Source organism: Saccopteryx leptura, chromosome 3 (genome assembly GCF_036850995.1).
Source record: "Saccopteryx leptura isolate mSacLep1 chromosome 3, mSacLep1_pri_phased_curated, whole genome shotgun sequence".
Classification (NCBI taxonomy): Eukaryota; Metazoa; Chordata; class Mammalia; order Chiroptera; family Emballonuridae; genus Saccopteryx; species Saccopteryx leptura.
The window spans coordinates 53,550,111-53,622,199 of NC_089505.1; the positions used below are offsets into that span (position 1 = coordinate 53,550,111).

Here is a 72,089-nt window from a genome sequence, read left to right on the forward strand (position 1 = left end):
TCACCAGCCCCAAATTTTAATAGTGCCAAGATTGAGAAATTCTGGGATACTGTATTCTGTCATCCTAACCCCTCCATTCTAACCCATGCTCTCTTTGGGGAAGATGACTTCTTTAACATATTAATATATCCAAGTTATATTTTGAGCAGTGATCCACATCAGCAAAACAAAGGTGATTTTCCCTCCTTGGAGTCATCGTTGTCTTCCTTAGGGTGGGTGGGGCCAGGATCAGAAATCTCCAAGGATAGAGCTAGGACCATCAGGAGAAGGGCAGAGTAGGAGGGAAGGGCAGACGAGGGAGACAGAAGTTTCTTCACAGCACACATCAAAGGCTGCCTCCGTGAGGGGGAAAAGATTCCTTTCCCTGATTGGGTAGTTTTATAATCTGTTCTCCAGGTAAGAGCATTTTCCTTCTGCCAATGGGCTGACCTTGTAGGGCATACAACATAAGTTTCACTGGTTCGTGTCAACTTCTGTTACTGACCAACAAAAGAACCTGGCTAAGGTGTTGCCATACATGTTAGATTCATACACTGTTGTTAGAATTTCGAGGAAACAGTGCTCAAAAAACTTGACTGACTTCCTCCTGGTCCCAGGGAAAGTGAGAGAAGGGGCCTGGACTTCTGATCCATGGTTCTATCCCCATGAGACCAATCCTCACACCCCTTTCTACCCAGAGGCAGCATAGTCAGACTGGAGTAGCTGCCTGGGCCAGCGAGTCCATCTCATTTAAACTCTGATATGATTCTTCCATTTCTCAGTTACTTAATATTTTTAAACCCAATTATTCCCCTTGATTGAGATCTTATTTTCCTCTTTTATTAAACAAAAGAAAGAAAAGAAAAAAGAAATTCCATTATGGCAGATAGACTATCGGGGAATGACTTCAGAAATATAATTGCACTTGCATGGCCAGTGGTGGCAGAAATTATTTTTCACTGGTCATTCCTTCCACCATTACATTATTTGTATGTTGACCCTCTGGAGGCTCACCTGTCCTGCAGCAGGTTGATAAAAGCGGTGGATGATTCACCTTGTCCTTGTATGATGCAAATTCAAAGTGAACAGACCTCAGAAACAAATGAAACTCTGCACACCATTTCCCATCAATGAAACCCATCTCTCACACCATTTCCTTATAGAGACTAGAAGAAAGGGGGAAAAAAAGAACCAACAGCATTTACTAGTATTTTCCCTTAAAAGGAAGTAAGCAGTTAGACAACCAAAACACCAGAATAAGCACAAAAGCAAAAGGCACAACAAGAGTAAGCCAAGCAGGGTAGGAAGTGAGTCACAAAGGTCTTGTGTCTGCCCTGTGCTGTGACAGCTGAAAATAATAGAAGAGTAGGATATGTGCTTGGGCACTTCCTCAGCTCTCACTTCCTGCCTGGTGGCTTCTGTCCTCAGAGCCATGATCAGGTCACCAGTATTGCCCTCAACACAAGGTTCTCCTAGAACTCTTCCTGGCTGGCCTCTGTCCCCTCTGTAAGGAACATCTTCGTCCTCCTGGATCCGGGATGTCTATGTCCCTGCCTCGTGAACACTCTCACTCAGTCTTTGTTGGTTTCTCATTCTCTTTATTTTCAAATCCTGGTGTTTCCTGAGGGTTCCAAACCCAGTCCACTTCTCATTTTCTGTATCCTTTCCTTGGTGCGTCCACCTTCCAACCCCACGTGCCACCAATCCTCTCTAGTATAGGAACCTGTGACCCCGTCTCTGTCTTGCCTCAGCTCTGAGCTCTCCACACACATTTCCACAACTTGCAGTGAGGCTCCACGCAGCCATCCCCTGGCACCTCAGCCTATGTGTCTAGAATGCCTGCTCCTCCTCTCTCCTCTCCATCTTGAGAAACTGGTGCTGTAAAGCTGAGTTCAAATGGCATCAACTATATATTAGTTTGTTAGGTTGCTGTAGCAAAGAACCATAAACTGTGTGGTGCACACAACAGACATCTGTTTCACAGTCTGGAGGATGGCAGTCTGAGGTCAAGGTGTCAGCAGGGTTGGTTCCTTCTGAGGCAGTGAGGGGAAGGGGCTGTTCTAGGCCTTTCTCTTTGGCTTGTAGTTGGCCATCTTCTCCTTGTGTTTTCACATCATCTTCCCTTTGTGGGTGTCTGTCTCCAAATTTCCTCTTCTTGTAAGGACACCAGTCATATTGGATTAGGGCCCACCTCATTTTAACTTAATGACTTCTTCCTATTTTTTTTTTTTTTAGAAGGGAGGTAGGGGACAGGCAGGGACAGATAGATAGGAAGGGAGAGAGATGAGAAGCATCAATTCTTTGTTCATTGACTGTTTTCTTATATGTGCCTTGACCGGGGGCCTCCAGCTGAGTCAATGACTGCTTGCTCAAGCCAGTGACCTTGGGCTCAAGCCAGCAACCATGTCTATGATCCCATGCTCAAGCCAGCAACACTGTGCTCAAGCTGGTGAGCCAATGTGCAAGCTGGATGAGTCTGTGCTCAAGCCAGAGACCTTGGGGTTTCAAACTTGGGTTCTTAGCATCCCAGGCTGATTCCCTATCTACTGTGCCACCGCCTGGTCAGGCTAACTTGATTATTTCTGTAAAGACTTTACCTCCAAAAAAGTCACATGCTGAGGTACTGGGAGTTAGGATCTGAACACATGGAATTTGGTGGGGGAACATAATTCATCCCATAACAGTCCTTCTATGAATCTTTCCCTGATCCACTTAAAAAGAAGGAAATACTCCATTTTTTGTGCTCCTATAGTACATTGTTCACATGACTAAAATATCATATTGAACTATATTAGAAGTAACTTTTACATTGTGAACTCCCTAAGATCAAGAATCAGAAATTATGGAGAGGTAGTATCATAGAGGTTAATAATATCTTGATTCATGATTTAAATTTGTATATTCTCTGAATATACTTCTTAGTTATGTAATCATAGAAAAATTACTTAACTTTTCTGAGCCTCTATCTCCTCTGCCAGGTACCTCGTAAGGATATTCTGAGAATTAAATGAACTAATACACGTAAAGTCCCCAGTAAAGACCCAAGCCACACAGGCCCTTAAAAATAGTTGATGGTAGATGATTGGACCCTTTGTGTGTACAGGGCCTCTCATGGAGATCAGAACATAATAGAACTCACATATGTTTGCAACAAACCCTCTAGGTCCATATTTCTCCTGTTTATGAAACATGTCCACCTGGATGTCTTACTATTACCTCACAGTCATACCCAAAACCTAACTCATTAATTTTTCCCTCCCCCTACCTGCTGAACCTTCCATACTTCTCTCAGGGCTGAGTGCTGTCACGGCCTCAGCCTCCCCTTTGTCTAGGCCCTCTACCACTTCTGCTCTGCTCTTCAACTTCATTACATTCAAGAGAAAAGTCCAATATCCACTGAGTGTCTGGTGTAGCTCAGGACTGACCCCAGGTGATGGGATACCATGGGAAACAACATGCACAGGGATTGTGCATTCAGGGACCTTCCACTAGCAGGAAAAACAATAAACTAATATTAATTATCTTATTATAAGGCAATGTGCTGAACGGAGAGAAAGGCCAGGTGCTGGGATCTAGCCTAGCTAAGTGGCCAGAGAGGTACGTGGGAAGGCCTGGGTGAGAGAAAGGCCAGTTGATCATTTCAGCAATTTAGAAAGTTGACTCTGGCTGTTCTGGGGTCACAGCGGGGACGAGGCTTGTAGGCAGAAGACCCACTGTCTGTTATCCCCCCTGTGGATCTTCAGTTCCTCTCCTGCCCAAGCTAGGGGTAGATTCTCCAGACGCATTTCTATCAGCTGGTGGTGGACGGTCACAAGTTCCAGAAGTTTGGGAAACATCTCCAGGAGCAGCACGTGAGAACCTTGGCCTTGGCTCTGTCCTTCAACTGCTGCGGACTTGAGTGCAAGCAGGTCTATCTCCCCACAGGAAAGGGAGTTCCCATTACTTTAGCTGAAAGCAAACAAAGTACATTTTAAAATATAAAAAATATATATCACATATTAAGAAAAATACTATTAGAAGCACAATTCTGGATCCAGATGTTCTGGGCTCAAATCCTGGCTCTGTCACCTATAGTCTTGAGATCTGGGGCAATTTACTCAATTTTGCTGTCTCTTAGTTTCCTCCTCTGTAAAGTGGGGATAAAAACAGTACAAAATAGGTACTAATAGATAATAATTACCTACTAAGGTCATTAAGAAGGTTAACTGAGTTAATAGCTGCAAAAATGCCTGATACATAATATGTGTTATCATTATTATATAAGTTTTAAGCTAAAGTAAAAAATGAAAAGAGGGCCTGAACAGACACTTCTCCCAAGAGGACATACAAATGGCCAACAGGTATATGAAAAGATGCTCATCTTCACTAGCTATTAGAGAAATGCAAATCAAAACTACACTGAGATATCACCTCACACCTGTTAGATTGGCTAATATCAACAGAGAGGTAATAACAAGTGTTGGAGAGGCTGTGGAAAAAAAGGAACTCTCATTCACTGCTGGTGGGAATGCATATTAGTACAATCATTATGAAAGAAAGTATGGTGGTTCTTCAAAAAAATTAAGAATAGAACTACCATATGACCCAGAAATTCCTCTACTGGGTACCTATCCCCAAAACTTGAAAACATTGGTACCTAAAGACACATGCACTCCCATGCTTATCACAGTATTATTCACAGTGGCTAAGACATGGAAACAACCAAAGTGTCCCTCTATAGAGGACCAGATAAAGAAGATATGGTACATATATACAATGGAATACTACTTAACCATAAGAAACAATGACATAGTGACATTTATGACAACATGAATAGACCTTGAGAACATTATACTGAGTGAAATAAATCAGAAAAAGCTAAGAACTGTATGATTTCACACATAGGTGGGATATAAAATTGAGACTTATGGACAGATAAAAGTGAAGTGGGCCCTGGTCGGTTGGCTCAGTGGTAGAGCGTCGGCCTGGCGTGTGGAAGTCCTGGGTTCGATTCCCGGCCAGGGCACACAGGAGAAGTGCCCATCTGCTTCTCCACCCCTTCCCCTCTCCTTCCTCTCTGTCTCTCTCTTCCCCTCCCGCAGCCGAGGCTCCATTGGAGCAAAGTTGGCCTGGGCATTGGGGATGGCTCTGTGGCCTCTGCCTCAGGCGCTAGAGTGGCTCTGATCGCAATAGAGTGATGCCCCGGATGGGCAAGAGCATTGCCCCCTGGTGGACGTGCTGAATGGATCCCGGTCGGGCGCATGCAGGAGTCTGTCTGACTGCCTCCCAGTTTCCAGCTTCAGAAAAATACAAAAAAAAAAAACCAAACAAACAAAAAAAAAAGTGAAGTGGTTATCAGGGGAAAGGGAATGTGGGGAGGGGGAAGGGGACTTGAGTGAATGAGGAGAGGGGAGGTGGTGGGGGGAAGGGTATAAAGAGGAACAAATATAAGGTGACAGAAAATTATTTGACTTTGGATGATGGGTATACAACATAATCAATGGTTCAAATGCTATAGAAATGTTCACCTGAAGACTATATATTCTTTTTTTATTATTATTATTAATTTTAATGGGGTCACATTGATAAATCAGGGTGAATATGTTCAGAGAAAACATCTCCAGGTTATTTTGACATTTGATTATGTTGCATTCCCATCACCCAAAGTCAAATTGTCTTACGTCACCTTCTATCGGTTTTCTTTGTGCCCTTCCGCACCCCTGCCCCGCCCTCTTCCACCCCCCATAACCACCACACTCTTGTCCATGTCTCTGAGTCTCATTTTCATGTCCCATCTATGTATGGAATCATATAGTTCTTAGTTTTTTCTGATTAACTTATTTCACTCCGTATAATGTTATCAAGGTCCATCATGTTATTGTAAATGAACCGAGGTCATCATTTCTTATGGCTGAGTAGTATTACATTGTTTATATGTACCAAAGCTTTTTAATCCACTCGTCCACTAATGGACACTTGGGCTGTTTCCAGATCTTTGCTATTGTAAACAATACTGCCATAAACATGGGGGTGCATTTCTCCTTTTGGAACAGTGCTATGGTGTTCTTAGGGTATAATCCTAAAAGTGGGATAGCTTGGTCAAAAGGCAGTTCAAGTTTTAATTTTTTGAGGAATCTCCATACTGTTTTCCTCAGTGGCTGCACCAGTCTGCATTCCCACCAGCAGTGCAGGAGGGTTCCCTTTTCTCCACATCCTCGCCAGCACTTATTCTGTGTTGTTTTGTTGATGAGCGCAATTCTGACTGGTGTGAGGTGATATCTCACTGTGGATTTAATTTGCATTTCTCTAATGATTAGTGATGTTGAGCATTTTTTCATATGCCTATTGGCCATCTGTATGTACTCTTTGGAGAAGAGTATATTCTTTTGCCCAATTTTTGATTGGATTGTCTTACTGGTGTTGAGTTTTACAAGTTTTTTATAAATTTTGGTTATTAACCCCTTATCAGACGTATTGTTGAATATGTTCTCCCATTGTGTGGTTTGTCTTTTTATTCTCTTCATATTGCCTTTAGCTGTGCAATTAATTTGATATAGTTCCATTTGTTTATCCTATCTTTTATTTCACTTGCCCATGGAGATAACTCAGCAAATATATTGCTGCGAGAGATGTCGAAGAGCTTACTGCCTATGTTTTCTTCTAAGATGCTTATGGTTTCACGGCTACATTTAAGTCTTTTATCCATTTTGAGTTTATTTTTGTAAACGGTATAAGTTGGTGGTCTAGTTTCATTTTTTTGCAGGTAGATGTTCAATTTTCCCAGCACCATTTGTTAAAGAGGCTGTTTTTACTCCATTGAATGCTTTTACCTCCTTTGTCAAATATCAGTTGTCTATAAAGGTGTGGGTTTATTTCTGGGTTTTCTGTTCTGTTCCATTGATCTATATGCCTTTTCTTATGCCAGTACCAAGCTGTTTTGAGTACAATGGCCTTGTAGTATAACTTGATATCAGGAAGTGTAATACCTCCCACTTTAATCTTCCTTTTCAAGATTTCGGAGGTATTAGTGTTCTTTTTTGGTTTTATATAAATTTTTGGAATATGTGTTATATATCTTTGAAGTATGTCATTGGTATTTTAATTGGTATTGCATTGAATTTATAGATTGCTTTGGGTAATATAGACATTTTAATGATGTTTATTCTTCCTAACCATGAGCACTTGTTATGCTTCCACTTGTTTATATCTTCCTTGATTTCTTTTATCAATGTTTTATAATTTTCCGAGTACAAGTATTTAATCTCCCTGGTTAAATTTACTCCTAGGTACTTTTTTTTTTTTTTGGTTGCAATAGTGAAGGGGATTGTTTCCTTAATTTCTCTTTCAGAAAATTAATTGTCGGTGTATAAAAATGCCTCTGATTTCTGAGTATTAATTTTATATCCTGCCACCTTGCTGAATTCATTTATCAGGTCCAGTAGTTTTTTAACTGAGACTTTAGGGTTTTCTATATATAATATCATATCATCTGCAAATAATGATAGTTTTACTTCTTCTTTTCCAATTTGGATGCCTTTTATTTCTTCTTCTTGTCTGATTGCTGTGGCTAGGACTTCCAGAACCATGTTGAATAAGAGTGGTGAAAGGGGGCACCCCTGCCTTGTTCCTGATCTTAAGGGATTGCTTTTAATTTTAATTTTTGCCCATTGAGTATGATGTTGGCTGTGGGTTTGTCATAGATGGCCTTTATCATGTTGAGATATGTTCCCTGTATTCCCACTTTGTTGAGAGTTTTGATCATGAATGGGTGATGGATTTTATCAAAGGCTTTTTCTGCATCTATTGAAATTATCATGTGGCTTTTCTCCTTCCTTTTGTTTATGTCATGAATCACATTGATTAATTTGTGAATATTGTACCAGCCTTGCCTCCCCAGAATAAATCCCACTTGATTATGGTGTATGATTTTTTTTCATATATTGCTGGATCCGGTTGCTAATATTTTGTTGAGGATTTTAGAATCTATATTCATCAGGGATATTGGCCTATAATTTTCTTTCTTTGTGTTGTCTTTTTCTTTTTTTTCTTTCTTTTTTTTTTTTTAACACTTATTTTCTTTTTATTTTTTTTTATTTTTTTTATTTACTCATTTTTAGAGAGGAGAGAGAGAGAGAGAGAGCAGAGAGAGACAGGGGGGAGGAGCTGGAAGCATCAACTCCCATATGTGCCTTGACCAGGCAAGCCCAGGGTTTCGAACCGGTGACCTCAGCATTTCCAGGTCGACGCTTTATCCACTGCACCACCACAGGTCAGGCCAGTGTTGTCTTTTTCTAATTTTGGAATCAGAATTATGCTCACCTCATAAAAGGAGCTTGGAAGTCCTCCTTTCTCTTGAATTTTTTGAAATAGCTTGAGAAGGATAGGAGTTAGTTCTACTTTGAATATTTGGTAGAATTCACTTGTGAAGCCATCAGGCCCAAGACTTTTCTTTGTTGGGAGTTTTTTTTATAACAGTTTCAATCTCATTTGTTGTGATCAGTCTGTTTAGGTTTTCTGATTCTTCTGGATTGATTTTTGGAAGATTGTATGTTTCAAGGAATTTGTCCATTTTATCTAGGTTGTCTAGTTTTTTGGCATACAGTTCTTTATAGTATTTTCTTACAAAATTTTGTATTTCTGTTGTGTCAGTTGTTATTTCACCACTCTCATTTCTAATTTTATTTATTTGAGTCCTCTTTTTTTTCTTGGTGAGTCTAGTTAAAGGTTTATCGATCTTGTTTACCTTTTCCAAGAACCAGTTTCTGGTTTCATTGATTCTCTATATTGTTTCTTTAGCCTCTATGTCATTTATTGCCTCTCTGATCTTTATTATTTCCTTCCTTCTACTACCCCTGTGCTTTACTTGCTGTTCTTTTCTAGTTCTTTTAGATGCAGGGTCAAGTTGTCTATTTGAGCTTTTTCTAGCTTCTTAAGGTATGCCTGTAATGCTATAAACTTCCCTCTCAGTACTGCTTTTGCTGTGTCCCATAAATTTGGAGTTGATGTATGCTCATTATTATTTATTTCTAGAAATTTTTAAATTTCTTCTTTGATCTCATTATTAACCCATTTGTTATTCAATAACATGCTATTTAGTTTCCAAGTGTTTCAGTATTTTTCAGTTTTTCTGTTGTGGTTGATTTCTAGTTTCATGCCATTGTGATCAAAGAAAGTGCTTGATATGATTTCAGTCTTCTTAAATTTGTTGAGACCGCTTTTGTGCCCTAACATGTGGTCTGTCCTAGAAAATGTACCATGAGCACTTGAAAAGAATGTATATTCTGCTGCTTTGGGGTGAAAGGTCTGAAGATATCTATTAAATCGAGTTGATCTAGTATGTCCTTTAAGTCTGCTGTTTCTTTGTTAATTTTCTTTCTTGAGGATCTATCTAGTGATGTTAGTGGGTATTAAAATTCCCTACTATTAAAGTACTGCTGTTGATCTCACCCTTTATATTCATCAAAGTCTGCTTTATATATTTAGGTGCTCCTATATTAGATGTGTAGATATTTATAATGGTTATATCTTCCTGTTGGATTGCTCCCTTTATCATTATGTAGTGTCCTTCTTTATCTCTTACTATAGCCTTTATTTTAAAGTCCATTTTGTCTGATATAAGTATTGCTACCCTAGCTTTTTATTCATTTCCATTTGCAAGAAATATTTTTTCCATCCTTTTACCTTTAGTCTATGTGCATCTTTTGTTTTAAGTTGTGTCTCTTGTAGACAGCATATGTATGGGTCCTGTTTTCTTATCCACACAGCTACCCTATGTCTTTTGATTGGATCATTTAATCCCTTTAGATTTAAGGTTATTATTGATATGTAGTTGTTTATTGCCACTTTATTCTTTAAAGCTGTATTCCTCTTTTGCTATATTCTTTTCCCATTTTGATCTGTTTACAACAGGCCCCTTAGCATTTCCTGCAGCATTGGTTTGGTTGTAGTGAATTCCTTGAGTTGTTTTTCTTTTTGTCTGGGAAGCTTTTTATTTCTCCTTCAATTTTAAACAATCGCCCTGCTGGATAAAGTAGTCTTGGTTATAGGTGCTTGTTCTGCATTACTTTGAATATTTCTTGCCATTCCCTTCTGGCCTCAAGTGTTTCTGTTGAGAAGTTGGATGTCATCCTTATGGGGGCTCCTTTGTAGATGACAGCATTTTTTTCTCTAGCAGCTTTTAATATTTTCTCTTTATCACTTAGCTTTGGTATTTTAATTATGATGTGTCTTGGTGTAGATTTCTTTGGGTTTCTCTTTAATGAATTTCTCTGTGGTTCTTGAATGTGTGAGACTTTTTCCTGCCTCAATTTAGGGGAAGTTTTCAGCTATGATTTAATTGAACAAAGTCTCTATCCCTTGTTCTTTCTCTTCTTCAGGAACCCCTATGATGCGGATGTTTTAGATGCAGGGTCAAGTCTTCATGTTGTCACAGAGCTTTCTTAGAGTTTCCTCAGACTTTTTGAGTCTTTTTTTCTGCTCTGCTTCTGTGCCTTCATTTATCTTGTCCTCTAACTCGCTGATTTGATCCTCAGCTTCATCTATCCTGCTTTTAATTCCTTCCATTATGGTCTTCAATTCTGATATTGTATTTGTCATTTCTGACTGATTCTTTTTTATTAGTTCAATGTCCTTTTTTATATTTGCCATCTCTTTATTTAGGTGTTCATAATGACCATCTATTGTTCTAAGGTGTTTGAACATTCTAACAATCATTATTTTAAACTCTGCACCTGGTAATTTGGCTATATCTGACTCATTCAGGTTTTTCTCTGGGGATTTCTCTTGATTCATTTGGGTTTCATTTCTCTGACTGCCCATTTTGTCTGTGTATAAGAAAGGTTTGGCCACTGGAGTCCAATGAGTGTGGCTTCTGTGTTCCCTAGGTGTGGTCTGTCTGCAGGCCCGCCACCCCCTCTGCCGCTGCCTAGGGCGTTCTGGTATGGGTGTTGCCAGCACAGGCCTGCTGCAGCTGTCACTGTGGTTTCCACCTTCCCTCCATGGAGGGGCTGTGTTCATGTGCCCAGCTCTACAAGCTTCAGCCCGTCTCTGCCTTTGCCCCATGCCCACTGGTGGGGTTACGTGCCCTGCATGGGCCACAAGCCTTGGCACCAAGGGCGAGGGTGAGCACCTTTGCTCAGCTACAGGTCTCCGCCTGTGGGCTTCTGCCCCACCTCTGCAGTCAGAGCCAGCTCACACGTCCCACAGGCAAGGTTGTGGGTTTGAACTCAGCTGCTGATCTCCACCGTTTTCCGGGCTTTCACCCTGCCCCCGTGGGTGGAGCCAGCTTGCCTGTACAGCTCTGCAGGTCAGGCTGCATGCCCCAGCGCCCTTGCTCAGCAGAGGATCTCCGCCCATTCCCAGGCTCTCACCCTTCCCCCGCAGGTGAGGTTGCAGGCAGGCCCGCAGCCAGCAGCTGGGCTAGACCACTTTTGCACATCCCTTCTGCCTCCACGGGGCTAGACTGAGCTCACACAGGGCCTCATGTGTGGCTGGCCCGGCTTCCGCCCCCTGCCAATGTAACTGCACTTTCTTGTCCCACCGCCTCCCACCCTCCAGCAAGCCCTAAGCAATGTGGGTGGGGGCGCTGCAGCTCAGACCCTAAGACTCACTACTGTAGTCCCGAAAGCTCCCTCCTTCTAAGCGACTCTGCTCTGAGTGCCGTGGGAGAGCTTGTTTGGCTGGTGTCCTGCTTCCCTTTGCTGGTATTGCTGTTTCCAGGGGAAATATTCACTTCAGATTTGGGGAGTGACTCAGCCCAGGGGTCAGGGTCGCTGTCTCTCAAAGTGTTTCTCCCTGTGCCTCCTACATTACTGTCTCTTACTGCTACTATGGTCCTCTCCTCTCTTCCCGTCCCCTGGATCCCCTGGTGGGTAGTTCTGAAAGAAGTTTTCTGCGTAGTCCCTTTAAGAAAAATCTTGGGTCTGAGAATACTGTCTCTTTCTCACAAACAGTATCCTGACTTGTTTAGCAGATAAATACTGTCCATACGCCTCTTCTAGGCTCTGGGGCTGCAGGCTGTGGCTTTGTTCCTGGGGCCCAGGACCCTCCCCTCTCTGCTAAACTCGCTTCTCGCCACGTGAGTCCCTCTGGGCTGCTGTTCACTCTGGGGAGCTGGGCAGCCCTCTCCATGTTTCCGCTTTTCCTACCAGTCTCCATGTGGCCTCTTCAGTGTTCCTTGGTTGAAGAGTCCTCTTAGTTTAGTTCAAAGTTGGTTTTTCCAGATGATGGTTCTTAAAGTTAAGTTGTAATCCACTTTGGTTCTGGGAGTTGGAAGTTGGTACGTCCGCCCACTCCATCACCATCTTGCCGCCTTCAGGTAACCTTTCTGAATGAAACCTATATATTCTAATTGATCAATGTCATCCTGTTAAAGTTAATTTTCTAAATAAAATTTAAAAATAATAAAAAAAAGAATAGAAACAACAAAGATGATCTAAATAGATAGAAATAGAAGTCTCTGGTATTTGTCAAGTATTTTAGTGGCCAATAATCATAATACTTTCTTATAAGCTCTTCTAATTGCATTTTCAAAAATTCAAAGTATTTTTCCATACTCACATTTATTTTCACAAGAGCCTCACAAAGTAGGCATCACAGATACCATTGTTTCCATTTGACCTGTGAGAGGTCTGAAGTAACACTGAACCATTCTAAGTGTCACATAGCAGCCCCAAGAGTAAATGTAGGCTTCCTAATTCCTAGTTCAGTAGTGTTACAGGACACAACACTGCCTGTACAATGCTCCTCTACTCAGTGCCAGCCCTTGGTGACTTGTGAAACAACCACATTGCTTGCTAGTGCCCTCTATGTAGTTGGCTCCTCTGCTCTGACATCTGTGCTACCCTCTAATATGTTCCTCCCAGCAAAGACCCAGTTGGGGGTTCCCCTAATCTGCCCTTCCTGGTTTGGTTCCCTAAGCACACACAAACTCCCTTATCTATCCATTTATCTACCGAAAGCCTTGTCTGTGCAAAGGATGCAATTTCTAGACTCTTGAAATCTTCCAAAGTGATAAAAAAAAATTTTATTAAATTAATTCCTGTTTCTCCCTGTTTCCAGCTTCGGAAAAATACAAAAAAAAAAAAAAGATTATGCATTTATAAAAGCGAGCATAGAGAGGCTGGTGAAAAAGGTGAAGGGATTAAGCAAAGAAAAAATTTACAGACACAGACAACAGTGTGGGGCTTGCAGGAGGGAAATGGAGTAGGGGGTGTGAGGAGTGCAGAGGGGGATAGATGGTGATGGAGGGAGACTTGACTTGGGGTGGTGAACACACAGTGCAGTGTACAGATAGTGTACTATAGAACTGTACCCCTGAAACCTGTATAATTTTATAACCAATGTCACCCCAATAAATTCAGTAGAAAAATGTTTAAAAAGTAAAAATGAGTAAAGGATTAGTTAGTAATACATAAAAATACATAAAAATACTAAGAACAGGAGATAGCATTGAATGAAGTGTATGATTATAACTGTGTAAAACATGCACTGGAAGATGCTTTAATTCAGAAAAATGATTATGATGCATACAAATAGTCATATTTAGAAAAATTTTTTGCTTTCCCCTTTACTAAAATTCTGTATTACATTATTTTTGACCAGTTTAAAATGAACTTAAAATAAAATGAAATTTTAGTTTGGGCAGGAGAGGAAAGAGGGTTGAGCCAGACGCATGAGACAGGTATTTTTGGCAGCTGGGGCTCTTGGGAATTTCTTCACATACAGAAAATACCCACACAGAGTTAGGTCAAATTGAAAACCCAGGCTGAACTGGATTAGCCTTAACCTAAAAATAAAATAATTAAAATCCAACTACAAACACCATGTTAATCATCAGGCCACCGTTTGAACCATAGATCATTACAGTTGGAAGGGCCTTTAGAGATCATCAAGTTCACCTACCACCCTTCATATACACAGACATAATGTTACACAATAGGGAAGTGAGGCTCAGAGAGGCTAAGAGACGTGCTGAGAGTCACACAGCAAGTTCATGGCAAGGCTCAACATAAGTCCGTGTCCCTCACTTCACATTCAGTCCTCTCTCTCTTTTACCAGGTCTCAGCTCAGGACAAAAGGAGTAAATTTTAGAAAGAGTCTTAGTGGAAAGAAACAATATAATTTTTAATTAAAAATTTATATTGTTAAAAGATAAATAATAAACCAAAAAGCATTTTCCACATACCTATGTTCATCTCCCTTTTAATTTTCATTGTAACAGCATCCTGGTAAACTAGAAACTTTGAGCAAAAACAGGGGAAAAAAATCACATAAAAATGTTGGCAAGGCTTAGAGCTATGATCTGTCTCTGGCCAAACAGGAGGAAGAGAGCCAAACAGAAAAACAAAGCTAAGTAGTAACATCTGGGAGGGAACATTCTCCTTGCCAAGGGCCCACCAGTCCCCTTCGGAGAACCTCCATCTCCCTGGAGCTGTGCGCTGTACCAGGACTCAGCTGCAGCCACGTCTCCCCAGCAAGGCGAGGCCGCGGGATGATGTGGTCTGTGGGTGCAGCGGGCCTCCTGGAAGACAGGCTCAGGGCTCAGGGAAGGGTGGACTCCAGCACACACATGCTTTTCAAAGCTGTGCTTCAAAAAAAGGAGCAACTGATGACAATTTTACACAATGAAGAACTTAATCTGTTTCCAAAGATATTTGAATTTTGTATTTTTAAAGACCAATAAAACAGCTCCTTTAAACCAGGGCATTATTAAAAAACCCGGGAACTGGAAGGGGCCTTATAGGCCATCATATTATACAACATGCTTTTTGCTTTTATATGAACCCTTTTAAAATCGGAAGATATAAGAGTTTATTCTAAAAGTGCAATAAGAGTAAGAGTCTTCAACTGTGTATAGCAAGCCTGTCAACATTCCAGTAATCAATATTTAGTCAAATATTTGAAAACAAAGTAACTTAAAAGTGACTAAATATTAAATAATTTCCAAGTAAGTTTCTATTTTCACCTGAGTCTCTATCCCCTTTCCCTAAAAATATTAATGGACAAAAACAATTTTTAAATTTTGTATACAACTTGGATCATTCATGTTTGCCATAAGGATGTCATTCTTAATAAATTAATGAGGTCAGAAATGATAAAATGCTTGTCTGTCGGTATTCCTTTGTAAATGAAGCATACCACACAAGTCAGTAGGCCTTTCTATACCTACATGGAACTAAAGAATACAAGTACTTCTTAAATCTGTGCAAATGGGATTCCTTTTAGTCCTAGATATTAAAGAAATACAATCCTCAGGCTGGAAGAAATCTTATCAAGCAAATAGCATTTGCTTTGAGACTCTATCGACAGGATTTAGAATCCACATCAGCCTAACATGTTCTGCCAAAAAACATTCTCTGAACAGTGGATTCTTGCCACAGCCAGTTGCGCAGACACAGCTGGTGTCTCAAGCTTATTATAGTGAAGAAATCAGTCCTGAGAATTGCCTGTGGAGGAAATGTGGTCTAGCGCCTGGAACTCCAAGGGCTCTTTCTCAAGAGACAAGGTTAGAACCTCAGCTGTGAAAGCTCATGGCACTTGCTGGTTCCCAGAGGACCATAGCCATCGCGGCAGTTTCCCACTGAAAATCTGCCTGTGCTGATGTGTATGCTTTCCAGGAGCATGGGGCCATGCCTTTGTCATCCACATTTGTGAGCAACCATGCACTCCTAGCACACTGCCTAGTACACATCAGTGCTCAACAAGTATTTGCTGGGTGTCCAAAGGAACTAGACAATTTTTTCACCCATTTGAAGGCAATAGGGAAATCACAATCTTGTGCCACATTGACCAATGCAGGGCTTGTCACCCACTTCTTGGTTTCTTCTCTGCCCTCAAAGGCTGGAAGGGAATGGGGGGAAGGGAATCACACTACATATTAAGAGGGGTGACTTAAAGAATGTACCCTCTCTGAGTGGTCTCAGGAGATTTAACTTGCTCCTTCAAATAGGTAGGGGAGCACAAGTGAGTCTGCAGAAACCTTGGTGACACTTGTTAGAAAAAAGAAATTCCTTTTTGAGAAACTTTTAAGCACATTCAAGTTTCATATGTGTGAGCTTTGTGGAACCTCTGATTAAATTTTTGATGGCATTTCAAGAACAATTTTTTTTTTAGGTCTTCTCAAGGAAGTGAAGATTCTGCACCCAGTGACATGAAGTTTAAACTCGAGCCTCCTAGTCTTTATTACTTAGAAAGCAAACAATGTTGGGGATACAAAGGATCCCTCTTCTGTGGCTTTTATTATCTACTTCTCTCAACTCCCCAAATACTTGAGAGATGCTTTGTAGACTAGTATTTAGACTTAACATCATACCCTTGGCTTATTTAGGAGATTAAATGTCAAATGTCTAAAGACAACACCAGCTTAGCTGCTATTGTTGATGGAAATAAGTTGTTTGCAAGTTATGTTAAGTGGAAGTCCAAGGTTATTGTTATCATCTGGATGGCCTTCTTGCCAAAGTCTCTGGACATACTCCCACTGACGTTCCATCTAATAGAAAAGTAGCATAAAAGTTAAAATCAGCAGAGTTCAAGTTTCCCATGGATGTGAGTTATGAGCTGTGGCATGAGAAAAGCATAAGCCCTTTGCATCTCTTCATTATTTGACCAACTTTCCTGCAGACATCGTTTTAAAAATCCACTCATACAGGAACATGCTGGTCTCTCAGACTGAGCCAAGCGTTGGCCAAGAAAAGCAAAGGCAACCAACTTCAGACAATATTAAGAAGCATAAGAAAATCTTTTGTCAAATAATTGACTATAAGAAAGAATTCTAACTAGACCTAAGGTAAATGTACTGGAAAAATCTTTATATCCTGTTTACTTCCTGCCACTGGTTCTCCCCCAGAGGACATACATGGTGATTGTTCCCTTTAGTATCCTAAAAATAGTCTCAACATTAAAAAAATAATAAACATGATTGTACACATCAATGCCTTGCAAAGGGGTATGTTTAGTCCTTTCTTTACCAATAAATTCTATAATCTAACGAGAGCAGGTTTTCCATTCTTTGTGGACCATTTTTTTTCAAACTTAAGCTTAAAATTTTTTTTTATTGATTGATTATAGAGCAAGAGAGGAAGGGAGAAAGAGAGAGAAACTTCAATTTGCTGTTCCACTTATTTATGCATTCATTGGTTGATTCTTACATGTGCCTTGACCAGGCATTGAACCTACAATCTTGGCATATTGGGACAATGCTCTAATCAACTGAACTACTTGGCCAGAGCCCTTTGTGGACCATTAACTGTAATTAGGTTTGGAAAACTGCCTTTAAGACTGTAATTATACTTGGAATTCAGCAATGCAAATAAACTTACAAATAAACATGCTGTGCATGCTGCCCTAGAAACCCCAGGTTCTGGACCAGCAATGAAAGAAAAACACTATTTTCAGCTCTGGCCATGCTTTCTATCCTCTTCTCACATATAATATATTTAAACCCAATTGTACCACCTGCTGGTTGAAGATGCCCCTCACTAGCTGCAGGTAAAGACTCCAGCAGGTACCTTCATCTCAGTGGACCTTAATGAAGTAAAAGTGGATGCGATCAAACCTTGGGCACCTGTCATGATGCCAGTGGTCACTTGTGCTAAGGCAAACCTCTCCTCAGGGTCCAACATGTGCTGGTAGGCTTCAAAGGACCAGTCAAGAGGCTGCAAATAAAGTCAATAGTCAGGGAACAGTGGAGGCAGTCTGCAAGGCCAGTGGCCATTGCTGTCGTGGCCATGCAGGTTCCCATTGGATTCGGGCAGATGGTAAAGGAACTGTAAAGCCAAAGGATGATGGGCCATTTTGTTTATTAAAGTCTCATAACGGGCCCTGGCCGGTTGGCTCAGCGGTAGAGCGTTGGCCTGGCGTGCGGAGGACCCGGGTTCGATTCCCGGCCAGGGCACATAGGAGAAGCGCCCATTTGCTTCTCCACCCCCGCCTCTTTCCTCTCTGTCTCTCTCTTTCCCTCCCGCAGCCAAGGCTCCATTGGAGCAAAGATGGCCCGGGCGCTGGGGATGGCTCCTTGGCCTCTGCCCCAGGCGCTAGAGTGGCTCTGGTCACGGCAGAGCGACACCCCAGAGGGGCAGAGCATCGCCCTGGTGGGCGTGCCAGGTGGATCCCGGCTGGGCGCATGCGGGAGTCTGTCTGACTGTCTCTCCCCGTTTCCAGCTTCAGAAAAATACAAAAAAAATAAAAATAAAAAATAAATAAATAAAGTCTCATAACGGAGGATGAGCAAACAGGCAGGGAAGACCGCTTCCCTTTCCCTCAGGGCTCCCAAGCCCTGACCCCCTCCGAACTCACAGGACTCATAGCTCCCACCAGCAAAACAGGCCAGGCAGAAATACCCCATCTCAGGCAAACAATAGCAAACAATCGCCCCTCCCCATAGAGGCAAGTAATCCGCAATTTGCAATCTACTGCCCTCAGGGCAAGCACCCCCAGCCTTTCACAGACCCTCTGCACATGGCTCTGCCCCCTGCCAATGCAAAATACAAGCGAGCAAACCTAACTCACTTGTTTCACATTGGAAACACATTGGTTTCCCCAACATAGTCCTAGCGCCCAGCGAAGAGAGGTGAGGCACCACCCCCTCCATGCTTTGGAAAGACCCTGGGCACCAGCAGGAGGGAGGCAGTGCTGAGCATCTGGGTACAGGCCTGGTGCAGGCAGCTGCAGCACCAGTGCAACTGGTTAGGACGGGCAAAGGAAAGAGAGCTTGTTTTGCCTCTCTTCCCTCTTCCCTTGCTCTCCCCAGGTAAAAAGGGGGCGTTGTTCAAATATGTTTGTAAATATGATATATATGTTTGCTCGCTTATAGTTTGCATTGGGTGTGGGGGACAGGCTGTAAGCAGGCTGGGTCATTATAGCCTAAGGTTTTAGCTTTAAGACTAAGCTTTTCCCCACATCCTTGACTGTTGCATGATGTGGGGTGGTGCACTCTCATGAGGAATCCCATTACGCCTCAGATAAGTGACTTTGTATCAGAGACTTCCTTGTTTGTATACTGGATTAAAGGTTTTGATTTCTGCACTATAAAGTGGGGCAGACTGGGAGCTTGCTCTCTCTCAGTTCCTGCTATCATCATTGCAGGGGCCTCCCCGATTCCTTGCCCTTCATGGGAAAAGCAGAAAACCTGCTTTTCCCTTGTCTTCTCTTGTGGGTTGCCTGTCTTGGTGGGACACCAATAAACAGAATGGTCCACCATCCTCCAACTCCACCATTTCTTTACCATCTGCCTGAATCCAATGGGAACCTGCATGTGAATGGCCACAATGGCGGCTCTTGGTCTTACAGGGGGCTATATAATAAATAATATCACATCTAATAATTACCAGTATAAGCTCCAATCACAGTGCATTCACTGTCACCTCATCAAATATATTTACCTTCCACACCTTTTTTTAGAGACCCATTTCCTACCCCCTCTTACTCCATCACAAACAGGCCAGTAGCCTCCTCCCCTGTTCTACTTCCTCAATCCCGTTTCTGACCTCTTCTCTTTAACGGTGTGCCCAGATATCACCTTTTTAAGAATGATGGGTGGGGTGTTAGACTAAAAGGCTGAGTTAAAATCCCTTCAAATACAAAGGCATTTAACCAGACAGGACTCCAGCAGGAAGGGCCTGGGTACAGAGCTCTCTAAGGCCTCCCGGGAGCTCCTTTTCCTGTGGGGTTCACGAGCCTTTTCAAAAATGGTTCTTACAGTGGGAATTCAGAAAGAGATGTTCTTTATTTTGCTTTCACATTTGTTTGTGAGCTTAAGGAATTTCTGTTCTGTGTATAAATTCTGTTTGTGTGTAATTAGTCATGGTGCTAATCAGAAAAAGCTCTTCAGAGTTCATGGGTTGGAAAACCAAACAGAAACCTAAGGGCAAGGTAAGCAAGTAGTTCTGAACAATGTCAGTTTGGTTTTAGAGTTTTTAACTCTTCATTGGTCTTAGCCACTCTTAATTTTGGAGACCTTGTCCCACATTATATCAAATATATTAAAATATGCTTACATTCCAACCAAATTTTTTTCTCTGTAAAAATGTTAAATGATATGTATTTTTTTTTTTTTCAAATAATTTGGTTATGAGTGACTTGTCAAGCCAGGAGCCACGGCCAGGGCCACTATCACAGCAGCCTTCTGGCCTGTGCAGGTTCGCATTGGATTCTGACAGTCGGCAAAGAAACAGCAGAGCCAAAAACTGATGGGCCATAGTCTTTAATTCTAGCTTGCACCCGGCGGGCAAGTAAAAATACACACTGGGCTCCAAAACCCAGTCACATTCAGTGCTCACAAAGCTACTGACTTATCCGAGTTTCCTAGAATCAAAGGTTTCTAGCTCACCGACTTATTCACCTCTGTTCCCCATCTCCTTCCTTATCCCAGATACAAACTCTACACAAACTGGCATCGCACTCAGCACTCCACCATCTTGGCTGCTTCTCCTGGCCTCCTCCACGTGGCCTTTCTCTGCTCTCCTCTGCTCTCTCTTCTAATGATAATCTCAGGAACCTAGAGCGCCAGCCCTCATGTAGTCTACCCCCATTTTATATTGTAGCTTCACAACCTCTAATCCAATATACAAAATAGGGAAGTCTCTAATACAAAGTCACTTCTGAGGCATGATTGGATTGTACCGCCCCGCATCAAAACGGGTGGGAAAGGCTTAATCCCAAAACCAAGCCCCAGGCTACAAGGATTCTATCTGCCCACAGAGACACACATTAATATCACCTGGGCGACGGCCTCCTCGTGGGCAGCGTAATCTTTAACAAAGTGAGCATAATACATTTTATCTGCCCAACATGACTGTAAAGCCAGTAGCCGCGGCCACCATCACAGCCGCCTGGCCCATGCAGGTTCAAATTTGATTCAGACACAATAATGAAACAACAGAGCCAAGGACTGGTGAGCCATTACATTTAATCCTAACTCACAGCCAATGGGCGAGAAATACACAGTAGGAAAACGCTTCCCTTTCTATTCAGGGCTGTGGGTCAAATAAGTTTGTAAATGTGATATATATGTTTGCTCACTTATAGTTTGCATTGGGTGTGGGGAACAGGCTGTAAGCAGGCAGGGTGGTTATAGCCTAAGGCTTAGTTTTAAGACTAAGCCTTTCCCTCCCTTTTAATACTAAGATCTTTTCAAAGCTAAGCTTTTCCCCACTCCCTTGACTGTTGCATAATATGGGATGGTGCACTCTCATGAGGAATCCCATTATGCCTCAGATAAGTGACTTTGTGTCAGAGACTTTCTTGTTTGTATATTGGATTAAAGGTTTGGATTTCTACACTATAAAATGGGGCAGAGGAGCCCATGCTGGAGAGCAGAGAAAGGTCATGTGGAGGAGAGGAGAAGCACCCAAGATGGAAGAGTGCTTGTAGGTCACATAAGTTTGTAAATATGATATATATGTTTGCTCGCTTATAGTTTGCATTGAGTGTGGGGACAGGCTGTAAGCAGGCAGGGTGGTTATAGCCTAAGGCTTAGTTTTAAGACTAAGCTTTTCCCCACACCCTTGACTGATTGCATGATGTGGGGTGGTGCACTCTCATGAGGAATCCCGTTATGCCACAGATAAGTGACTTTCTATCAGAGACTTCTTTGTTTGTATATTGGATTAAAGGTTTTGATTTCTATACTATAAAGTGGGGCAGACCGGGAGCTTGCTCTCTCTCGGTTCCTGCTATCACCATTGCAGGGGCCTCCCTGATCCCTTGCCCTTCATGGAAAAAGCAGGTTTTCTGCTTTTCCCTTGTCTTCTCTTGTGGTTTGCCTGTCTCGGTGAGACACCAGTAAACAGAATGGCCCACCATCCTCTGACTCTGCTATTTCTTTACCGTCTGCCCGAATCCAATGGGAACCTGGATGTGAGTGGCCATGTTGGCGGCTCCTGGCCTTACAACTGGTGTAGTCAGCAGGATGGTGCTCTTGGCTACTGAGAGTATTACAACTACAACACCAGTTACAGTCAAGACAACATACCCTATTGCAGGATGGGTGAGAGATTGGGCAACCAAACCACATGGTGGTATGGCCCAAATATCCCCCTGGCCAAGTAGAATGCCTACCTGCAACACACTGTGCTCTTAGCACCAGCTCGTTGAGGGCAGAACTGCAGGAAGTCTTGGGTCCAGTCACCTACGCGACCTTAGAGTCAGGTGCAGCTGGGGCTCAGGAGGCAGAACCTGAAGTCAGTCCCTACCAGGAGGGGTCGGTGCCCATCCCCGAGGATGTCTAGTATATTGATGGTTCCAGCAGGGGCCAACCTGCCAAATGGACAGGCCTTCCATCCGGCCACTGAGTCTATTTGGATGGACACGGGTACAGGTCAAAGCAGCCAATGGGCAGAATTAAGAGCTGTTTAGATAGTTGCCCATAATGAACCTTCACCTCTGGTGATCTGTACTGACAGCTGGGCTGTCTATCGTGGACTGACCCTTTGGATTGCTACTTGGCACATTAACCAGTGGATGGTAATGCACTGTCCACTATGGGGTCAGGCCATGTGGCAGGACTTATGGGAAATAGGACACCAGAAGCAGTTGACAGTACACTGTCATGGGGCATGCCCCTCTAGCCCATCCTGGGAATGATGAGGCAGATACGTTGGCAAGGGAGCGATGGTTGGAGACTGCACCTGCAGGTGATATGGCACAGCGGCTCCACCGGCGCCTGCTCCATGCAGGACAGAAAACTATGTGGGCTACGGTTAAGGCTTGGAACTTGCCTATGTCCTATGCAGAGGTACTTGCAGCCTGTGAGCAATGTGCAGTATGTTCCAAGGAGCACCCTTGGAGACCACTGGTGTCACCTGGACAGATCCAAAGGTGTCATGTTCCACTGACACGATGGCAGATAGACATCACTGGACCCTTACCAAAGTCAGAAGGGTACCAGTATGCAGTCACTTGTGTAGATATTGCCACCAGTCTGCTTGCTGCTTACCCTGCCCATAACCCTGACCAGAGGGCAGTCATACTGGCTCTGGACCGCCTGAGTACTGCATACGGGCAACTGCTGGTCCTTGAAAGTGACAATGGTACCCACTTCACTGTTTCAATGGTGAGACAATGGGCTCAAAAGCTGGGGGTGGACTGGAAGTATCATGTTCCCTACTACCCCCAGGCTGCTGGTATCACTGAGTGGTATAATAGACTCTTAAAGCAGGGACTGTGACAGGAGGGGGGCACTGGCTCCCTTACTGGATGAACATGCCGCTTATGGACAGTACTCTGGATTTTTTTTTTTTAAGAATGCTTTTTTTTTTAATTACAGAGACAGAGAGAGAGAGTCAGAGAGAGGGATAAATAGGGACAGACAGACAGGAACAGAGAGAGATGAAAAGCATCAATCATTAGTTTTTGTTGCAACACCTTAGTTGTTCATTGATTGCTTTCTCATATGTGTCTTGACCGTGGGCCTTCAGCAGACCGAGTAACCCCTTGCTCAAGCCAGCAATCTTGGGTCCAAGCTGGTGAGCATCGCTCTGCCATGACCAGAGCCACTCTAGCGCCTGGGGCAGAGGCCAAGGAGCCATCCCCAGCGCCCGGGCCATCTTTGCTCCAATGGAGCCTTGGCTGCGGGAGGGAAAGAGAGAGACAGAAAGGAAAGAGGGGGGGGGGTGGAGAAGCAAATGGGTGCTTCTCCTATGTGCCCTGGCCGGGAATCGAACCTGGGTCCCCCGCACGCCAGGCCGACGCTCTACCGCTGAGCCAACCGGCCAGGGCCCGTTATGAGACTTTAATAAACAAAATGGCCCATCATCCTTCGGCTTTACAGTTCCTTTACCATCTGCCCGAATGCAATGGGAACCTACATGTGAATGGCCACGATAATGGCTCCTGGCCTTACACTGCTAAAGGAGAAGCCAGTTTATACAGAGTTTGTGCAGAGAGAAGGAGATGGGGAACAGAGATGAATAAGGCTGGTGAGAATCAAATAACCTTTCATTCTAGGTGATAGATATATGAAATTCCAACTGCCCTTTTGTTGTTCCACCTGGCTGCCTGACCTCACTCTTACTTACTGGACAATCGCTCCTGAGGCAGAAGAATTCCAGAAAGCTGAAATTGTAAAACCGTAAAAGGGAACATACCAGAACTTTTGACTCAGTATCCCCTCAGGCTCTCCCAAACCATATAAAATTCGTCCCTAGTCTGTAACTGGTGCCCTTCTCCCTGGAGAAGTGCCCAGCAGGGTTCCTTTCTTCCTTTCAATAAAGCCTGTTACTCTGGTCTTTTCGGACTCCCATGGATTCCAACATTTGGTGCTAAAACCCAGGACAGGGTACTAACTACCTGGACAATCCCTCTTTGCTGTCCAAACTTACAACCCGGAAAGCAATGGGCAGTGGCAGTTAATCCCGGGCTTACTCCCTGATTCTGTTTGGACGTGTAATTATAGGTTGATTGGCCGGCGATCTGTTTCTGTCCTGAACCCCTGCCAGACCAGAAAGGTAAGGAGTTTCTCCCTTTCCTCTCCTGGTTGGCTTTAATTCGACCCATTAGTCCCTACTCCATCGTCGGGCGGCTTTCTCCGGTCAGCCTCACATTTTGAGGGGTTTGCCATTTTTCTGTCTCAGGAGACAGCACATTCCAAAGGTCTAAGCACTTAGCCAAATCCCTTCACATTCTCTTTGAGCTCCTTCTTAGGTGGTGATGACCCCTAAGTAGGATGACTCCACATTCCCAGGAGAGCTTTCTCCTTTGAGATTGTGATTGGAGGTGGGGACGCCCTCTCTAGATCACTAATCTCCACAATGGGCTCTTTGGAGTCAAAGCCATCTGACCAAAACCTGTTGGGCTGTCTTCTAAAAATCTTACTAAATTAGGTCTCTCTGACCTCAAGCCAAAGAAATTCATTTTCCTTTGCAACACAGCCTGGTCTCAATATAGGCTCGACAATGACTCCCATTGGCCTGAAAAAGGGACCTTTGATTTCAACATACTGAGAGATCTATATAATCTTTGCTACCAGATGGGAAAGGCTTCTGAAATTCCTTATGTGCAGGCTTCCTTTTACTTTTGCTCCTGTCCTTAATTTCTGTGCTGCCTGTTCTACACACAGGCTGTTTTTGGCCAAAACAACCTCACTTAAAACTTCTGCTCCTAATTTTTTCTTCTCCGTGGACTCCCAACTCTCTTCCCTCCTGCCTGACCCCCGGGGGCACCCCTCTCTCAGGACCCTCCTCTGGTCCCTCTGCAAATCTCTTTCACTTGAATCTCTTCCCTCCAGAAAGGCCCCTCCATTTGCAAAATTATGTTTCTCATTCACCTTCAAATACCAGTCTCTCTTTCTCCTCCTCTGCTGGTCAGGGGCCCCTCCCTTCTCCACTGTGTTCTTAAACCCCTCCTCCCTCCTTACAGATGGGCAGCTCTTTCTCTTTTTCTTCTTTGACCCATCCACCCACCCCAATGGCTTCGGCTGTCTCTTTTTCTTCTTTGACCCCTCCTTCCACCTCCTCACAGACTGACTGTGCCTTCCACTACCCCTCAGACTCTCCCCTCTCCTCAGAGCTTTAAATCTTTTTGACTCCTCTGACCATGTGGTGCCACCACCAGCACTTTAACGTCCTCCTCCTCCTCCTCCTGCAGATTCTGACCCTCCTTCTTTCCATCCAGTTGTTCACACTGTCCATCCATCTACTTTCTCTCTTCCTCCCCTCTATGCTGACAACTCCCTGCCATCTCAAAAAGTTTTAAAAAGCAGAGTTGTCTATTGAGCTGTGTGAGTGAGTAATCTTTTTTGTCTCTTTGTTTGTCAGAAAATATCTTTAGTATAATTTGAATTGAAACAAGTAAACCACACTCATTTAAATGTCTTAATTTATAATTTTTATGTGATGTCTTTGTTTAATGTGTAACTGTGTCTGTTTCTAAGGCCTTAAACCAATAATTACCCACCTATTAAACCAGGCTTACTCATCCCCATGGACTCTCCCTGCAATACCCCCATTCTTCCTGTTCGAAAACCTCAGGGCTTATCACCTCATACAAGCCTTACACCTGATCAATGAGGCAGTAATTCCCCTCCATCCAGTAGTCCCTAATCTCTACAAGTTACTGTCAAACATTCCTTCAAACACCACTCACTTCACAGTCCTAGACCTCAAGAATGCCTTCTTTACCATTCCTCTACACCCTGACTCTTACTTTCTGTTTGCTTTTTTTGGACTGACCCGAACACTAATGCAGCCCAGCAACTTTCATGGACTGTCTTACCCCAGGTGTTGAAAAACAGCCCACACCTGTTTGGCAGGCTCTACCTCAGGATTTAACAGCATGCAATCTCAAAACTAGTGCTCTCTTACAATATGTAAATAACCTACTCCTCTGCAGCCCCTCCCTGCCTGCCTCCAGGAGACACACCTCCACCCTTCTTAACTTCCTTGCTATGAAGTGATATCGTGTCTTCTCTGCTAAGGCTCAACTTCACTCTTAGTCCGTAGTCTATCTGGGCATCACCTTAACCCCCACCACCTGAGGTCTCACCCTAGATCAAACTCAGACCCTCCACAGTCTCCAATCACTTACCACCACAGATCAAACCCTTTCTTTCCTTGGTCTGTTAGGCTTCTTTAGACATTGGATTCCCAATTTTACTCTCTTAGTCAAGCCCTTCAGTGAGATCTTCTGAGCATGGCTTTTAAGGTCTCTAATGGCCAAGGAAGTAACATAAAAGGCAAATAAGGCCCAAAAGAAGTCAGGAAATACCAGCTTTTGGCATATGCTCTTAAAGGCTCCAGTGTCCTAAAGGGCTTCATAGGATTCCATCAGGGCCCTGCTCTGGAGTGGAAAGAAAGGTCATTGAACTGAAGCCTGCCAGGCTTCCCGACCCCACCGGTTTATACGTCTTAGTGGTGGAAAAAGGGACACGAGAAGGTAAGCTGTCCCCTTGCTCCATGTAGGAGGGTTCAGTCTCTTCTAGCCCTGCTCCAGCTACCTGTGACCTACCTTGCCCAGCATGCTGGCAATTGCCACTGAAGGCCCAAGGACATTGTTCATGAGCCTAAGGTATTTCTTTCAAGTAGCAGATAAACTGATCTCATTTCTTGTAAACACAAGGGCCAACTACTATGCCTTGCCTAAATATTTGAGTTTTATTTATTCCTCAAAGATCTCTACTGTGGGTGTTGACAGTCTGATTTAGTTGCTTTATTTAATGTATAGTATCTCCCTTATTCCTCTTGTCTCAATGCCCCATGCCTATTGTAGGCTGGGACCTGCTGCTAATTCCAGCTAGAAGCAGTGGTCACTAGGACTTAAACTCTAGCTACAAAGTGTAGAAATGTAACCACCCTTTCCCTAAGTACTTTCAGGATTTACAGGTTACTCAGCAAACTGTTCAAAGACTGTCCAAAAGGCACTTCCAGCATTACATCACCCAAGGACTGACTGTCACGTGGACAGGTCCACACACTGTGATCCTGACAACTCCCACTGCTGCTAAAGTAGAAAAACAGTATAACACCTATATGTGTCTCCATACTAATTAGACAGAAACCTGTACCCTAGTCTATCTCATCTCAAATATCAACCTAATCCCACCCCTGAGCCTCTTTCAGTTCCTAGTACACTACCCATCAATCTAAGGACCAAACGAGCTGTATAGGTAATCCCTCTTCTTGTTGCTTTAGGAATCTCTACAGAAGTAGGTCTAGGGGCAGGGGGACTGGCCACTTCCCAGTCTTATTCCTACTCTCTCTCTCTCTCTCTCTGAAGCCCAGTGAATTCGTAAACATGGAATCAGTGGTTTCTCACAAACTGGGTGTCTTGACTATTGCCTTTCATTGGTCCACTCACTCTCCTATTTATTTTTCTAACTTTTGGACCCTGTCTCTTACGTTTGTTCACTTGTTTCTTACAGAATCGCATGCAGACCTTTGCCAATTAGAAAACTGGAAAAATCTACCTAACCCTACACACCAACCGTGAAACCTGCCCTCGTGAAACAGAAGAATCTGGAACCCTATAAAAACACCCCTACTCTGAACAATGGTGGAAAACCCCTTATTCTCGATGCTAGCACCAATTATAGGTCCAATTCTAATTTTGTACCTAATTTTAATGCTTGCCTCTTTCTTTATCAAGTTTCTGAAGGCTCTAATGAGAGAAATCTCCAGGATTACCTACAATCAAATGCTTTTACAACCCCTACTCCAACTACCCCGGGGGGAGGTTCACGAAGGAGGCCCCCCCTATAGAGATAACAGCAGGAAGTAGCTCCAGAAGATGGCCAGTCTGAGACAAACCTTCTTCCTGAACCCCATACCCTCTCCTTCCCCCCACCTCTTTTCCTTTCTTATCATACCACAGAGTTGAGAAATGATAGATATATGAAATTCCAAATGCCCTTTTGTTGTTCCACCTGGCTGCCTGACTTCACTCTTACTTACTGGACAATCGCTCCTGAGGCAGAAGAATTCCAGAAAGCTGAAATCGTAAAACCGTAAAAGGGAACATACCAGAACTTTTGACTCAATACCCCCTCAGGCTATCCCAAACCATATAAAATTCGTCCCTAGTCTGTAACTGGTGCCCTTCTCCCCGGAGAAGTGCCTGGCAGGGTTTCTTTCTTCCTTTCAATAAAACCTGTTACTCTGGTCTTTTTGGACTCCCATGGATTCCAACACTAGGAAACTCTGATAAATCAGTGGCTTTGGGAGCCCTGAATGGAAAGGGAAGTGTTTTCCCACTGTGTGTATTTCTTGCTCACCAGGTGCAAGCTAGGATTAAAGCTAATGGCCCACCAGTTCTTGGCTTCATTGTTTCATTACCATCTGTCTGAATCAAATGAGAACCTGCCTGGGCCAGGCGGCTGTCATGGTGGCCGTGGCTACTGGTTTTACAAGGGCTCCCAAAGCTACTGACATATCTGAGTGTTCCTAGAATCAAAGGTTTCTACCTCATCAGCCTTATTCCTCATCTCCTTCTCTCTGCACAAACTGGCTTCTCCTTAGCACTCCACCATCTTGGCTACTTCTCCTTTGCAATGCTAATTTCAGGAACTGAGAGAGAGTGAGCTTCCGATCCACCCCATTTTATAGTGTAGAAATCAAAACCTTTAAGCCAATATACAATTAAGGAAGTCTCTGATACAAAGTCACTTATGTTAGGCATAAATAGGATTCCTCATAAGAGTGCACCTCCCCACATCATGCAACAGTCAAGGGTGTGAGGAAAATCTTAGTTTTAAAAAGATCTTAGTATTAAAAGGGTGGAAAAGGCTTAGTCTTACAACTAAGCCTTAGGCCAGAAATGGCCAACATATGGCCTGTGGGCCAAATCCAACCCACGTAATGAGTGTATGTGGCCTGCAATTAAATTTTTAATATTCTCCACTACTTTAAAATCTCAGCTACTCAGAAATGGAAACGTCTTTGATTATTGGAAATCGAGATATTTAAGAAGATAGTGATACGCGGAAAAGAATTCTGCGTGTGACTAATCTAGGGTTAGCTTCCAATAATTGGTTGAATGGATTTGCGATTGTAAAGCCAGTAGCCACAGCCACCAACACAGCCACCTGGCCCATGCAGGTTTGCATTTGATTCGGACAGACGGTAATGAAACAATGGAGCCAAGAACTGGTTGGCCTTAGCTTTAATCCTAGCTTGTACCCGGTGAGCAAGAAATACACACAGTGGAAAAACACTTCCCTTTCCATTCAGGGCTCCCAAAGCCACTGACTTATTTGAGTTTTCCTGGGATCAAAGGTTTATACCTCACCAGCCTTATTCACCTCTGTTCCCCATCTCCTTCTCTCTGCACAAACTGGCTTCTCCTTCAGCACTCTGCCATCTTGCTGCTTCTCCTCTCCTCCACATGGCCTTTCTCTGCTCTCCTTTCTCTACTCTCTTCTCTAATGCTAATCTCAGGAACCAAGAGAGAGCAAGCTCCCAGTCTGCCCCATTTTATAGTGTAGAAATTCAAACCTTTAATCCAATGTACAAACAAGGAATTCTCTGATACAAAGTCACTTATCTGAGGCATAATGGAATTCCTCGTGAAAGTGCACCACTCGCTATCATGCAACAGTCAAAGGTGTGGGGAAAAGCTTAGTTTTAAAACTAAGCCTTAGGCTATAACGACCAGGCCGGCTTACAGCCCCCACACCCAATACAAACTATAAGCGAGCAAACATATATATCATATTTACAAACTTATTTGACCAACAGTGATACTTCTTTATTTTTTAAAAACATTTCATTATAAAGATTTACTACTTTTGTACTCATCTGTACTCAATATGAACTGTTTGACATTTACGGCGATGTGAAACCCACATTCTTTTAGGCGAAGTTTGCCAGTGCACACCCAAGGTCAAACAATTCATTATTTTTGTGGTCAAGTGTGCTGAATCAGTGGCATTGTAGCATAGACAATAGCTGCAGTTGATAACTGAAAACGTGTCCAGGCTGTTTGTAAAACAAAATAATTGTTTTATTTGTGATATAACCCCTTCAAGCTCGCTCTGTTAATTAAATATTGTTTCAATTGATTGAGATACAGTTTGGATATTTATACAGTATGTAATTATATTTTTATTAAAATATATTTTTATTAAAATAATATTGTATATTAAATTTTTTCACTCACATTTATTCATAAACAAATTACATAATAAAATTTTGTTTACTTAAACAAATCATTTTTGTATTTAGCATTTTATTTATTTATTTATTTTTTATTTTTTTAAAGATTTTATTTATTCATTATAGAGAGGGGGGAGAGAGGGAGAGAGAAGGGGGGGAGGAGCAGGAAGCATCAACTCCCATATGTGCCTTGACCAGGCAAGCCCAGGGTTTTGAACCGGCAACCTCAGCGTTTCCAGGTTGACGCTTTATCCACTGCGCCACCACAGGTCAGGCGTATTTAACATTTTTTAATTTTAATATTTTGTCTGGCCCATGAATAAGGTTTTCTTTCTAATCTGACCCAGGGGCAAAAACTCTTGGCCATGCCTGCCTTAGGGTATAATGACTTTGTCTGCTTACAGCCTGTCTCCCACACCCAATGCAAACTATAAGCGAGTAAACATATATACATATATCATATTTACAAACTTATTTGACCAACAGTGACACATTTCATTACTAATTGGCTATGATTCCTGGGCAGTATATACCTAAAGATTCTTATGAAGTAAAACAATCTGATCCATAAATTATTTTTAAGTGTAATGAGAAGTTTTTAAGTGCTCAGTTAACAAGGTTTTTTACATTTTACAGACATGTAGTTAAGCATTTTACTTATATCTATTTTGTATTTTCTTTTCTTACTTTGAAGTAATCCATGTTTTTCCCCCTTCAGATCTCAGACATTTTCAATGGTCTCTGAAAAGCAATGAGATCACCTGGATAAATTGGCTCTGACAAGAAGCTTCTCAATTTTCATTTTCACTGGACTTACAGTGGCACGAACTCCTTTCCTTCACCAAACTAACCCCACATATCTTCCCTAAGAGTTTTAACTCAAGCTACCCTTTCCCAACAGTCTTTTTTAACTAGTTCTTCTCATGGAGGTGTCACCAAAGAAGACCCAAGTCCCTGGGCCTTCTCCCTCCTCGGTTCTTGTCAGTCTTGTGAGAAGGAATTCAGGTGAGAGGATACAGCATTCGAGTAAAGCTATACACATGGCACTAGGCACAAGCGGGCAAACTCAGCTAGTCTGAGCACCCTGCCTGTTGGGGTCTTAGGAATTATATACACTTAGCTTCAAGGCTTTATTTCCCTGTTATCAGGGCTAACAGACACAGTTTTAAGGATCCCTTTTAATGTTTTTCTTGTAATTGTTGGGATACCTGGTTCTCTTGTTTTATCTGGTCTCAGGACTGCTGACTCTTACTCAGTGGGTGAGATAAATCCCCCCCCTGCCCCCTCCCCTTTTCCTGCCCTGATAACCGTCTATCCTGCCTAACAGAGGTGTCGTCACTCTTTTGAAAGGCCTCAGCTCTTATGGTAGCCATAACAGCCAAGACACATAGGCTTGCCCAGTGTATGCATTTAATGGACAGCCAGGAGTGAATTGTTGAGGTTGCAATTTCTACCAACTAGACAGCCTGGCATACTTTGAGATGCATTAGAGAAAGAGTATGTTTTGTTTCCTTGGGTATTGGTCTTTCTGGTGGATTGAGGCCAGAAAGTCAGCCTTCTACTTAAAAAACTAAGGAATTTTCCTAAAAGAGATCAAGAGCTCCTCTCATAGTGTGTGTCCATAGCTAAGAATGCAAAACCAAGAAAGACTAGAGAAAATGTAAGCACTCTTCTTGAATATAGGACACAATAGCATTGAAAACAGAGTGGGATTAAAGAACCACAGTGCAAGAAAAGCCAGAAGTGTCTCCATCTTGCCAATCATAGCTTCTAAGGCTCCCAAGGAAAGTGAGCACTTGAGTATTAATAGCAGGGTAGGAATCAATGCCTTATTAATAGACGTCCAGTACCTGAGGGCTTCAATGCTGAGGCTCTAGGAGGGAGAGCCTGGGGCACTTAAGTTAGCATCTGGTTTTGAGGGACTTCCTTTGGGAAACGGTCTAAGTGACTTGGTGTCGTGTCAACCAATGGAGGCTAAAAGCTCAGGACACAGAATGTGCACCACAGGTTAAACACTGCCACATTTCAGTGTGAAATGAAGGAAGGTGGAGATCACCTTGCTTTGAAGGGTGATCTAAATTACCTCATTCTGTCCACAGAGCTCTACTCTAGAGTAACATTCAATTATTAAGTCGCAGAAGACAAAACAGAATCAGAGACTAGTTGGAGTAAGAAGGGTGTCACTCAGTATAGCCCAAAGGGAGATCAGTAAAGAAACAATTACTCCCCTAAATCATTCTGAACTAACCTGTACCATATTTGCTGGGCCAGGGCAATCCCAGGAACTAGTTTGTTGCATTTGTATTGCCTTGACCTAATTTTGTACAAAAACCCCGATTGTTCGGTTATTTGGCAGGAGAAGTTCGTGGGGAGCGTTCTCACTGGTGGTTCCAATCTGGTGATACCAGGCTGCAAAGGCTGGTGCTAAATTTCCAAGCTCACTTTTGTTGTTGATGGGCTTGACAGAGTTAGCAAATAAAGATACAGATCATCTAGTTTAATTTTAATTTCTGATAAACAATGAATACTTTTTTAGTATAAATATGTTCCAAGTATTGTCGTATTTTACCTGGCAACCCTAGTCATTGAGAAGAAAAATGTGGCTCTTTTTAAAGTGATCAGACCTTTTCAAACTTTGGCTTCAACCTTAAGAAGCTCTCAGAGGGACCCTTGCATGATTTTATCATGAATTCTTTCCCCTTGGGGGCAGGCCTGTGATCTTTACACCTCACAGGCTCTATTTATTATCTGTTTGCTAACTGGCCAATTTCCATTTAAACTCTGGGCTGGTATTTGTCTAAGAAGTCTTCCTAGCCTGTCAAATGTCACTGGTGTGTGTCAAGAGCCAACTGTCAGGCTAAATAATATGTGGTACACACTGCTGGTAGGCATAGAATATTGGAGAAAATAAAATAGCCAAAATAAATAATCTCAAAACTTTTGTATATTTTATCTCAAACTTTTACTTCTGGGGTTTAGAAAACCTTTAAAGATAGTATTTCAGGTAAACTGAAAGTGCAAAAGAGAAAATCAATGTTAGACGCTACCTGTCAACAGATTTTAATATTTATCTATCATCTATCTATCTATCTATCTATCTATCTATCTATCTATCTATCTATCTATCTATCTATCTATTTGTGCTCCAAACACTAATTCAGCTGAAAATGTGTCCTCTGGTGGCTGTGGAGAGAATTAGCAGTTGGTACAAGAATTACTTAGCACCTGGCACAGCTGATGCCTGCATTCTCTAAGAGTCCTTTAATGATTAAAGTTTAATCTACCTAAATTCATACCAGCTCTAATTTTATAAGTGCTTACACATACTATTCTAACTTTAAGGATTTAAGACAACCCAATGTGTTTAAGCAATTCTTTTTTTAACAGGGACAGAGAGAGAGTCAGAGAGAGGGATAGATAGGGACAGACAGGAATGGAGAGAGATGAGAAGCATCAATCATCAGTTTTTCATTGCAACACCTTAGTTCATTGATTGCTTTCTAATATGTGCCTTGACCGTGGGGCTGCAGCAGAATGAGTAACCCCTTGCTCAAGCCAGCGACCTTGGGTCCAAGTTGGTGAGCTTTTTGCTCAAACCAGATGACCCTGCGCTCAAGCTGGCAACCTCGGGGTCTCGGGGTCTCGAACCTGGGTCTTTGGCATCCCAGTCCGATGATCTATCCACTGCGCCACCGCCTGGTCAGGTTGTTTAAGCAATTCTTAACACTGCAGTGCTTCTAATATATTTAATAATCAAAAACAGCTGAGGAAACTTGGCAGCAGAACCAGAGCTAGGGAAATCAGTTGCACTCTAGATAAAAATCTGGTTTATCCATTAAAAATGGGCTCTTTCAACAGAATTTCTGATTTAGAAGGCCACATTTTACAGTTTTGGCACAGATAGCTCAGTTTCTATGGGGATCTTATTCTCAGGGTAGCAAGGAAGGAGATATTTCCAATGACTCTTTTAAGTTCAAATAATTTCATATACCACAGAAGAAACTAGTGAATAGCCCTGGTAGCTTAGCACAGAATAAACCTTAGGCTGAAGTGTGAAGAAGGTGGTTTAGTCCACTCTGCCCTTTTATTCTTCTCTGGCATTGGGTCTACCTGGGGCTCTGGAGGAGGCCTAGAAGCAGTAAGAGTGAAGGTGAGGAGAGTACAGAAAAAGGGGGTTCTTTAAAACTCCTGTCTGGACCAATAAACTTGTCACGCTTGAGGATTCTGTCTTATTTACAATCGATGCAGCCTTTCCGGTCTCTACACTGTGACTCTACATCTCTCAGTCAGTTGACCCTGTGGTTCAAACAGCAGAGAGAGGTTGCAGATGCAAACTCTGTAGAGCCCAGTTATTTTTGAAAAGAGGAACAGCTTTCAAAGCCCAGGGCTTGCACCTTTAAGCCCAGCCAGTTGTTTTTAAAAACTGGGTGACCTACATCTCCATGAGTAACAGACCAGAGAGTAGATGAAATGGTCAACCAGGTTTTCTACTAGAAAAACAAGTCAAAGGAAACATTTCCACTTCCCCATCTTCTGACCACATCATAGTGAACTGCAGCCTGGCTCCTAGTCTCTAACTTTTTGGAGAGCCCTGCAAAGCTGGCCTTGACCACCTGAGGGCTGACCTCACTGCTTGGCTTTTAGGAGTCATCTTTCTGGATGTTTCCCTGCATCCCACACTAGTAACCATCTTCTCCTAGTTAACACACTTTCTTCCCGGTGGTTTTCACAACATTATTCCTTCCTTTTTTGTCCAGTCTTTTGGCTACTCCTTTTTGTTTCTTTTGTGGATTCTTGTTTCATGACCTCACCCTTAAAGGTGTTACCCACAGCTCTATTTCAGACATCTCTGGCTTTTTCTAGTCATTTTGACTCATTACTGTGGTTCAACGTCCACATTCATACCTCAACTCATATTTGCTTCTGAGTTTAAAAACTGTAGCACCCATAAAACTTCAAACCTGGGTTTTGGAAAACTCTCCTCGCATGTCTTGTATCCTAGACTCAATGTTATTTTCACCTCTAACGTATCCTCTGGTGGCTGTTTTAGTTAATAGTCTTCTCACTGACCCGAGGAAGTCGTTTTAATTCCACCCTTATTCTCTTGATCTAACATCCTGTCTTTAAATCTTGCCATTTCCACTTCTGCAAAGTGCTCTCAAGCCTGCTCCTCCTTCCTGTTCTCACTATGACAGCCTTGGTGTGGGTCCCCTCCTAACTCTCCCCACACCTGTTGCAGTAACTGCACTGCTTTCCTCCAGGACCTTTCCATTCCGATCCCCTCTCCACACTGACACCGACACAGCTATGGTATGAAAACAAAGCTATGATTGTCTTTCTCCCTTACTGAAACTCATTAATGACTTTGCTTTGCTTATAAGATAAAGTCTAAATGTAGCACGGCTTGGCAGGCCCTTCCCAGGCTGCACGCAAAGCACACGGCCCGCTTTTTCCCAGCATGCTTCTCCATCCGAGCCGCGGCAGTCTGCGTGCCCTTCTCCGAGCTCCCCATTTCACACCACGCTGACACTGCGAATGCTGTTTCCTCTGCCTAAGAATCCTTCCTTCTCTGACAGCACGTTACTCGTCTTTTAGTAACAAGATTAAATCCCTGCTCCTGTGGGAAGACTCAAGACTCCCGGACATTTCCTTTACTCTGACAGCCCTCCGCAGGGCAAACCCCTCCCTCCGCTGGGGTCGTCATCACTCCTTGCATGTGCCACTGGGTTATAATTGTTGTTTAGAGATCAGATCAATATTTATAGGTTAGAAATTCCTTAGAGATAGAGATAATCTCATATATGTCTATATGTTCCCAGTATCTGGAACAGTACCTGGTATAGAGTAAATACTTGATGTTTGATGAGTAAACTCCCAGCAGTGATTCGGAAGGGCCATAATCCATGCGAAGGGCACAAATGAAGAGTAGTTTTTCATTTATTACTGGGATAGTAATGCACAACAGGACGATGATTTAGTAATTCGCTGTTTTATTGCTTTGAATTTACCCTTGAAACTTGTAGAGCTAGCGCTCCTTGCCCAGCCGCTCTCCCCCACCCACACGTGGCACATGCTTCTGCAGGGTGCGAGGTCAGTCGGTTTGTCTCTGTCTAGTGGACTGGGGGTTGCTCTGACAGAAGAAGACATGTGAATGGAGTCATCTTTCATTCTCACAAGGGAGCTGCCCTAAAGGACCCACTGAGTTTTGTAAGAATGTTTAACGAAGTTTTGTTTTCTGGGTAAGAATACCTGGCGCTTGTTTTCCAGAAGTGCTGCTTCCCAAGGCCACATGTCACAGATCGCAACAAATCTGTCTGCTCTTGCCGGGCCCATCCCCAGTCCTGGCCAGCCTTGACTTGCTTCCCTCTTTGTGACCTGGAAGAGAAGTGCTGACAGTGACCAGGACCAGGCCTCTCTCCATGGAGATCTTCCTATCACTGTGATGGCGAACCTATGACACGCGTGTCACCACTGACACGCGTAGCCATTTTCGATGACATGCGGCTGCATACCAGAGAAGTATGAAGCCACATGCCGAGAAAAACATTTCATTCTCGGCTCCTGCACCTGGCCGTGCAGGAGCCGAGGATAAAACACTTGCTGTAGTGTAGACACTCTGTGCGGGAGGTCTGTAGGCCAAAACAACAGACCTCCGGCACAGAGCATCTAGTTAGGGACTTCCGGTTAGGCCGTTAGGGGATCTTTGACCTCACTTCCGGCCAGCGGAGCAGGGAGCAGCGGAATGCCCAGGGACGGGGATGCATCTCTGAGGGCCCTGTGATCGCCATTACCAGCAACCACATAACCACAGCAGCCATCATCCAATCTACTGTTCTGGGGTGTCGTGGATTTCTAATTGACCATCATTACTGAGATAAGTGAGGGGAGGCTGGGAGAGGCGAGGGCCTGTGCTATGGGTGCCGTTTCCTGCCATTAGAAATAGCGGCAGCCATCTTAATTTACATAAGATGCAACTTGCAGAATTTCAAGACAGCATCTGGGCTCAGGTGTTTGTCAACTTGAGGTCAAAGCTTGAGAATCTGGAAAGGTGATGCTTGGAGAATCAAGAAGAGTGCCACTATGATCAGGAAATTTGGAGTGCCTGGAACCGATTACCAGGCACTTTTAGCACCCTGAAAAATATAGCAATGGCTTTACTCACAATTTTTCCCTTTACGTACTTTTGTGAGACCTTATCCTCAGCATTAAATAATATCAAAACCAACAAAAGAAACAGATTGACAGATGAAGTTAGTAGCGCTTGCTTGGGCTTGAAGTGTACAAAATACCAACCTTCAATTAAAGATTTAGCCAATGAAATTCAGCAATAAAAAAGTCACTAATAGGCAGGTTAAAGAATTCCCCCTCCCTCTCACTTATCTTAGTTCACGGCACCCCACACAAATTAAATAGTATCAAGACCAACAAAAGAAACCGACTGACAGATGAACAAAGAAGTCACTAAGCAGGTAAGTTAAATAATTAGGTTTTGGTTTATTAAATACAGTTATATATTACAATTATACATTTTTGTTATTTAAACTAGAAATATTGTGAAATTATGGTTTTTTTCTCGAAGTGACACACCACCTGAGCTATGCTTGGGTTTTTGGCAAATTTTGACACACCAAGCTCAAAAGATTGCCCATCACTGTCCTATTAGAAATGTACCCTCGATTGTCAGCTCCATCTCAGGAACAAAAACACCAAATCCACTCCTGGGATTCCTAAATCAGGTTACAGAGCCAGCAGCAAAGACAAAGCCCTAAATTCATACTAGTTGACTTTTAAGTCTACAGCGGTTTCTGTTTTTACTTTACAATTTTAGTTTTAAAGCTTAGTTTTAGAAATATAACCAAATTCAGTTTACATAAAATCTTTGTTAAAAATCCTCAAACTTATAATTTAAAGGCAAAATATACATTTTTTTCATTCTCTAAAACCAGGTCCCTGGTGGTCTACATACAAACCCAATTTGACTTCCTATTTCAATTGATGCTGGCCAAGTAAAAAAATTTCAGAGAAGTTTCTAAGATATTTTTGAATTACATTAATCCCTAACTTAAATAAATAAATATAATCAGTCATTATTCTGATGAATTATTTTTTTCTACTATATTAATGTTAGTTTTCACTGTCAGTGCTATTATTGTTTAAAATTTTTAAGTGCTATGTTTCAGAATGACATATTAAAAATATGCTTTTCAGAGGCTGGCGTTTGAATTTAATAATTATCAAATATGTGATGGCTACTGAATACAAGAGAAAGACTCTGACCAGAAAGTTTTCTAGCATTAGTTGGGAAATCATTTCACAATGAATGACTATATGTATACTAGCCCAGCTAGAAGATGCTTGCATGGCTAAATAACTACTATGTGTTTCAGTCAAATTAAATGCTTAGCAGCTGAAAATCGTTGCATTGTATTATAAATTATTGTCAATGAAAACGATGCAGTAGTTTGTAGGATAACCAGTAAATATATTTTACTGCTCACAAAAATTAGAGGATCAGGGAACGTGCAGATACTCTAGTACTTTCAGCGTTTTTGCATTTTCACCAATGAAATAAAAGTTGGTTTTGCATCTCACTTACATAACTGAACAAATTTCTTTGACTTGTCATTTGCTTTTCTGATGTTCTTGTTTAATAATAATAAAAAAATCAAATGCTTCTTTTTTTATCGCTTCATATTCATTTTGAAATATTCCCTAATTTTTGTAATAATATAAAAGCTAAGAGTTGAAATGAAATGCCCTGGAATATTGGATGCCGTCGCCACTTCCCCCGAGTCAGATCCCAGGTAGGATAAAGAGTTCAATCCATTGTTAAATTAATTTTGTCTAGGATCTGAAAGATGAATCATCAAACATTCTTCAAGCAGTATTTTATAACAATATGAATATGAATTGTCCTTAATCATAGTCTAATATATTACAAAACAACACAAACCCGTGCTAAACTTCCCTGTAGGTGTTGCAATATATCTAGAAACTCTAGCTTCTTTCCAGATATAATGCTAGTGCTGTCATAGTATTTCAAAAGAAATAGTCTTACCTCACCTATTTCTAAAATTGGATGAATTTGAGTAGCACCAGAAGGAAGAGCGAGTACAGATTATGGGTTATACCATTACCCTGAGTAATAGTATCTCCCTTTGGAGCCTGTCTGGCATCATCCTGGTTTTCTGTTAGGAAGCCAGGGATGCCTCTGCTTCTAACTGCCATTTCCCAAGGTCACTCATTTCTTTTTTTGTCACATAGAAAAAAAATCATTGATTACTTTGCTTGCCTCAGGGCCTGGCATGACATGCCTTACACCCAGTGAGTGATGCAGATATGCCACTGGGCAACAATTCTGGTCTAAACACCAGTAAGGATTATAACCACACCCTGGAGAGGAGTCAGTCTCCAACAAAGGGGCACTTAGGCAGGAAACAGAACCGTAACTTTTTGAATGTGGGGTGTGCTGGGGAGGTGTATGTGCTTACTGAATTTTCAGGAACTATTGGATATGCACTTATATTTTGAGATGGGAGGTGAAGCCCTCAGTGTTTTTTGTTTGATTTTTTTTTTTTAAATCTGACTTCTGACCTTTTTCTTTCTCAATGTGATGACTGGTCATAAGCAGCAGCTCTGTCTCCAGACATTGTATTTTATAACAATACAGTGTCTCCACTGTATTGTTCATCTGTCTCCAGTTCCTTCAGATTGCTCAAGGCTTTGTCATCCATGATGTGCACCCCTTGCTGGTCCTGGCTGTGCATGTAGCCAGCTTCTGTGCTGTAGCAGTCATCCTCGTTCTCCACTTCTGAGAACTCCAGGAGTTGGGCGCTGAGGACTTGGGGGACCTAAGCCAAGCCTGGAGGTTACCGGAAAAGGGAGAGCTGTATTTGCCAGCCCAAGGGCAAGCAGTAGGCTTTTCCTCCCACGTGCAGAGCTGTGGACATGCTGGACGTATGACGAGCTGTGTGCAGAGAAAAAGATATTAGGGAGGGAAGGGTGGCTTCTGGGGTAGGTAACTATATAGCTGCTGGAGTTACTTTTTTATTAACTCAGGATTACCTGAAAAAAGACAGGCAGTAGAGCCAAATGAGTGTTAAAGGTGGTCTCTAAAGACACAGTGCCTGCGTTCAGGTCCTGGCTCTGCCAGGATCTCACTTGGGCAAGTCACACAGCCACCCTTAGCCTCTGTTTTCTCATCTGTCACATGCAGACAGTAGAGACACCACAAGAGTTGGAGAGAGTATGTGACACTCCATAGGAGGCATTTGAGATCTGTAAGTGTTAGCTGCCAAAGACATTTTTGTTTTAATCTTCTAAATACTTCTAAAATGCATTCATATACTGGGTTATTAGTATAGTAATATACTGGGTTGAATAGTGTCTCCTCAAAATGTATGTCTACCTGAAACCTGTAAATGTCACCTTTTTTTGGACATAGAGTCTTTGCAGATGTACACAAGTCAAGATGGGGTTGTACTAGTTTAGGAGGCGTCCTGCCTGGCCAGGCAGTAGCACAGTGGATAGAGCATTGGCCTTGGATGCTGAGGACCCAGATTCAAAACTCTGAGGTCACCGCTTGAGCACAGGCACATCCAGCTTGAGCGCAGGGTCACTAACTTGAAGTCCAAGGTTGCTACGCTTGAGCCCAAGGTCGTTGGCTTGGGCAAGGAGTCACTGGCTCTGCTGGAGCCACCCCCTCCCCACCCAGTCAAGGCACATATGAGAAAGCAATCAATGAACAACTAAGGTGCCACAACTATGAGTTAATGCTTCTCATCTCTCTCCCTTCCTTTTATTTTATTTTATTTTTATTATTCAGTGAAAGGAAGGGAGGCAGAGAAACAGACTCTTGCATGTGCCCGAACCACATCCACTTGGCAAGCCCACTAGGGGGTGATGCTCTGCCCATCTGGGGCTTGCTTTGTTGCTCAGCAACCAAGCTCTTCTTAGCACCTGAGGGGAGGCCATGGAGCTATCCTCAGCACCCCAGGCCAACCTGCTCCATTTGAGCCATCATTGCAGGAGGAGAAGAGAGAGAGAGAGAGAGAAGTGAAAAGGGGAGGGGTAGAGAAGCAAGTGGTCGCCTCTCCTTTGTGCCCTGACCAAGAATCAAACCCGGGACTTCCACACACCAGGCCAACGCTCTGCTGCTGAGCCAAATGGCCATGGCATCTCTCTCCCTTCTTGTCTGTCTGTCCTGTCTGTCTGTCTGTCTCTCTCACTTAAAAAAAAAAGGAGGGATGCACCCTAATCCAATGACTGTTGTTCTTCTAAAAAGACACAAATGTGAAGACAGCTACCTAGAGTAGAAGGCCCCATGAAGACAGGGGCAGAGGTTGTAGCAATGCTTCTAATAAGCCATAAAATGCCAAGGAACACCAAGGACTGCTGGCAACCACCAGAAACTTAAAAGAGGCTAGGAGAGATCTTCTGGAGACTTCATAGAGAGCATGACCTGCTGACACCTTGATTTTGAACTTGTAGCCTCCAGAACTATGAGAGAAAACATATCTCTCCCAGTTGTGAGCTGCCCACTTTGTAGTACATTGTTGTGGGAATCTTAGGAAACTAATACTGTAAGTAATTTGAGTCTTCCAATCATGGTTTTATTTTTCTTAGATGACTGAGAACATGTTGCTTTCTGAGAATCATTCTAATAATACTTCTCATAACTTCAAACGTCTCCATTCTTCTTTTTATTTTTTTAAATGAGAGGCAGGAAAGCAAAGAGTCAGTCTCCTGCATACACTTCAACCGAATCCACCTGGCAAGCCCAGTAAGGGAGGCGATGCCCTGCCCATCTGGGGCTACTGCTCGGCAACTAAGCTATTTTAGCCCCTGAGGCGAGGCTATGGTGCCATCCTCAGCACCCAGAGCCAACATGCTCCAATGAGCCATGGCTGCAGGGAGTGGGGGTGGGGGGGAGAGAGTGAGAGAGAGAAAGAAGGTGGAGAGGGAAGGGTGGAGAAGCAGATGGTCACTTTTCCTGAGTGTCCTGACTGGGAATTGAACCTGGAACTTCCACACGCCTGGCCAATGCTCTACCACTGAGCCCACTGGCCAGGGCTCCATTCTTCTCAAGCCTCTGAAATCACTCTCCACCCCCACCCCAATGCCCAATCTCCCTCAGTCTCAGCAGAAGCCCCTCCACTTCTCCACTCACATTCATGAGCCCGTGCACTCACACCCTCCTCTCCTGCCCCTCCTGCACTGTAGAGGACAGTCCCCCACCCGGGCTCCAAGGCCATTCTCTCCCCGCGTTTTGGATCCTATCCCCTCTACCTCTGAAGCATCTCTTCTCCTTGGATAGCCGACTCCTCTCAACCAAGTATTTCCCATTGACACTGAAACATGCTCATGTCCCTCTCATTTTAAAACCTCATGCCCTGCCCCAGGTTCCACCTATGTCTCTCTTCCTCCTCACAGTCCAACCTCCTAAGATGTTATCTGCACTCACTGTCTCCCCCTCACCTCCTACCCCTCACCCATTCCCATTGGTGACTGTCTCCATCAAGCCACCCAAACCGCTTTTTCTGTGACCAACAATGACCTTTTTTCCATACCCAGCAGGCTTTCTTTTAAATTTACTTCATCCTTCAGGAGTATCTGACACAATTCAGCACTCCCTGCTCTTGACTCTCTTCCCTGGCCTCCCAGGGCTCCACACTGTCCTTGATCTTGCCAGCTTTCCGGCTGTCCCTTCTCTGATGCTTGAGGTCTATTTTTCTCTATCAGGTCATTCGGTGGTGACCACACTCCAGCCCTCATCCTGGGACCTCATCTTTTCTTCCTACACTCCTTCCTTAGGAGGCAGTACACTTTCACAGCTGAGATGACCTTCTTTAGGCCCTTTGCTCCCCAATTTATATTTTAGTCAGACCTCTTAGAGCTCCAGACCCACACATTTAATTAGCTATTCCACAGCTGTTCCTGGGAATCCTAAAAACCCCTCAAATTTAACATGACCAAATTGTGTGATCTTCCCCTGCAAACCTAGGCCCTCCCCAGCCTCCCCATTTCTGTAAGCAGAACCACCATCCATCTGCTTCCTCCAGCGTGAATTATTCCTGATGTCTCTTTTGGCCTCACCCTACATGTCCAATTCAGTGCCAAGTTCTGTTGATTTTACTTCCTATCTCTCAAATCCATCTACTTCTCTCCACCCACCACCCTGGTCCAAGCTGTTATTATCTTTCACCAGGATTAGTCTAGAAGTTTCCCAACAGGTTTAGTTTCTAATTGTTCTATCCATATCACTTCTGGCTCTCACTCTCCTCCATTTACTCACTGCTCATAAATAAAGTAAAATGCCATAATGGCAGGGCCTACACAGTCTGAGCTCTGCCCATTTCTCTCTAGTGGTTCTCGACCAAATGTGACCTTATTCCCTGGAGGACATTGGGCCATGTCTGGAGACATTTTTGGTTATCATGCTTTGGGGCAAATGCTACTAGTATTTAGGGGTTAGAGGTCAGGAATTCTGCTAAATACCCTGGAATACACAGGACAACCTCCTGTAACAAAGAATTAACAAACCCAAAATGTCCATAGTGACAAGGCTGAGGAACCTTGGGCTAGTTTCATTTTGTTTTACTTTCCATGTGGATTGCTGTGTCCCAGCCACTCATGTCTCCTTTAGTTTCTATTGAGTGCCATGCTCCCTCTGGCCACAGGTCCTTTGTACAAGCTATTCCCTCTCCATGAAAAGATCTCCTTCCCCATTTGCCTAGTTAAAGCCCCTTCATCTTCCAACCTCAGCTCATCGTTACTTTCATGGAGAACTCCTCCTTGCCTCCCTACAGCACCAAGCTATCTCTCTTTTGAGGCATTTACTGAGGTTGCTATTTCCCATTTCATTGTGTGATTATTGACTAATATGTGTCCCACCCATTGAGTTATAAGTACCACGAGGGTAAAGAACATGTCTGTGTTTATTATCGTATCCTTAGTGTGTCGCATGGGGCCTAACACACAATAGGCGCTTAGAAAATATTTAAATAAAAGAATAGATGAATAGATAAATGTCTTTTAAAAATTTTATTTAGAAAATTAACTTTAGCAGAGTGACATTGATCAATAAGAGTACACAGGTTTCAGGTGAACATTTCTATAGCATTTGAACTGTTGATTATGTTGTGTACCCATCACCCAAAGTCAAATCATTCTCCGTCACCTTATATTTGTCCCTCTTTACACCCTCATCCCCCATCCTCCTCCCTTACATCCCTTCCCCTTCGTAACCACTTCACTTTTATCTACATCCATGAGTCTCAGTTTTATATCCCACCATGTGTGAAATCATACAGTTCTTAGCTTTTTCTCATTTACTTATTTTACTCAGTGCAATGTTCTCAGGGTCCATCCATGTTGTCGTAAATGTCAATATGTCATCATTTCTTATGGCTGAGTAGTATTCCATTGTATATATGTACCATATCTTCTTTATCCAGACCTCTATCGAGGGTCACTTTGGTTGTTTCCATGTCTTGGCCACTGTGAATAATGCTGCGATGACCATGGGGCTGCATGTGTCTTTATGTACCAATATTTTCAAGGTTTGGAAATAGATACCCAGTAGAGAGATTGCTGGGTCATATGGTAATTCTATTCTTAATGTTTTTGAAGAACCACCATACTTTCTTCCATAATGGTTGTACTAATTTGCATTCCCACCAGCAGTGAACGAGGGTTCCTTTTTCTCCACAGCCCCTCCAACACTTGTTACTAGATAAATGGGTTTTTATGTTTTTTGCATACAGATTTCCTTTAGTTTATCATCTTATGATCCCAACCTGTACTTTTAACACAGACCATTCAGAACACTGTGTTGTGCTCTTAGAGATTCTCATCTCATGTTGTTACATGCATCCCTAGTGAGGGTGGAAAGCAGTTCTTGGGAGGCAAAAAAATCTTACTCTTTTAATGTATAAAGTATAGACATACAAACTGTACAGATATATGGCATATCCCTAGTGGTAACATTTCTTTGGAGAGGGACTATTAGGAGAAAAAGTGTCTAAAAAGAATCTTTATGGGGGGAGCAATAATGAAAAAAGGTTAAGAAACATTGGCCTAATTTTTCATATTATATGTTTTTTATTTTATTTGTTTATTTTTATTCTTTTTTTTAATTCAGTGAGAGGAAGGGAGTCAGAGACAGACTCCTGCATGCGCCCCAACCGGGACCCACCTGGCAAGCCTCCTAGGGGGTGATGCTCTACCCATTGGGGGCATTGCTCTGTTGCTCAGCAACCTGAGCTATTTTTAGCTCTTGAGGCTGAGGCCATGCCCCATCCTCAGCGCCCAGTGCCAACTCACTCCAATTGAGCCATGACTGCAGGAGGGAGGGAGGGAGGGAGGGAGGGAGAGAGAGAGAGAAGCAAGATGGGTAGGGGTGGAGAAACAGATGTGGGCTTCTCCTGTGTGCCCTGACTAGGAATTGAACCCAGGACTTCCACATGCCGAACCGACTCTCTACCACTGAGCCAACCAGACAGGGCCTTATATGTATTTTTAAATGAAAAAATTTAACATATTTACTATCTGAGCCTCTTTTAGGTGTACAGTTCAGTGGCATTATGCACTTTCACAGTTACACAACCATCCCCACCATCCACTTTCAGAACTCTTTCCATCTTGCAAAACTGAAGCTCTGTACCCATTAAACAATAACTCTCCATTCACCTTCCCCCAGCCCTTGGAACCACCATTCTACTTATTGTCTGCATTCATTTGACTGCTCCAGAAAGCACGTATAAGTGGAATAATACAGTATTTGTTCTTATGACTGGCTTATTTCACTGAGCATAATGTTCTCCAGGTTCATTCATGTTGTGGCATGTGTCAGATTTTCCTTGCTTTTTAAGGTTAAACTACATTCTAGTGTGCACGTGCATGTGTGTGTGTATGTATATAGTGTATCTATCTGTCTGTCTATCTATCTATCTATCTATCTATCTATCTATCTATCTATCTATCATATTTGTTCATCCCTCAGTGAACACTTGGGTTGCTTCTACCTTTTGGCCATTGTGAATAATTAATGCTGTTACAAACAAGTGTACAAATATTCCTTTGAGATCCTGCTTTCCATTTTTCTGGCTGTATACTCAGAAGTGGAATTGCTGGACCATGTGGTAATTCTATTTTTTAGTTTTTGAGGAACCACCATACACTTTTATATAAATGGCTTTACCATTTTATATTCCCACCAATTGTACACAGGTGTTCTGATTTCTCCACATCCTCTTAACACTTACTTTATATATATATATATATATATATATATGTATATATATATGCACACACACACATATATATATTCTGATTTTAAGTTGTTATTTATGAGTCATTTAAACTATGGAACCAGTGGCTCCCAACATTTTATCCCCCATATATTTATTTTTATAATAGAAAATGTTTGCTTAGTTAAGTATTCAGTTGTTCAGTAGAATCCCTTGATTTATAAATTTTTTATTTTTATTTTTTTATTTTATTTTTTACAGGGACAGAGAGAGAGTCAGAGAGAGGGATAGATAAGGACAGACAGACAGGAATGGAAAGAGATGAGAAGCATCAATCATCAGTTTTTCATTGCAACACCTTAGTTGTTCATTGATTGCTTTCTTATATGTGCCTTGACCGTGAGGCTACAGCAGACCGAATAACCCCTTGCTTGAGCCAGCAACCTTGGGTCCAAGCTGGTGAGCTTTTTGCTCAAGCCAGATGAGCCCGTGCTCAAGCTGGCAACGTCAGGGTCTCCAACCTGGGTCTTCTGCATCCCAGTTCGATGCTCTATCCACTGCGCCACCGCCTGGTCCAGCTTGATTTATAGATTTTAAGCAGTCATATGCTATCTCTCAGTAGACCTGTCAGTTGGTTTGTGTGTGTGGCATTGCCTATTGTATAACGACAGGAACTCCTCTGGAACCTTCACAAACAGGGCAGACCATCGTCAGTGTGGACAGTTAATCATCAACATCAGAAAGGTGGATGAGGGATACTCTATGGGTCTTTTCAGTTCCATACTACTGTACTTAGATTTAATGTGCACTGTTATAAGTATACCAGATGATAGCATACTTAATTTCCTTGTAGAGACTACTCTTTGCTGAAGTGCCCATTCAATTATTCTTAATTATTCAAGCAGAAACTTAGAATCTTCTAATAAGTAAAAGTATAAGCATTTCTAAATAATAGCTTAGGTTCATAATATTCCATTGAAAGGATATGTCATAACTAAGCTTTCCTCTAGTAGGTTGTTGTTTTTGGATTACTTTGCTTTGGGCTATTCTTTAAATGTAAAACTTTTATATTCAAAGCTTACTTTGGCTAGGAGTTCCAAATGTCAAAGTATTGTTTTTTATAAAATGATAGGCACCAGTGAAAAACAGAAATGATGCTGAGAAATGACATGCCACATACAAAAATTAAGTAGCTTGCTTAGACTTATAAACTACATGTTGGCTTCTATTGGCATTTAGTACCTATCTTCTGTCATGCAAAATGAGCTCCCCTTTGCAGAAAAGGGACAACTTAATGTATGCTTGATCTACTTTACCAGAAAAGACCTTTCCCAAATTCTTATACAGGGGAATTTTATAAGATGTAAAGAAATGGCTACTGTAGTAAGTTCTGAACCTGATGGAAAGCAACAGCAGTGTTAAAACGCTAATGCCATCATCTATCTAAACCAGTGTTTCCCAACCTTTTTTGTGCCATGCCCCACCTTAACCTTTCTAAAATTTTTATATTTCCCCCTATGTAACATACATAAATTTTAACATTAAAAAATTGATTTGTTCACTTAATAAACATAAATGATAGGTTCTAGGAAGAAATCACTATGAAATTGTTAATAAAACACAGTAAGTAAAATTTCAAAACATATAATGAAAAACAAATTTAAATTCCAAATAATTTTAATACAGATTTTTCTGTATTAATTTATTATTTTAATTTAGTGTGATCCTTGCGCTTGATGCTTGCTGCACAGAGATTTTATATTAGGTTCCAATTTGGTTAGCTTTAGTCTCAGGTCTCCACGTTGTGTTATATCCAGCCGATTTCTTTTTTTTACCAGTAAATCATTTACAGCACTAAATCCACATTCAGCTAAAAATGAAGATGGAAACGGTAGCAATAGTTTTCTTGCACATTTGGTTGAATTTGGGTATTTGATTTCTGTTTCCTCACAAAGCCATGCCATCGCTCCTTTGATATTAAATAAAGCTTTAACTGACTCATCATTTTGCAATTCTGCGAGTTCTTCTTGATACTGCATATTTGATATATCAGACAAATCCACTAACATTGGCTGCATCATCCATGTTGGGAAATCAATTTGTTTTAAATCAGAAAATCTTTCTTTTAAATCAGCCGATAGAATATTCAAATGATTGACAATAACAAGTAAAGCGGTATCAGTTACTTCACATTTTTGGAGCCAATGAAACTGTTTAAAGTTTTTTTTGTTAATATGTTTCTGACATAACTCAATATTGGTAATGAAACCAAATATCTTTGCTTTTGCATCGACAAGAGTTTTATTTGTTCCTTGAAGTTGCTTATTTAATATATCAATATTTAGTTTTCCAAAGATATCGGCTAAATAACTCACAAATTCTTTACCATCTATTGTTAACAGATACTTCATTTCAGGTTTGTCGCTTAAAAAATCACTAAAAGTATCAAACAGTTCCATAAATCTTTTCAAACAGTTTCCTTTAGATAGCCATCTTACTTCAGTATGAAGTAAAAGTCTCACATGGTCTTCATTTTGTTCTTCACAAAATAGCTTGAAAAGACACTCACATTTGGCACTAGCTTTAATAGCATTAACACACTTTATTACTGTATGTAATAATTCATTCAGAACAGGCGAGATGTTTTTAGCTACCAAGTTTTCCCTATGAATAACACAATGCACAAGAATCATTTCTGGATTCACATCTTTCATCAATTTTAAGCAGCCATTTTTCTTGCCCATCATATTGGGAGCACCATCTGCAGCACAAGATGTTATATTTTTCATTGGTATATCATTGACATCTAAGTAGTTTTTTAGCTTATTATATATATCTTTGGAGGTAGTGGTGCTTTCTAATCTTTTACAGAACAACATTTCTTCAGCAAAATGTCCTTTATCAATATATCTTACGTAAGTTATCAATACTGCCTCACTGTCTCTCAAAGTTGATTCATCCATTTGCAAGGAGAATTTTCTTGTTTTCAGCTTTTCAATAAGTTGTTTTTCAATATCCTCACTCATTTCGTCTATTCTTCTGCTAACAGTATTGTCACTGAGTGGCATAGCTTTTACATCTTTGTCATCTTTTTCAAGAACCGTTTTAAGAAATGCTGATATTGACGGTTTTATTAAATTCTCTCCTATAGTGTGATTTTCTCCAGTTTTAGTGATGAATAAAGAAATTTCATAACTAGCCTCAAGAACACGATTATTAGTTGAAGTATGAGCAGTAAATAGAGACTTTAATGTTGTTCTTTTTTCAAAATTATTCTTTAAAGTTTTAAAGTAACTCAAATCTGAATTAATATGAGCACTATGTTTCGCCTTCAAATGCGCCTCAAGACGACCTCGTTTCATTGATTCATTGGTCAAGCATTGCTGGCATAAAAGACAAAAAGGAATCCGCTCATCGTGAACAGCGGGTATGAACCCAAATTTTAAATATTCCTCCGAATATTGACGAGTTTTTTTTCTTGCTTGCACCACTTATTTTACTATGGGCTATAAGAAATAAAAATAAGATCAATTAAAAACTAATATTAAAATATGTGTTAAAATAGATTCAATGTGACATAGAGTAAACGTATACTAAAAATTCATATTTATTTAAATGTATATAACACATTTACTACACTACCACCGCAAATCAAAAGGTATCTATATTTTTTCCACTTGACAAAATTTTCTGGAAAGTTATGCTTCTAAAATTAAAATTGTCATGCATGCACTATTATAGCCCCAATAATATTTATAAAATATTATTGCTTTCTAGCCCCGATGCAAGAAGTACTTAATAAAGAGTTTAATATTGATAAAAATAAAATCAAATACTTACCAATTATATCTATACTATATATATGTATATTTATTAAATCAACGAGCTTTTACAACAGTTTTGACTGACACTTATTTCAAATTAACACCAACTGAATGATGTGAAACACTACAGAAGTTGCGATGGGCCAATTAGGTGAGAATAACTGCGTTGTTTAGCAAGTTTTTAAAATGTCCGGGGTACCCTGCGGCAGACGGCATGCTCCACGGTGAACCCAGGACGAAGTTTACTTGACGACGCCAATCACCCAGTTGATATTTTGGTCTCGTCAAACGAAATTATACTTAATAATTATTTACCGCAATTATTTAAGAATGGCATTTTTTGTTAAATTTGGCACCGATATCTAGCATTGCATTTAAATGGCCCGGGGTGAAAGAGTTAAAGTCGTGTCGAGTCCATTTTCAAATTGCCCCCCTTAACTATTGAATTGCCCCCCTGTGGGGCGTGGCCCCACGTTGGGAAACACCGAAAACAGTATCCTTTTCCAGTCTCCCCAGTCCCAGCTCATTGTTCAAGCCTTTTATAAACATGCATGTTCCTTCTCCTTCCCTCCCTCAGTTCCTGTCTCTGAACTGTATGCTTATGTCCAGTGGAGGGCAACTTTGAAGACCAGACAGCCAAAAAATCAGTTCGTACAGGTTATGACTCAGTTGTTAAGACACTCCTTTTTGATTTTAATTTCTTCCTTGGTTAACTGAAAAACCCTCCTTCTAAAGTTTTTGTGGTCTAGAGAACTGATTCTTCAATATTGTGCTAATAGGAGTGGCAGGAAGGGGAAGACAATAATTACCTATTTGGGAAGAAGTAAACTGATCTTTGGAATGATTCATATGTTTTTTAAGTCTGCAAAATAACTGATGCCAAGATAAGTGTTTGAGTCAGTTGCTATAGGGAAATGGTGGCCTGTCATTCATTCTTTTCCCTCTAGTGGTTGCTGTTATCACTTGTTAATATACATTTTAGGTTTTGACAATGTAAGCACTATTTCTCTCACTCGCCTACCTTTTTCTAAATCATCTTTGCATTAATTTTACCTAATAATAGCACTGTCTAAGAATTTTATCAAAATTCGTTAGGTGAGTGACTCAATCCATTGGTTACAATCTTAAATATTTTTAGAATAAAAAATATTTTTTATTATCTACCTCACTTGCAGAGTATAATAATATTATATTATTATCATAGCTAATTATTCTTCACTTGAATAACATGATATACTTGGCAAAACACTTTTATGTACATTGTCTTTTCATGATCTTATAATTGGTCTATTATGGACAGAGACTTTCTTTTTGTCCAACAAACATTTACTAAATACCTAGTATGTGAAAGATATATATCTTTGAGTAATGTTGTTTTCTTATAACATTGATGAGATGCCATAGGAACTTAACTTTTTATTTTTTATTTTAATTTTTTTAGTGAAAGTAAGGGAAATAGACAAGATCCCACATGCACCCCAACTGGGATCACCTGGCAACTGCTGTCTGGGACTGAAGCTCTGCCCATCTGGGACCATGCTCACAATCAAGCTATTTTTAGTGCCTGAAGCAGAGGTTCCATGGAGCTATCCTCAGCGCCCGGGGCCAATGTGCTCAAACAAATTGAGCCATGGCTGTGGGATGGGAAGAGAGAGAGAGAAGAGGAAGGGGGAGGGGTAGAAAAGCAGGTGGTAACTTCTCCTGTGTGCCCTGACCAGGAATCAAACCCAGGACTTCCATACTTTGGGTTGACACTACCACTGAGCTAACTGGAACTTAACTCTTATTTTTATCAATCAGCCTGTGGTAAGTTAATTGCATTATACCTTGTTTTGCTTAAAGGTTTAGAACCTTTTGATGACATTAAGTGAGGAGTTACTTTACTTCCTTTTGCCACCTGAACCTCTAGTAAGCATCTCAAAATTTTCATGTCCTAAACTGGGATTCTTATCTTTACAACAAACCTGCTCCAACTACATCTCAGATGGTGGCAATTCCAAACTTCCAGATGCTCAGGCTAAAACTGGTGAATCAATTTTGACTTCTCTTTCTCTCACATTTCACATCCCTTATTCCTGCAAATCATACTGGTTTTACCTTCAAATATATCCAGGATCTCACCATTTCTCACCATGTTGTCTTCTCAGACACATTGTTTCTAGTTTGATCAATGTAATAATCTCCTAATTAGTCTCTGCTTCAGTCCTAAAGTACTCTCAGTCAACTCCCAAGATACCAGCATAAATGTCAAAGTGTAAGTCAATTAACATCACTTTTCTGTTCAAAACTCACAAAGGGCTTTCTTGGTCAAAGTTAAAGTCAATGGCCTCATAGAGGCCCACAAGGCTCTACAGAACTTGTTCCCCACACCTTCAACCTCTTTAACCTTCCTTCTCACCAATTTCCCCCTCATCCACTCTAGCCACTCTGAACTCCTTGCTGTTTCTGCAATGCTGCCGGACACGGTTCTACCTCAGGGCCTTTGTATTGGCTTCTCCTCCACCTCTGCCTGGCACCTTTTTCCCAGTTGGTCACATGGTTTGCTTCCTAATTTTATTCTGGTATTTACTCCAATAGTATCTTTTCAGGAAGGCCTTCCATGATCACTCTTATAACTGGAACATTCCATCCCAACCTCCACCACTCTCCACCCCCTTTTCTTCTCAGTATTTTTCTGTAGTGCTTATCACCATTTTCACTAGTCCACAAAGGGTAGGCTGTTCTATGCTAAACGACCCCAGAGCTCAATGGCCTACAATTAAAGTGAACTCTCACTCATGCAGATCCCACCGTAGGACTAGTCGCTTTCTAGACAGGTATCTTCCAGCAGTGACTCAGGGATCCAGGATGTTTCTATTCTGTGGCCTGACACATGCTTTCCACTGGCTGCAGTAGGGAAATAGAGAGGGGGAGGGGGTCATAAGCCAGCTCCTAAGTGCTTTGGACTGGAAATGACATATGTCATTACTGTTCACAGCCCACTGGCCAAAACTTATCACTAGGCCTCACCCAACTGTAAGGGGCTAGGAAGTTTGGGAGGCTTTGGTGCCAAGCCATCTGACTTTCTATATATGTTACTTACATATTTATTGAATTTTAGTTTCTTTCCACTAAATAGTCCCATAATGGTAAGGATCTGTGACAGTTTTGTTTACTGCTGTATCCCTTGTGCACAGTATATTTATCGGTCAGAACATTTGTGGAATAAATGAATGAGTGAATGAATGAATGACAGGCTCACAGCCTGTGGGAGTGGGTAAGCCAACAGTCTAGCATGTCTATGTGCTGAGTGCTATAGACAAGTAGACAATGGAAGGAGACAAGTTATGGGCAGAAGCACTCAGCTCTGCAAAGATAAAAGAAAGGCTTCCTAGAGAGTTCATTTGAATGGACTCTTAAATATATTGTAATAAGAACTTATTAATGAAAGAGGAGATAAGGGATGGAATTTTCAGTATGTACATGCCCATTGGCATGAAAAGTTCTGCCCATTCAGAAGAGGGTCAGGCCCAGCTCCATAAAGATGGAACTATGGGGACAGTGGAGGAAAATGAGGTCCAATTTATTGGCAGAGGTCAAATTGTGCTCAACCTTGCATATGTCACCAAGGAGTCTTCACCTTTACCTTGTGAGAAACAAGAAACTCATGAAGGACTTCAAGTAAGAGAACAAACGTGATTATATTTTGGCAAGATCTATAGCATTTACAAAGCAATGAAGAAAGCCATTCTCTTATTTAAAATGCTCTGTTCCCCATCAACCTTAGAAGTAGTCGCTATCCTAAGGAGAGTCCAGTTCCTCATGGTCTGGCCTGCTTTCTCCTGCAGCCCACCTCCCACCAATTGCTCACAACAACCTCTGCTACTAGCATGTCAAGTCCAGGCAGGTCCTGAACATGCATTGGGCTTCAGGCCTTTGTGCCTGAAGAGACACTCTCAAGGCAAAACAGCTAGGAAAGCTCACTGCCTGTCATTCCCGGCTCTCTCTACTCTGCCACATGGCTAAAGCAGGCTCATAAAGTGGCAAAGTATCCATGATGGGAGGCAGGTACTTTTCTTTTCTGGTATTGTCATTGAGTAAGCACTTGTTAATACTATCTCAAGATTATCCTCATGGGATAAAACACAGTGGGTCCAGGGAAGGGGTTTCTATCGTAGGAACACTTCCAATGTCAGCTCCCTGGGCTAGTAGTCTGATGATTTTACCTTGGTCCAGTAGCCTTGGTCCTGGACCTGGTGAGATCAACCCAACAAATAAGCATCTGTGCCTCCCATCCCCTATGTGGGGAAGAATCCCATAGTTAGATCTAGACATTCTAGTCTAAATGTTGACAAGGCCACCCACATGGTGTACAATTAAACCACTTGATCTTATTCAAGACCCTGTAAAGAAGGTCACTTCCTTGAGTTGTTTATGCTAAAGTAGTAGCTTCTGGCAGCTTCTAAAGATGCTGCTGCTTCTATCATTTATGAGAGGATAGGAAGGAAACACTGCATTGCCCTTGAGAAGCTCCTCCTGCAACAATGGGGCAGGATAGGGTTAGTCTCCTCTTTCCCTTTATTTCTATGGAATAAAGCCTGTGTATGGTGAAGGGAGTACAATACTTGCTAGGGACGGAGACCAAAAAGAGAAGTCTCCTGGATCCTGAGTGAAGGTTGGACTCTAGATGACTGGATGGGAAAAATAAGAAAATGTTTTCCAATATCCAGAGCTGAGCTATTCAATACAATAGCTTCTAAACACAAGTAGCCATTGAGCACTTCAAATAAGCTTGTCTGGGTTGAGATGTACTGTACATACCAGATTTTGAAGACTTAGTATAAATGTAAAGTATATGTCATCAATGATTTCTTTATATTGATCATATATTAAAAAGGCAATATTTGGAATACAGTAAGTTAGATAGATTATATTATTAAAAGTAATTTTATGTTTCTTTATTCTTTTTAAAGAGCCTACTAGAAAATTTTAAATTATATATGTGGCTTATGTCATATTTCTATTGGAAGTGCCACTATAGACTCTGTATATTAATGACAGGGGATCGTAAGATTTCACACCCTTACAGACATGACAAGAATAAGTCAGAGCATCTATGATAGTCCAAGAAAATGTAGGCATTTTCAACTTTATTCCCAAAGGAAGGGATTTATATCAACTTTGTAGACGATATCAAATATACTCAAGAGGTAGTAAAAACGCCAAGGAGCAAACAGGTTTCTGGAGGAATAAAAGATTTTTTATTGTTCAGATCTTTACATTTTTTCCCCCTTCCTTTTAAAATCTATTTTTTCATTTAGGGCTTGGAAAACAGAAAGAGGCAAAAAGAGAGCCCAAGCAATGTCAAGGAGGGTCTTACAAAAGCCTCTGCAAGGATGTGTGGTTTCCAGGCAAGGATAACAGAAGTGCCCTTCTTTCTCTTCACCATGAAGTCGGCAGACTAGTAGCTAGGTCTACCTTCCTGCTGTGACCTCCATGGATGCTTTCAGAGTGCGCCTGTGTCCTGCTCTTAAATGGACCCAGCATTTTATTGTGGTTAAAAAGCCATTTCTGGCCCTGGCCAGTTGGCTCAGCAGTAGAGTGTCGAGCCGGCATGTGGAAGTTCGGTGTTCCATTCCTGGTCAGGGAACACAGGGGAGGGGATTATCTGCTTCTCCCACTCCTCCTTTCCCCTCCTGCAGCAATGGCCTGACTGATTCACGCACATTGGCCCCAGGTGCTGAGGATGGCTCCATCGAGCCTCCATCTCAGGCTCTAAAAATAGTCTGGTTGCGAGCATGGCACCAGATAGAGTATCAGCCCCAGATGGGGGTTGCTGGGTGGGTCCCAGTCTGGGTGCATGCAGAAATCTGTCTGTCTATCTCCCATCCTCTCACTAAAAAAAAAGTGCCATTTCCTTTTTCACTACATTTTTAAAGAAAAGCCATTTCCCTAAAAATGCCCACCGGTTACTCCATCATGTTTACTGATTCAAGGTGCCTGGAAGAAGGTGGCTTGGAAGACAGGATAATGGAGGAAGAAAAAAATGTAGCAGAACACCTTACCTTGTGCTTGGCAGGTGTCACATGGACGGACATCGTGGTTAGTTCTGAGGCCTTGCAAGGTGCCCAAGCTTTCTTCTGACATATTTTCCCAGGAACTCTCTTCTCTGGTGGGCACCAGGCTCCCTGAAACCAAGGGAAGGCCTGCAGTGTTGATCATCAGCACTCACTCCACAGATATGAAATAGCTCAGAATTCCCAAGCAGATATTCAAACAAAGAATAGGATGAGGACCTTTGCTAGCCACACCTGGAGTAAAACTTAATGGGATCCTGGAGGTTGGCAGGTCAATCCTACTGCTGAGAAAGGAACATACCACCCCCAGAATGGCCTGATTTCATAGAAAAATTAGAAAAAAGAATAAGGTGTAAAAATGTGTTGCTATCGGCATAGCAGGAAAGCCCCCTTTCTAGTCAACCAAACATTTCAGATGCCTGCAGCTGATTTGTAGGCGCTGCAGACACAGAAAGGGCAAGTAGGTCCCCCTTATTAGGACAGGGTCCCAGAGGCAGATTAAGGTCGGTTGAGGCCCCAGGCACAGAAGAAAATATTGGGCCTCTTACATTAGAAAAAAGTGTAAAAGTCAGGGTTTTGCGGTGCCCTTCAGAAGTCAGGGCCGAGGGCACCCGCCCGCTGCGCCCACCATTACATCCGCCTTTGCAGGGTTCCTATCACTAGGTCCAGCTCTGTCCTCCGGGCCTTGCTGTACCTATAGCAAGCAGGAAATACAGAATAAGTGCCCTTCTTCTCAGAGAGGTTTGGAAAATTCATATACACCAAATTGAAGTCATTTTATTTAACTTAAGGGAGTTTCATAAAAGCCACTGTTTTAAAAAGGCACTGAAGATAAAATAATTATACGTATAAATACAAAAAGAAATTTCTCTAGCAATCATTCTCATTAAAAACCCAGTCCTAAAGTGGAACTGCTGGCTGGCCTGCTTTAACAATCTTGTTATTTCAGCTGAAAATATTTTTGAGTGAACATATAACCTCCATAATAATCAGTTGCTCAGTTTTCCCCTCAGTGTTTAACCCATTTCCGTGAGTCAACAGTAAAATGATTTACTTTTATACTTTTTCCTGCCTGATGGGCTCCCCAGCATGTTGACTAAGACTTATTTGTGCTGGTTTCTTTTCATTTTGTTCCATCGAAAGGTCATCTTTTCTCATATTTCTTTTCTATCAAAAAAGTAGCATTAAGTTAAATTACAAAAACATTTGCAATATTATTAACAAATTTACAGTTGGGTCATCACAAAATTAAATCTCATGTTCCAAGGCATACTTATTATTTTAGTCTTTGTTTTACAAAACTATTCACAGCATTTATTTATTTATTTATTTAGTTAGTTAGTTAGTTATTTACTTTTGTATTTTTCCAAAGTTAGAAGTGGGGAGGCAGTCAGACAGACTCCCGCACAGCCCCACCGAGATCCACCTGGCATGCCCAGCAGGGGGCAAGGCTCAGCCCCTCTGGGGTGTCACTTTACAGCAATGGAAGCCATTCTAGCGCCTGAGGCAGAGGCTATGGAGCAGTCCTCAGTGCCCTGGCCAACTCTGCTCCAATGGAGCCTTGGCTGCGGAGGGGAGGAGGGAGAGAGACAGAGAGGAAGGAGAGGGGGAAGGGTGGAGAAGCAGATGGGTGCTTCTCCTGTGTGCCCTGACTGGGAATCAAACCTGGTACTTCCACACATGGGGCCGATGCTCTACCGCTGAGCCAACTGGCTAAGGCCTTCACAGCTTTTAAAAACCAGCCATCGCCACTCCTCACTCTCCCTTCCCCCTTTTACATGATTCATGTAAACCTTCATGATTCTGAAGAGTTGATACACACTTCTCTGGTAGATGTTTGGAACCTTGACTCTCTAATGTAGTCTTGCTCCAGGCTGAGAGAGGTCAGTGGATTAAACTCTTCTTTCTACTTTTCAGCTATATGACTTAACCACTTGAAAATTTTGATCTTATTTTCACATTTGTACAATGGTACGATAATGGAAAATAACTTGTTATAAGAATTAAATGACAGGGTAGATACAAGCTTAATGACTGGCGCCTCATAGCTGCTCAGTACATGCTAGTTCTCTCCTGACCACGGGTTCAGTAATCAGTATCACAGAATTGATGGTTTACACTTATGTCCTCAATCTTCTTTCCTGATGTAGAGAAGGATGAGGTTGTTGCTACGGCCCCGAGGGAAAACTGGGAAGAAATGATACTGCTATAGGTCCTGCCCCTGGCTCTCGGGGCAGCCCCTTTCTGAGTTGCCTTGTCAGCCTATTCCTGGGAATATACCCCATTCCCACAAGTCATGCTCTTTCATAGTGACACAGATCCTCATGAGAAAAATAAGTGGCAATGGTTGAGGTTAGAACCGTCACTTTGGGTTATTTATATTCTAACTTTTGGTTCTTAAAATTCTAACAATGGCAGAAACTACTGGTTATTCCCTAATATCCATTTTACTCTTTTCCCATAGTAGTATAATATTTATCTTAGCACATGGCCATCCAGATAAGGATGACATTTCCAAGCCCCTCTTGCGGCTCGGTGTAGCTCTGAGACTAAGCTCTGAACAATGGAATGAATGTGAAAATGCCCCTGGGCCTGACCTGTGGTGGCACAGTGGATAAAGCGTCGACCTGGAACACTGAGTTCCCTGGTTCAAAACCCCAGGCTTGCCTGGTCAAGGCACATATGGGAGTCGATGCTTTCTGCTCCTCCCCCTTTCTCTCTCTTTGTCTCTCTCTCTCTCTCTCTCTCTCTCTGTCTCCTCTCTCTAAAATGAATAAATAAGATCTAAAAATAAGTTCATAAAAAATTTTTTTAAATAAAATTATAAAGAAAAAAAAGCCCCCTGGCAGCTTCTGGGCATTTCCCTAAAGTGGCAGCTTCCCCACCTGCAATTTTCATCCTGCTGTTTAGAACATGAATCTGAGAGCTGGAGCTCCATCTCAGAGCAAGGTTGATCTCAAATATGGAGGAACTCCAGGATAGGAGCATGGGTCCTGAGGGCCCATGGGTGCTCATCACACCAGCTTTGTATTTCCTACTCGTGGGTGTTAATCTGAAGGAGCAAGAGAAATTTTCATCTTCTTTAATCCTCTGTTATTTTTTGTCTAACTATGACCAACAGCCAAACCTAATCTTAAATAATTCAGTTCCCCAAGACTCTAAAGATAAGACTACCAGTCTTTATAACAGGCAATCAGGAAAAAAATTTTGGACAGGAATATTAGCAAGATTAGGTGAGAAAGAAAGTTGTCATTGGGTATCATCAAGTGGCTCCGGGTTAGTGTGCATCAGTGTATTTCTGTGTAAACATCCCACAACCCAAGGACTGGAAAAGACTTGGACAGTGATGTGGGGCACTCCAGTTCCTCAATACAGAAACACAAGATCATTATCCCAAAATAAAGAGAATTTTTAATTTTTAAAAAATTTGTAGGAGAGCACATATTCTCCTACAGTAAATTGAGGAGTTGAACGCTATTTGACCCAGAATTTGGGGCTCTAGGGAAGTCCTTTGCCTCTCAGGCCTCTGGGGCTCTTGTGTTATTGTTTAGCATTGCCCAGTATGACTCCAGAGGGCCACCTCAGAGCTGTCGCCTTTTTCTGATGGCCTTGTGACTTTTTCAGTGTTAAAAATTACCCAGAATTATATAGAAAGGAACAGAAAGTGACATCAATTACAGTGACATATACTTGAAGGAGACTGAACAAACCACAGAAGTACCACAAGACCAGCAGATTGCCGGGAAGAAAGGACAGAGGCACAGCAGGCTGGGGTGAGTAAAGCCCGGCATCTTCCAGGAAAAGGGAACCAACCACAGCCCACAGAGGGAAACTGCTCAGGAAACGCCCCAGTCCACGAATGTGTTCCCCTCACTGGGCTATGGTGCAGAATGTCAGCATAGCTGACCAGATGCCAGAAAGCCAACACCATCTGTGTTCATTCTCTCTTCCTGGGGAGGTAAATCCTTTGACATTTACTCTACTTCATGGCTGGGTCTTTGTCAGCATGGCTGAGTTCACATGCATATTTTGATTGCCAAATCAAATAAGAATCAGATTGCCATTGATTGCAAATCTCATTTTCTTCTGGGAAAGTGACAGTGGCGATGGAGTGGGAAGAATGATTAGAAGAAAAGTAATTCTATTCTGTATTCCCCACACCCCAAATATCTCTGCAGCTTACTTGTGTATATCCACAGAATAAAAAGACTAGACAGATATATACCGCATGCTAACAATACTGTTGCTACATTTGGTGGTAAAATAATGAATGGTTTTTATTTTCTTTCTTGAATTTTTCCATATTTCACAAATTTTCTGTGACAAATGCATATCATTATTGTCACAAAAAAATGTTTGTTTTGTAAATGTTTTATTAAGTTTGATGAGGGAAACCAGGAGGAGGGTGTTTTGTGTTTCCTTGAACTTCTTGCCCATTGGAGCTAATGTACCTGACACGGTTCTGTGGGAGCAGACCACATACTCATCGTATCTGTCACATTACCTTTGGAAATGGAAGGAGCATAACATGGATGGGCAAATGGCTGTCCCTTTCCTTCTTTTCTGGTGTGGCCAGTGAGAAAAAGCAAAAAAGAGGCGAAGGATGTAATATTTTCTGCCACTTCACAGATTCATAAAGTTAAAGCATAGTGACCTATTTAAGCCATATCTTTGGGAATACAATGCTCAATAGTAGTATTTAATGTCTGTACATTAAATAAACATTTTATTATATAGGTGTTTTCTTGGGGAGTGACATTGGACACAAGTAATTTGATATAACAGTTACAGGTTTGGAAGACCCACATAGGGCTAGCTGGTCCATTTTTTTCTTCTGGTTAAGACTATAATTAAATTATTTTAACTTTTTTAAAAAAATTTTTCAAAAAATGTAGTTTATTCGAACCAGAATTCTCTTTTTAGTTACACATTCTCACCAATTAACAATTAGAGAAAAATTTGATTGTTTTTTTCTGTATCACCCAAACCCAGATCTTTAAGTAAACCTGGAATTAGAACTGTAATTAAAAAGTGACCAGCCTTCAATGCAAATTGTAAGTAATGGCCAATTCAAACTGTGATAGAAATGTTACAGGCATTATTAATGTTTAGACAAACAGTCAGTGTTAAAATGGATATGGGAAAACAGGTTCTCTCATAAGTTCCTTGTTGGGAGAATATGGTATACCACATGGACAGGATCTGTGAAAAGTTTTGAATGTGCCTATTTTGTAAATCAAAAAAATCCATTTCTAAATATCTGCTATAATGAAACACACAAATGCATAGGAGGCACGTACAAGAACATTCAATAGGCAGGGTTTCTAATGGGGGGAGGGAATAGCAACAGGTGTCCATAGAGAGCTGGCTATGTGTATAAGAAAGTGTAATGCAGCCTATAAAGAGAGCAGTAGAGACAGGTGTCTAAGGCATATCGCTGAGTGAAAAAAGCAAGTTGCAGAAAGATATTCACAGGGAATGAGAGATTGTTAATATAGAAAACTAAATTATATATATATTTATGGGGACACACGTATGAATGTAAGTGCATTGAAAAGGCTTGAAGCAATGCCACTGTTGACCTCTGAGGAAGTGGAATAGGGGTCGTTATTAGAGTCCCTGTTAAAATGAAAGCATTAACTTTTCAGTGATATTTCCATTTTTATAAGGAGAAAAATTATTTGACATTCTGTTGTTTAAAATTAATTTAAAATAAAGCTCCTTAAAGAGAAAAATAGTAACTCTACATTGGAGAACGCTGGCAACCACGTGACCAAAATTAACATCCCCTGTGATAAGTCAGGTGGAGAGCAACTGCCCCTGACATGACGTGACGAAAAGGGCACTTCACCTCTGGGTGTTCTTCCCCCAAACATAGAGCCTCAGTGCAACCACGAGAAGAGCATCAGAAAAACTCAAATTAAGAAACATTCTACAGGTGATGTGGCCAGTACTCCTAAAGATTGCCAAGGTCATGGTAAACAGGGGAAGACCGAGACAGTGGCCCAGACCTGCAGAGACTAGGGAGGCATGGCAATTAAATGCGGTGTGGTACCTAGATAGGATTCTGCAACACAAAAACGGCATTAATGGAAAAACCGGCAAATTCCAACTAAAGTCCAGTTTAAAGAATAGTAATGTACCAATGTTGGTTCCTTAGGTGTGACAAATGTACCACAGTAAGATAAGCTGTTAATACTAGGAGAAAGTGGGTCAAGTAATACCTGGGAACTCTTTCTACTATCTTTGCAACTTTTCTGGAAATCTAAAATTATTCTGAAATGAAACATATGTTATTTTCTTTTTTAATTCCCTAAAGAAAGGCTACTGGTGAACAGTATTCACTGAGAATTGACCCGAGACTCTTCTGAAGTTGCACTGCAGTTGTGTTTACATCCTCTCAAATAGGACATAGAACTGTCAAAATGGACACTCTGGTGAAGTTTGCTTTCCTTCATGAAGAAGTCCCTTAAGAAAGTTATTTTTCATGGGAGATTGGTTGTCACTTGTCAGCTTCAGAATCAGGATGCTCACCAGCATACAGATGCTAATATTCATACTTAACTGCATATGCTTGTAACATAGTATCAGAGCTTTAAAACTCATCCCCACATTCTTGTGACTTCTTCCAGCTGCCACCTTTTGCTTAATTCTAATCTAATCTGACTACTATTCAATTTGCTACCACTGGTGCTTGATACTGTATAAAGTGGATCTTGACCAAAGCAGAAGAAATATTTGAAGAGATCACCAAATAATACCCACAGGAAAATGTGATGGCAAATGGAAAACTATTAGTGACTGCCTTCGAATTCCCTTTCATAAACTCCGCTATGTTCTGTTCCTTGCTTGCAAAGCTCTTCTCCAGCCTGTTTTCATGAATGATTTCTCATTCATCAAATTGCTGCTCAGATGTCCCAGGCTCTGCAAGGACTTGGCTGATCTATCAGTGGGTGCTCTTCTCTTCTCCATTGTCCTTTACTCCTGTGGATTTCTTTATAGCACCCACAAGTTAGAGATGTAGGTTTATTTCTCTGTCTACTCATTTAATATTACCATATTTCCCCATGTATAAGATGCTCCTATGTATAAGATGCACCTTAATTTGGAGCCCGAAATTTGAACAAAAAAATATTACATAAAGTTATTGAACTCAAGTTTTATTCATCATAAAATTCATACAACTTCTTTTCACTGTCAAAACTCCCATCCATTAGCTTGTCCTCAACTGTGTCTGATGACAAATCACTGTCTTCATATATTGCCTCGTCCTCAGTTCCATTTATGGCATTTGAAATGCCACACTTCTTAAATGATTTGACAATGATCTCAATCTCACTATTATCCCAGGGTCTTTTCACCCAGGTACAAACTTCTCCTATGGTTGGTTTCTTTACTCTTCCTGCTGGTGTCAAATTGCCCCCAGAAGACTTCATCCATTGGTTCCATTCATCTCTCATGGCAGCTTTGAAGGGTTTGTTAATGCTGACATCAAATGGTTGGAGCTGGGATGTCAAGCCTCCAGGTATGATGACTAGTTTTGTTTTTTGCTCTGCAGCAATCTTCTTTGTGTTTTTTGTTTGTGTGTGTGACCTGAACTGATCAAGCACTAATAAGGCAGGTTTGTGTAAGAGCCCACCTGGTCTCCTTCTCTAAACTTTCTCAAACCAGCTCTTCATCCCATCCTGATCCATCCAACCCTTGTCATGAACATGGACAATCACTCCTCAAGAAATATCTTCTTTTGGCATTGTTTTGCATTTGAAAATCAGCATAGGAGGCAGCTTGGTTCTGTCGGCACAACAAGCTAGAACTGTAGACTGGTAATGGCTCTTTTCATGTCCTCTTGCCTTCAGAGTTACAGTTTTCATCCCCTTCTTATCAACAGTTCTGTTACTTGGGACATCAAATTGAAGGGGGACTTCGTCCATATCTGCAATCTGTCCCAACTCAAAGTGATGTGTCTTCTGACACTGAATGACAAACGATGAAATTCAAGGACCTTTTCCTCATAGCTTTCAGGCATCTTTTGCGTAAGTCTGGTGTGTGTACGCATGCTTAGTCCATTCTGTTTCATAAACCTGAAGCACCAGTTGTATCCTTCTTTGAAATCAGTAACTTCTTTCTCACCATCAATTCTTCTTGCCTCATGCTGAACCATCTTTGTGGACACAGGAATTCCAATTGCCCTTTGATCTTCAATCTGCAATTCCCTCTTTAAACTAGGCCATTTTGCTGACTTGCCTCTCATGGCCTTCTTCTGCCGTGGTGTTTTCAGTAGGGTTTCTGCTTCCTGTAGCCCGTCTTGGATTGATTTCTCAGTTGAAGGAGGAACAAACTTAGATTCAGCAGCATGATTTCCATTCACTTTTGCAAACTGGATCACTTTTAACTTGAATTCAGCACTGTGCAAAAATATTTTCTGAGCCATTTCTGGGCAGAATGTGGCAAAATGTAACCTACCGTAACATACCAGTAACAAGTGCAAAACAATAAGCGCAAAGACAACAAGCGCGAGAGAGTGGGAAATGCAAGTAAAAAGACTATGGACACAGGTAAGGTGCACCCAGGTTTTTAGATTCTAAATTTTTCGGAAAAGGATGTGTTTTATACATGAAGAAATATGGTATGTGTTTCATTTCTTGAGCACAGTATAATTCCTGGCATAAATGAATAAATGAATGAATCCCTGGCACAAATGAATAATGAATGAGAAACTGGGAACTGCATGACATTAATATGTAGGGCAATTAGTGTGCGTTTGTGTTATGTCTGCCCTCATGCTCCCTCTCTAGAATCCACAGGTATTCTAAGTCTCTTAAGTCTATTTGCCATGAACCAACTTGAAAATACAGTGCTCACACTTTCCTCCCTTTGGTCAAGTCTAAGGACAACATTTACAGGTCAGTAAATAGCCAGAGGAAGTGGTTTTCTTTCTTTTCTTTCCTTTTTCTTGCTCCTTTATCTTTTTAAAAATGAACATCTGGGCAACTATATCTGAAACAGACTGGTGAAGGCACGGACTACATTTAACCGGTACCCTGACTGTCCACCCTCTTGTGCAAACGGAGGGAAGTGTAGCAGAGAGTAAGTTCTCTCCACTGCGTGGCTGGGCTCCTCACACTGCTGCTCTAAGCTAGTTCTTTCTGCCTCTCAAAACTTACCGGAGCCATCACCTCCTGCTCTCATTATGCACCTTCTGCTTTTTACTGTGGTAACCTCCTCTGTCCCCTGAGTACTCCTGGGCACTGGGGCCAGGAGATCAATGCTATGATTTATGTCACTGCCCTGATCTGTGTGGCCATTTCATGTTTCATTAGCTTTTCTAGATCCTCATCTAAACAAATCGAGAAGTTATAGAAGTTGTGGTGTATGTATTTGTGTGTGTGTACATGCACCTGTGTGTTTGCTTCCAGACTTTGCTTTGGGGGGGGGGCATGATGCAGTGTGTAGAAGGTGTTATACTGAGTTGTATACTTCTTGAACCTGTATGGTTTGGTGAACCATGTCAACCCAATAAAATAAATTTAAAAAAAGAAAAGAGTCCCTGGCCGGTTGGCTCAGTGGTAGAGCATAGGCCTGGCATGCAGGAGTCCCAGGTTCGATTCCCAGCCAGGGCACACAGGAGAAGCGCCCATCTGCTTCTCCACTCCTCCCCCTCTCCTTCCTCTCTGTCTCTCTCTTCCCCTTCCGCAGCCAGGGCTCCATTGGGGCAGAGTTGGCCTGGGCGCTGAGGATGGCTCTGTGGCCTCTGCCTCAGGTGCTAGAATGGCTCTGATTGCGGCAGAGCGACGCCCCAGATGGGCAGAGCATTGCCCCTTGGTGGGCATGCCGGGTGGATCCCAGTCGGGCACATGCGGGAGTCTGTCTGACTGCCTCCCCGTTTCCAACTTCGGAAAAATACCACAAAAAAAAAAAAGAGAAAAATAATATAAAAAGAGGCCATGTACCCTTCACTTTGCTTTTTTCAATGTGAACACCTTGCAAAACTACAGTACAGTATCACAACCTGGATACTGACATTGATACAATCAAAATATAGAACAGATCCATCATCACAAGAATCCCTTCTTTTATCCTTTGAAGCCACACTCCTTTCTCTTCCCCACCATCTCTCCTTAACCCCTACAACTGTGAATCTGCTCTCCATTTCTATAGTTGCGTCATTCTAAGACTGTTGTATAAATAAACTCTTACAGTCTCATATATAGAACTGACTCTTTTTTCTCATATAGTTTTTTAGAGATTCATCCATGTTCTATATCACTAGCTTGTTCCTTTTTACAGATGGCTGCTATTCCATGGTATGGATGTACCATAGTTAGTTTATAAGAGGTATAGAGTTTCAGTTTTACAAAACAAAAGAATTCTGAACATCTGTTTCATAACAATGTGAATATACTGAGCTGCACATTTAGAACAGTTAAGATGATAAATTTTATGTTGAGTGTTTTTATGATATAATTTAGTCTAACATTTTTGTTTTACAGATGAAAAAACTAAAACTTTAAGTTATATGACACTAGGCCCTGGCCGGTTGGCTCAGTAGAGTGTCGGCCTGGCATGCGGGGGGACCCGGGTTTGATTCCCGGCCAGGGCACATAGGAGAAGAGCCCATTTGCTTCTCCACCCCTCCTTCCTCTCTGTCTCTCTCTTCCCCTCCCGCAGCCAAGGCTCCACTGGAGCAAAAAGATGGCCCGGGTGCTGGGGATGGCTCCTTGGCCTCTGCCCCAGGCGCTAGAGTGGCTCTGGTCACAGCAGAGCGACGGGCAGAGCATCGCCCCCTGGTGGGCAGAGCGTAGGCCCTGGTGGGCATGCCAGGTGGATCCCGGTCGGGCGCATGCGGAAGTCTGTCTGACTGTCTCTCCCCGTTTCCAGCTTTAGAAAATTAAGAAAAAAAAAAAAGTTATATGACACTAGATCAATACCACACAGAGACTCAACACTAAAGTTGGACTAAAATCCAGCTATTTTGACAATTGTTACTGTCTACTGAAAGCTAATAGGAGTATAAAAGTTTTGCAATTAGATTAGAAGTTCTAACAAAGCCGTTATAGTGAATTCATGGCTAACATGTTTTTCAAAGGGGAAGAAAATTAAATTTTCCGATAACAAATTAGGAAGACTTATCTATTAAGTAATCTGGTTATTTTCTCACCTCCAAAAACTTTGCTTGGAGCTGCATTAATATATCTCTTCTCCATTCTTGAGGTTTGGTCAATAGCTTCTTTTGCCAAGAATCACATTTTGGCTTAATCTAGAGGATAAGTAAATTCACACAAAGTTACAACATAATAGAATGGTTCTCAATACAAGTTGCAAGCAAAGAGATTCAGGGACTTCTGAAGAGGAATCTGGCCTCAGTGCTAGAAAGTTGAATAGAGGTGTGAAGTGTTGGACAGGCTCAGCCTGGGTTCACAGATCTGTGGAGGGAGACGGTTTGCGCCTGATCTAGGAGATGAGGAGCTCCATCTGGGATGACACAGCACCGTCCATGAACAGAGGGGCCCCTAAATCCATCAGTGTTGGGCATTGCTCCTGATTTATGGGCCAAGAGAAATTCACTCACCGACACTCCTTGAGACTCCACATGTAAAACTTCACCATTCTCATTAACAAGCTAGATTTCAAAAATTAGTTTTATGGCTAAATAAGCACATCAGTATATGGATAACTCTCTAAGTTTCTATCTAGCTCTAAGCTCCAACCCGTTATATCCAACTGTCTCCTTGATACCTATACTGAGATGGCAAGTGTAACAATCTAAAACAGAAGGTCTGGCCTCCCTTACTGCACCAACCACCTATTTGCCCAAGTCCCAGACTCAGGAGTAATGATTGCTCTCCTTTCCTTCCATCTATTGTTATCACATAAGACTTTTCTTTCCTTCATTAATACATGCATACATAACATATGAATACATAATATGTGAATACATAATCCATGAATAATGAGGAGGATTTTGTATTTGCAAACTTGCCCACTCACTAAAATTTATTTGTAACGCCAAAATCAATCCCAGCAGAGCTTTCCTGGTCATTCATAGACATGCACAGAATGGTGAACATTGAGTCACCCAACTCCACATTTCTGGCTGAGTTCAAACAAGGCACCATTCTGCCTTTTTCTTTCAGCTCTTCTACTATGTAAAAGCCAATGTCCTGTTTGTCATCTGTTTAGTGCCTTGTTTTCATACTTTTGTGTTTGTTGATGATTGTACTGTTTAAAATGGCCCTCAAGCACAGCATCAAAGTTCTGCCTAGTGTTCCTAAGTATAGGAAGGTAATATGTGTCTCATAGGAGAAATACGTGTTTTGGTAAGCTTGGTTCAGGCATGATGTCTAGCGTTGTTGACCATGAGTTCAAGGTTAATGAATCAACAACACATATTGAATAGTCTTTAAACAGAAGTCCACATGAAACAAGGTCATGTATTGATCAGTTGATGAACCTAACCCAGTATTTCCCCTATGAGCAATGGGTCAGTGTTAATTCAGTATTTGTGGCAACTCTATAGAACATAATTACCCCAAATAGCAAGAATTAACTATTTTTACCATTACCGAAAATCATCTCATTTAATGCTAATTTGTTACTGCTTATAGATAGGGGTACAGTACAGGGAACTTCCAGAGAAGGCAGATCAGCGTGGCTAACTTCAACACAGATCCGAGGCGGGAAGGAGCTGGGAGGCCCTGGTGCACCAGGCCAGGTTCTCTGAGCTGCCTCTCTTGAGGATAGACAGCCACTTATCCTTTGTCCTTGGAGACCATCTGCAAGGGAATGAAGAGAGGGGAAAAGAGGGACCTGATGGGCCCGGTGCTGCGAGGTTGGCTGGCCTGCTTGGAAGAGACTTGGTGACACTGCTGACACCTCTTTCTCAAGGCCACTCCAGGTCCTGCCAAACCCACATTCTCCACTTTAGCTGTCCCATCAGTCTGGAAATGTTTGCATTCTCTGTTGCTCTATAAAGATGCTTTGAAGTTTTTGGGAAACCAACAAGATTAAGGAAAGAGTAGGAAAGAGAAAAAAAAATGTGTAAGATTACAGACAATTTCAAAAACAGCTACTAGTCACCTATGAATTAATCTTGGAGTCAAACTAATTCATAAAAGCATGACTCTATGATAATAACAGAACCTTAAATGTATATACCTGTGAGGCACACATATTCACACTGTTCATTACTAGAATTATGTGTTTTATTTGTTCTAAATATCTGCTCCAAAGATTGGAATTCATGTAATATATTCCTTTCTATGTATTCTGAGCCAGACCCTGAAAGGGGTCTGAATTTGGAAATATATTTATTTTTTCTGGCTACCTGGTAAACTAGAAAATCCAATGGTTAGATAAATCCTGCTCCCAGAAGCCTGACCAGAGTGTTGCTAGAGAAAAGAGTCCGAAATACTAGGTAGGACCTGTTAAAACTCTTTAAGGTACCTCAGCCAATCCCTTCACATCTCACTTTCAGACTGAGGCTACGAGAGCTCCTTGTGACATAACTTCCTATGACCAAAAGGCACAATACTTCTTCCTCCTTCCTTCCCCAGCGTGGGCCCAGGCCTACCAAGCCCATGGTAATTCACTACTCACTGGCCACACTGTATCATGATTTCCTTACTACACCATAAGCTCCTTGAAGGCACAGGCTATGAATCTCAAGAGCTTACCATGAGGTGATGGTTGTACAACAATGTAAATGTACTTAATGCCACTGAGCTGTACACTTAGAAATGGTAACACTCTTATGCTATGTCTATTTTATCACACACACAAACACACACACTGCAGCTGGCACATACTAAGGCCTCAACAAAGGGTTCTGGAATAACAGAGCAAGTTGAATGAGTCACGGAGCGAAAAATTCCTCCAGTTAATGCTGGTGCCTCCCAGGCTGTGCTATCCAATACTGTTGCTTCTAGCCGTGTGTGTTTGTTTGATATTAAAGTGTAAATTTATTAATATTAAATAAAATTTAAAATTCAGTTTTTTAGTTGTGCTACCCACATTTCAAGTACTCAATAACCTCATGTGACTAGTGGTTAACATACTTGACTGATCAGATACAGATCATATCCGTCACTGCAGGAAGTTCAATGAGACCGTGCTTGACTAGGGCTGGGGTGGCAATCTTTTTCTTTTTTCTTTTTTCTTTTTACTGAATTTATTGGGATGGCATTGGTCAATAAAATTATATAGGTTTCAGGTGTATAATTCTATAATACATCATCTGTACATTATATGTGCTCACCACCCCAAGTCAAGACTCTTTTCCATCACCACTCACTCCTCCTTTACCCTCTCCCACCTCCACTCACTCCCTCCCCCCTCCCCTCTGGTAATCACCCTACTGTGGTGGGTGTCTAGGAGATTTTGTTTTTCCTCTTTCACTTAATCCCTTCACCTCTTTCACCCAGCCCCCCCCCCCCCCAACCCACTTCCCTTCTGACAGCTGTCGGTCTGTTCTCCGTATCTATGAGTCTGTTTCTATTCTGTTTGTTATACTGAGGGGCACTTGAGCTGTTCCCAGATCATGGCTATTGTGAATAATGCTGCAATGACCAAAGGGGTGCATATATTCTTTTGAAGTGGTGTTTTTGGTTTCTTTGGATATATTCTTCAAAGTGAAATCACTGGGTCATAAGGCAGTTTTTTTTTTAATTTTTTGAGGAACCTCCATACTGTTTCCCACAGTGACTGCCCCAGTCTGCATTCCCATCAACAGTGTACGAGGGTTCCTTTTTCTCCACATCTTTGTCAACACTTGTTGTTTGTTGATTTATTGATGATAACCATTCTGACAAGTATAAGGAGATATCTCATTGTGGCTTTAATTTGCATTTCTCTGATGATTAATGACATCGAGCATCTGTTCACATGTCTATTGGCCATCTGTATACCCTCTTTGGAGACAGCTTTGCCCGTTTTTTAATTGACTTGTTTGCTTTATGGTGATGAGTTTTAAAGTTCTTTATAAATTTGCAATCTTTTTCTTAAAGAGCCAAATAAAATATTCAGCCATAGCAAACTGTACTGGTCTCTGTTGCCACTATTCAGCTCTGCTTTTGTAGTGTAAAGGCAGCCACAGATAACACATAAGTGAGTGGGAAGACTGTGTTCCAGTGAAACTGTGTTCCAGTGAAACAGGGCTGCAAGGGTTGCTGACCCTGCTCTAGGACATTAGACAGAATAAATAGTACCCAAATATAGGAACACTTCATAAACAAATAAATTGTTGCAATGCGATTGATTATCTTGGGACACAGTTATGATTACACCTAATATTGTTTTATAAGAAAAATCAAAAGTATAATTCATTATTTATAAAGGTTTTATTTATTCATTATAAAGAGGGTAGAGAGGGAGAGAGAGAGAAAGAGAGAGAGAGAGAGAGAGAGAGAGAGAGAGAGAGAGAGA

At 41.8% G+C, this 72,089-nt stretch overlaps 1 pseudogene; it reads right to left on the minus strand.

Annotated features, from left to right (window-relative positions):
• Nucleotides 1–16,321: 16,321 nt before the first annotated feature.
• Nucleotides 16,322–56,690, minus strand: LOC136398156 (uncharacterized; annotated as a pseudogene).
• Nucleotides 56,691–72,089: the final 15,399 nt, after the last annotated feature.